The following is a 69,524-nucleotide window of genomic DNA, read 5'->3' on the forward strand; positions in this document are numbered from 1 at the left end:
TTGGCAGATACAAATGCTAAAGACGGAGGAAGCCCTAGAGGAGTACAAAAAGTGCAGGGGGATACTTAAAAAAGAAATTAGGAGATCAAGGAGGGGCCATGAAATAACACTGGCGAGCAAAATAAAGGAAAATCCGAAGATGTTTTATAAGTATATTAAGGGTAAGAGGATGACTAGGGAACAAATAGGGCCCATTAGGGACAAAAATGGCAATCTGTGTGTGGAGCCGGCAGATGTAGCAGGGGTTCTAAATGAATTTTTTGCATCTGTTTTCACTATGGAGAAGGACGATGTAGACATAGAAATACGGCAGGGGGACTGTGATATAATCGAACATATTAACATTGAGCGGGAGGAGGTATTGGCGGTTTTAGCAGGCCTAAAAATGGATAAATCCCCAGGACCGGACGAAATGTATCCCAGGCTACTGTGTGAGGAAAAGGAGGAGATTGCGGGGCCTCTGACACATATATTCAGAACCTCTCTGGCCACAGGGGATGTGCCAGAGGACTGGAGAACCGCTAATGTAATACCATTATTCAAGAAGGGGAGTAGGGAAAAACCGGGGAACTACAGGCCAGTGAGCCGAACATCAGTGGTAGGAAAATTATTGGAAAAAATTCTGAAGGACAAAATTAGTCTCCACTTGGAGAAGCAAGGATTAATCAGGGATAGTCAACATGGCTTTGTCAAGGGAAGATCATGTCTGACTAATTTGATTGAATTTTTTGAGGGGGTGACTCGGCGTGTGGATGAGGGTAACGCAGTGGATGTGGTATACATGGATTTCAGTAAGGCCTTCGATAAAGTCCCCCACAGGAGACTGGTCAAGAAGGTACGAGCCCATGGAATCCAGGGTGCCTTGGCACTTTGGATACAAGACTGGCTTAGTGGCAGAAGGCAGAGGGTGATGGTCGAAGGTTGTTTTTGTGACTGGAAGCCTGTGGCCAGTGGGGTACCACAGGGATCGGTGCTGGGTCCCTTGCTGTTTGTGGTCTACATTAATGACTTGGATATGAATGTAAAAGGTATGATCAGTAAGTTCGCTGATGATACAAAGATTGGTCGGGTGGTAAATAGCGAGGTGGATAGCCTCAGTCTGCAGGACGATATAGATGGGTTGGTCAGATGGGCGGTAGAGTGGCAAATGGAATTTAACCCGGAAAAGTGCGAGGTGATGCACTTTGGAGGGACTAACAAGGCAAGGGAATACACAATGAATGGGAGGACCCTAGGCAAGACAGAGGGTCAGAGGGATCTTGGTGTGCAAGTTCACAGATCCCTGAAGGCGGCGGAACAGGTAGATAAGGTGGTAAAGAAGGCATATGGGATACTTGCCTTTATTAGCCGAGGCATAGAATATAAGAGCAAGGAGGTGATGATGGAGCTGTATAAAACACTGGTTAGGCCACAGCTGGAGCACTGTGTGCAGTTCTGGTCGCCACACTACAGGAAGGATGTGATCGCTTTGGAGAGGGTGCAGAGGAGATTCACCAGGATGTTACCAGGGCTGGAGCGCTTCAGCTATGAAGAGAGACTGGGAAGATTGGGTTTGTTTTCCTTGGAGCAGAGGAGGCTGAGGGGGGACATGATTGAGGTGTACAAAATTATGAGGGGCACAGATAGGATGGATACTAAGGAGCGTTTTACCCTTCGTTGAGGGTACTATAACAAGGGGACAAAGATTCAAGGTAAAAGGCGGGAGGTTTAGAGGGGATTTGAGAAAGAACTTTTTCAACCAGAGGGTGGTTGGAGTCTGGAACTCACTGTCTGAAAGGGTTGCGGAGGCAGGAACCCTCACAACATTCAAGAAGCATTTGGATGAGCACTTGAAATGCCATAGCATACAAGGCTACGGACCAAATGCTGGAATATGGGATTCGAGTAGACAGGGCTGATGGCCGGCGCGGACACGATGGGCCGAAGGGCCTCTATCCGTGCTGAATAACTCTATGACTCTATGACTCTATGATTACACCCAATCCAGTGATTCTTTATCTTGAGCAATAATCTTTTACGTGGCAACTTGTCGAATGCCTTCTGGAAGTCTAAATACACTACGTCCACTGCTTCCCCTTTATCCGCCCTGTGCGTTATGTCCTCAAAGAACTCAAGCACATTTGTCAGACATGACTTCCCCTTTGTAAACCCATGCTGACTTTGTCCTATTAAATTATGTTTATCCAAATGTTCTACTACTGTCTCCTTAATAATAAACTCCAACATTTTACACACCCACAGATGTTAGGCTGACTGGTCTATAATTTCCAGCCTTCTGCCTACTACCCTTTTTAAATAAGGGTGTTTTTTTAGCAGTTTTCCAATCTGCCAGGACCTTTGCTGAGTCCAGAGAATTTTGGAAAATTATTACCAAAGCATCCACAATCCCGACTGCCACTTCCCTCAAGACCCTAGGATGTCAGCCATCAGGTCCAGGGGATTTATCCGTCCTTGAGTCCCATTAATTTACTGAGTACCAATTCCTTCGTGATTTTAATCGTATTTAGCTCCTCCCCCCCTAGAGCCCCCTGTTTGTCCAGTGTTGGGATATTCTTAGTGTCCTCTACTGTAAAGACTGAAACAAAATATTTGTTCAGCATTTTTGCCATCTCCATGTTTCCCACCATTAATTTCCCGGTCTCATCCTCTAAGGGACCTACGTTTGCCTTAGCCACCCTTTTCTTTTTGTATAACTGTAGAAACTCTTGCCATCTGTTTTTAGATTTTTTGCTAATTAATTTTCATAATCTATCTTCCCTTTCTTAATCAATCCTTTCGTTACTTTTTGCTGTCTTTTGAAGACTTCCCAATCTTCTATCCTCCCACTAAGTTTGGCTACCTTATATGTCCTTGTTTTTAGTCGGATACTATCCTTAATTTCTTTACTTAGCCACGGATGGCTGTCATTTCTTTTACACCCTTTTTTCCTCAGTGGAATATATATTTTTTGAAAGTTGTAAAATAACTCCTTAAATGAACACCACTGTTCATGTACCATCTTACCCTTTAATTTATATTCCCAGTCCACTTTAATTAATTCCGCTCTCATACCATCATGGTCTCCTTTATTCAAGCTCAGTACGCTTGTTTGAGAACCAACCTTCTCACCCTCTAATTGGATATGGAATGTAACCATGTTATGGTCACTCATTCCAAGGGGATCCTTAACTAGGACATTATTAATTAATCTTGGCTCATTACGCAGGACCAGGCCCAAGGTTGCCTGCACCCTTGTCGGATCAGTTACATACTGCTCAAGAAATCCATCCCTGATACACTCAATAAACTCTTCCTCAAGGCTGCCCTGCCCAATTGGATTTGTCCAATTAATATGATAGTTAAAATCTCCCTTAATTATAGCTGTTCCCTTATTACATGCCCCGACTATTTCCTGATTAATACTTCTTCCAGCAGAGTTGCAACTATTAGGAGGCCTATATATTATGTCCACTAGTGTTTTTTCCCCTTATTATTCCTTATCTCTACCCAAACTGTTTCATTATCCTGATCCTTTGTCGCAATATCATTTCTCTGTATTACAGTGAATCCTTCCTTTATTAACATAGCCACCCATCTCCCCTTCCTTCCTGCCTGTCGTTCCTAATTGTTAAATAGCTTGGCACATTTAATTCACAGTTGTTGTCACCCTGCAGCCATGTTTCTGTAATGGCCACAAGATCACACTCATACGTAGTTATTTGCGCCGTTAACTCGTCCGTTTTGTTACGAATGCTACGTGCATTCAGATAAAGAACTTTCAAATACGTTTTGTGACACTTAGTTCCTGCTTTTTCCTTTTTTAACACTTTACCTTTTACTCCACACCTTCTGTCCCTTCCTGACACGCTTTCCTCTGTCTCCCTGCTCAGGTTCCCAACCCCCTCCCACAGCTTTGATGCTGGGTTTATCGCCTTACGCCCTCTAGTTTTTATTTTATCTGTCGTGCCTAACGTACACTTTCTTTCCGCTGCTCTACGCTTTTCCCTTTCACTTGTTCTTGAACAACTGTTTGTACTATTTGTATTGTAGATTTCCCCTGGGTCTTCCCCTCTCTTGCTGCTCTCAATTTTATTCCCTTCTGACTCCCCGCTCAGGTTCCCATCCCCCTGCCACTCCAGTTTAAACCTTCCCCAACAGCACGAGCAAACACCCCCGCGAGGACATTGGTCCCGGTCCTGCTCGGGTGTAACCCGTCACGCTTGGAGAGGTCCCACCTTCCCCTGAACCGGTCCCAATGCCCCGGGAATCTAAATCCCTCCCTCCTACACCATCCCTGCAGCCACGCATTCATCCTGTCTATTCTCCTGTTCCGATACTCACTAGCACGTGGCACCGGTAGTAATCCTGAGATCACTACCTTTGAAGTCCTGCTTTTTAATTTATCTCCTAACTCCATAAATTCACCTTGCAGGACCCCACCCCTCCTGCTACTTCTCCTCCTCCAGCTCCATCTCTTTCTCCTGCTCCATCTCCTCCTGCTCCATCTCCTCATCCGGCTCCTCCTCCTCCACCTGCTCCTTCTCCTCCTCCTGCTCCGTCTCATCCTCCTCCTCCTTCTCCTCCTCCAGCTCGTTCTCCTCCTCCAGCTCGTTCTCCACAAACTGCTACATCTCCACCTCCTGCTCCATCTCCACCTCCTGCTCCTTCTCCACCTGCAGCTGCTTCTCCACCTCCTGCTCCTTCTCCTTCTGCTCCCCCTCCTCCTCCTGCTCCATCTCGACCTCCTGCTCCTGCTGCTTCAACACCTCCGGCTCCTTCTCCTCCTGCTGCTCCTGCACATCCTCCTGCTCCTTCTCCTGCTCCAGTTCCTTCTCCTCCTCCTGCTACTTCCCCTCCTCCGGCTCCATCTGTTCCTCCTGCTCCATCTCCTCCTCCTGCTCCATCTCCTCCTCCGGCTCCTCCTCCTTCTCCTGCCCGGCCTCCTCCTCCTGCTCCTTCTCCACCTCCTGCTCATTCTCCACCTCCTGCTCGCTCCCCATCACCTCCTCCATCGCCCCCTTCCGCTCCATCTCCTGCTACCCCTCCTACTCCTGCTCCATCTGTCCCACCTGCTTCTCTCCCCCTCCTGCTCCTTCTCCCCATCCGGCTCATTCTCCACCTCCTGATCCCTCTCCATCTCCTGCTAATTCTCCCCCTTACGCTCCATGTCCTGCTACCCCTCCTGCTCCTGCTATTTCTCCTCACCTGCACCTTCTCCTCCTCCTGCTCCTTCTCCACCTCCTGCTCCTTCATCTCCTCCTGCTCCTTCTCCTTCTCCTGCCCGTTCTCCTGCGCCACTTCCTGCTACTTCTCGACCTCCTGCTCCTTCTCCTCCTCCTGCTCCTTCACCTCCGCCTGCTCCTTCTCCTCCTCCGGCTCCTTTTCCTCCTCCTGCTCCTTCTCCTCCTCCAGCTCCTTCTCCACCTCCTGCTCCTTCTCCTCCTTCTCCTCCTTTTCCTCCTCCTGCTCGTTCTCCTCCTTCTGCTACTGCTCCTCCTCCTGTTCCTTCTCCTCCACCTGCTCGTTCTCCTCCTCCTGCTCTATCTCCTGTTCCTGCTTCTGCTCCTTCTCCACCTCTTGCTCCTTCCCTTCCTCCTGCTTCTTCTCCTCCTCCTGCTGCTTCTCCTCCTCCTGCTCCTTCTCCTCCTCCTGCTCCTTCTCCACCTCCTGCTCATTCTCCACCTCCTGCTCATTCTCCACCTCCTGCTCCTTCTCCTCCCCCTACTCCGTCTCCTCCTCCTCCTCCTTCTCCTCCTTCAGCTTGTTCTATTCCTCCAGCTCGTTCTCCACAAACTGCTCCTTCTCCATTTCCTGCTCCTTCTCCAGCTCCCGCTCCGGCTCCTTCTCCAACTCAGGCTCCTTCTCCTTCTCCACGTCCTGCTCCTTCTCCACCTCCTTCTCCTTCTCCACCTCCTGCTTCTTCTCCACCTCCTTCTCATTCTCCTTCTGTCCCCACTCCTCCTCCTGCTCCTTTTCGACCTCCTGCTCCTGCTGCTTCTCCACATCCGGCTCCTGCTCCTCCTGCTGCTCCTTCACCTCCTCTTGCTCCTTCTCCTCCTCCTGCTACTCCTCCTCCTCCAGCTCCATCTCTTCCTCCAGCTCCATCTCCTCCTCCTGCTCCATCTCCTCTTCCGGCTCCTCCTCCTCCACCTGCTCCTTCTCCTCCTCCTGCTCCGTCTCATCCTCCTCCTCCTTCTCCTCCTCCAGCTCGTTCTCCTCCTCGAGCTCGTTCTCCACAAACTGCTCCTTCTCCTCGTCCTGCTCCATCTCCACCTCCTGCTCCTTCTCCACCTGCTGCTCCTTCTCCACCTCCTGCTCCTTCTCCTTCTGCTCCCACTCCTCCTCCTGCTCCATCTCGACCTCCTGCTCCTGCTGCTTCAACACCTCCTGCTCCTTCTCCTGCTCCGGCTCCTTCTCCTCCTCCTGCTACTTCCCCTCCTCTGGCTCGATCTCTTCCTCCTGCTCCATCTCCTCCTCCTGCTCCATCTCCTCCTCCGGCTCCTCCTCCTTCTCCTGCTCGTCCTCCTCCTCCTGCTCCATCTCCACCTCCGGCTCCTTCTCCTCCTCCTGCTCCTTCACCTCCTCCTGCTACTTCTCCTCCTCCAGCTCGATCTCCACAACCTGCTCCTTATCCTGCTACTGCTCCTTCTCCCCCTCCAGTTGCTTCTCCCCCTTCTGCTCCTTCTCTACCTCCTGCTCCATCACCTCCTCCTTCTCCTTCTCCATCTCCTGTTCATTTTTTTCATAGAAGTTACAACATGGAAACAGGCCCTTCGGCCCAACATGTCCATGTCGCCCAGTTTATACCACTAAGCTAGTCCCAATTGCCTGCACTTGGCCCATATCCCTCTATACCCATCTTACCCATGTAACTGTCCAAATGCTTTTTCAAAGACAAAATTGTACCCGCCTCTACTACTGCCTCTGCAAGCTCGTTCCAGACACTCACCACCCTTTGAGTGAAAAAATTGCCCCTCTGGACCCTTTTGTATCTCTCCCCTCTCACCTTAAATCTATGCCCCCTCGTTATACACTCCCCTAACTTTGGGAAAAGATTTTGACTATCGACCTTATCTATGCCCCTCATTATTTTATAGACTTCGATAAGATCACCCCTTAACCTCCTGCTCTCCAGGGAAAAAAGTCCCAGTCTGTCTAACCTCTCCCTGTAAGTCAAACCATCAAGTCCCGGTAGCATCCTAGTAAATCTTTTCTGCACTCTTTCTAGTTTAATAATATCCTTTCTATAATAGGGTGACCAGAACTGTACACAGTACTCCAAGTGTGGCCTCACCAATGCCCTGTACAACTTCAACAAGACATCCCAACTCCTGCATTCAATGTTCTGACCAATGAAACCAAGCATGCTGAATGCCTTCTTCACCACCCTATCCACCTGTGACTCCACTTTCAAGGAGCTATGAATCTGTACTCCCAGATCTCTTTGTTCTCTAACTCTCCACAACGCCCTACCATTAACGGAGTAGGTCCTGGCCCGATTCGATCTACCAAAATGCATCACCTCACATTTATCTAAATTAAACTCCATCTGCCATTCATCGGCCCACTGGCCCAATTTATCAAGATCCCGTTGCAATCCTAGATAACCTTCTTCACTGTCCACAATGCCACCAATCTTGGTGTCATCTGCAAACTTACTAACCATGCCTCCTAAATTCTCATCCAAATCATTAATATAAATAACAAATAACAGCGGACCCAGCACCGATCCCTGAGGCACACCGCTGGACACAGGCATCCAGTTTGAAAAACAACCCTCTACAACCACCCTCTGTCTTCTGTCGTCAAGCCAATTTTGTATCCAATTGGCTACCTCACATTGGATCCCATGAGATTTAACCTTATGTAACAACCTACCATGCGGTCCCTTGTCAAATGCTTTGCTGAAGTCCATGTAGACCACGTCTACTGCACAGCCCTCATCTATCTTCTTGGTTACCCCTTCAAAAAACTCAATCAAATTCGTGAGACATGATTTTCTTCTCACAAAACCATGCTGACTGTTCCTAATTAGTCCCTGCCTCTCCAAATGCCTGTAGATCCTGTCCCTCAGAATACCCTCTAACAACTTACCCACTACAGATGTCAGGCTCACTGGTCTGTCGTTCCCAGGATTTTCCCTGCCGCCCTTCTTAAACAAAGGCACAACATTTGCTACCCTCCAATCTTCAGGCACCTCACCTGTAGCGGTGGATGATTCAAATATCTCTGCTAGGGGACCCGCAATTTCCTCCCTAACCTCCCATAACGTCCTGGGATACATTTCATCAGGTCCCGGAGATTTATCTACCTTGATGCGCGTTAAGACTTCCAGCACCTCCCTCTCTGTAATATGTACACTCCTCAAGACATCACTATTTATTTCCCCAAGTTCCCTAACATCCATGCCTTTCTCAACCGTAAATACCGATGTGAAATATTCATTCAGGATCTCACCCATCTCTTGTGGTTCCGCACATAGATGACCTTGTTGATCCTTAAGAGGCCCTACTCTCTCCCTAGTTACCCTTTTGCCCTTTATGTATTTGTAGAAGCTCTTTGGATTCACCTTGGCCTGATCTGCCAAAGCAATCTCATATCCCCTTTTTGCCCTCCTGATTTCTCTCTTAACTCTACTCCGGCAATCTCTATACTCTTCAAGGGATTGGGAAGTAGTTTTTCTTTCCTTTTTTTTTCTCTTGACATTGTAGTTGTCCTTAAGCTAATTTAAGGGTTAAGTCATGGCAGGAGATCCCAGGGCCGTGTCATGTTCCTCTTGTGGGATGTGGGAATTCCCGCAGGTGAAGGAATCAGGGCTCCTTCCTGTATCCCTGATTCCTTCACCTGCGGGAAGTGTGTCCAGCGGCAGCTATTGTTTGACCGCTTGACGGCTCTGGAGCTGCGGATGGACTCACTTTGGAGCATCCGCGATGCTGAGAAAGTCGTGGATAGCACGTTCAGTGAGTTGGTCACACCGCAGATAAAAATTACTGAGGGAGATAGTGAATGGGTGACCAACAGACAGAGGAAGAGTAGGAAGGCAGTGCAGGGGTCCCCTGCGGTCATCTCCCTCCAAAACAGGTATACCGTTTTGGATACTGTTGGGGGAGATGGCTCACCAGGGGAAGGTGGCAGTGGCCAGGTTCATGGCACCGTGGCTGGCTCTGCTGCACAGGAGGGCAGGAAAAAGAGTGGCAGAGCTATAGTGATAGGGGACTCGATTGTAAGGGGAATAGACAGGCGTTTCTGCGGACGCAACCGAGACTCCAGGATGGTATGTTGCCTCCCTGGTGCAAGGGTCAAGGATGTCTCGGAGCGGCTGCAGGACATTCTGGAGGGGGAGGGTGAACAGCCAGTTGTCGTGGTGCATATAGGCACCAACGATATAGGTAAAAAACAGGATGAGGTCCTACAAGCTGAATTTAGGGAGTTAGGAGTTAAACTAAAGAGTAGGACCTCAAAGGTAGTAATCTCAGGATTGCTACCAGTGCCACGGGTTAGTCAGAGTAGGAATGACAGGATAGCTAAGATGAATACGTGGCTTGAGAGATGGTGCAAGAGGGAGGGATTCAAATTCCTGGGCCATTGGAACCGGTTCTGGGGGAGGTGGGACCAGTACAAATTGGACGGTCTGCATCTGGGCAGGACTGGAACCAATGTCCGAGGGTGAGTGTTTGCCAGTGCTGTTGGGGAGGGTTTAAACTAATGTGGCAGGGGAATGGGAACCGATGCAGGAAGTCAGTGGGAAATAAAGTGGAGACAGAAACAAAAGGCAGTAAGGGAGAGTGTACAGAACATGACCGGACAGATGGTCTGAGAAAGCAGGGCAAAGACCAAGGGAAGTCTAGATTAAACTGCATTTATTTCAATGCAAGAAGTCTGATGGGCAAGGCAGATGAACTCAGGGCATGGATGGGTACATGGGACTGGGATGTTATAGCTATTACTGAAACATGGCTAAGGGAGGGGCAGGACTGGCAGCTCAATGTTCCAGGGTACAGATGCTGTAGGAAAGATAGAGCAGGAGGTAAGAGAGGAGGGGGAGTTGCGTTCTTGATTAGGGAGAACATCACGGCAGTCGTGAGAGGGGATATATCCGAGGGTTCGCCCACTGAGTCTATATGGGTAGAACTGAAAAATAAGAAGGGAGAGATCACTTTGATAGGATTGTACTACAGACCCCCAAATAGTCAACGGGAAATTGAGGAGCAAATATATAAGGAGATTACAGACAGCTGCAAGAAAAATAGGGTGGTAATAGTAGGGGACTTTAACTTTCCCAACATTGACTGGGACAGCCATAGCATTCGGGGCTTGGATGGAGATAAATTTGTTGAGTGTATTCAGGAGGAATTTCTCATTCAGTATGTGGATGGCCCGACTAGAGAGGGGGCAAAACTTGACCTCCTCTTGGGAAATAAGGAAGGGCAGGTGACAGAAATGTTAGTGAGGGATCACTTTGGGACCAGTGACCATAATTCCATTAGTTTTAAGATAGCTATGGAGAAGGATAGGTCTGGCCCAAAAGTTAAAATTCTAAATTGGGGAAAGGCCAATTTTGATGGTATTAGACAGGAACTTTCAGAAGTTGATTGGGAGAGTCTGTTGGCAGGCAAAGGGACGTCTGGTAAGTGGGAGGCTTTCAAAAGTGTGTTAACCAGGGTTCAGGGTAAGCACATTCCTTATAAAGTGAAGGGCAAGGCTGGTAGAAGTAGGGAACCTTGGATGACTCGGGAGATTGAGGCACTAGTCAAAAAGAAGAAGGAGGCATATGACATGCATAGGCAGCTGGGATCAATTCCTGCTCCTTCTCCCCCTCCTGCTCATTCTCCACGTCCTGCTCCTTCTCCACGTCCTGCTGCTTCTCCACCTCCTGCTCCGTCTCCATCTCCTGCTCCTTTTCCACCTTCCGCTCCATCTCCTGCTACCTCTACTACTCCTGCTCCTTCTCCCCCTCCTGCTCCTTCTCCTCCTGCTCCTTCTCCTCCTCCTGCACCTTCTCCTCCTCCTCCTTCTCCACCGCCAGCTCCTTCTCCACCTCCTGCTCCATCTTCTCCTCCTGCTCCTTCTCGTCCTCCTGCTCCTTCTCCTGCTCCGGCTGCTTCTCGACCTCCTGCTCCTTCTCCTCCTCCAGCTACGTCTCGACCTCCTGCTCCTTCTCCTGCTCATGCTCCTTCTCCACCTTCGGATGCTTCTCCTCCTCCTTCTCCTTCACCCCCTCCTGCTCCTTCTGCTCCGTCTCCACCTCCGGCTGCTTCTCTCCTTCTGCTCCTTCTCCTCCTCCTGCTACTTCTCCTCGCCCGGCTCCTTCTCCACCTCCAGTTCCTTCTCCACCTCCTGTTCCATCACCTTTTCCTACTCCATCTCCATCTCCTGCTCATTCTCCAATTCCTGCTCCTGCTCCTCCAACTGCTCTTTCTCCAATTCCTGCTCCGTCTGCTCCTCCTCCTCTTGCTCCGTCTCCTCCTCCTGCTCCTTCTCCAGCTCCTGTTCCTTCTCCATCTCCTGCTTCTTCTCCACCTCCTGCTCCTTCTCCACCTCCTGCTCCCTCTCGATCTCCTACTCCTACTCCCCCTTCCGCTCCATCTCCTGCTACCCCTCCTACTCATGCTTCTTCTCCCCCTCCTGCTCCTTCTCCCCCTCCTGCTCCTTCTCCGCCTCCTGCTCCTTCTCCACGTCCAGCACCTTCTCCACGCCCTGCTCCTTCTCCACCTCCTGCTCCCTCTCCATCTGCTGCTCCTTTTCCCCCTTCCGCTCCATCTCCTTCTTCTCCTCCTACTCCTGCTCCTTCTCCCCCTCCTGCTCCATCTCCCCCTCCTGCTCCATCTCCACCTCCTGCTCCTTCTCCTCCTCCTTCACCTTGTCCTCCTCCTCCTTCTCCACCTGCTGCTCCTTCTACGCATTCTGCTCCTTCTCCTCCTCCTGCTCGTTCTCCTGCTCCTGATCCTTCTCCACCTCCTGCTCCTTCTCTACCTCCTGCTCCTTCTCCTCATACTGCTCCTTTTCCTCCTCCTGCTCCTTTTCCTCCTCCTTCTCCTTCTCCTCCTCCTCCGGCTACAACTCCTCCTCCTGCTCCTTCTCCTCCTCCTGCTCCTTCTCCTCCTCCTGCTCCTTCTCCTCCTCCTCCCTGTTCTCCTCCTCCTGCTCCTTCTCCTCCTCATGCTCCTTCTCCTCCTCCTGCTCCTTCTCCTCCTCCTCCTCCTTCTCCTCCTCCAGCTCGTTGTCTACTTCCTGCTCCGTCTCCACCTCCTGCTCCTTCTCCACCTCCTGCTCCTTTCCCTCCTGCTCGTTTTCCTCCTCCTAGTCCTTCTCTAACGCCTGCTCCTTCTCCTTCTGCTCCTCCTCCTCCTCCTGCTCCTTCTCCCCCTCCTGCTCCTTCTCCACCTCCTGCTCCTTCTCCTCCTCCTGCTCCTTCTCCTCTTCCCGCTTCTTCTCCACCTCCTTTTCCTTCTCCAACTCAGTCTTCTTCTCCTTCTCCTCCTCCTGCTACTTCTCCACGTCCTGCTCCATCTCCACTTCCTGCTCCTTCTGCTCCTTCTCCACCTCCTGCTCCTTTCCACCTCCTGCTCCTTCTCTACCTCCTGCTCCTTCTCCTCATACTGCTCCTTTTCCTCCTCCTGCTCCTTTTCCTCCTCCTTCTCCTTCTCCTCCTCCTCCGGCTACAACTCCTCCTCCTGCTCCTTCTCCTCCTCCTGCTCCTTCTCCTCCTCCTGCTCCTTCTCCTCCTCCTCCCTGTTCTCCTCCTCCTGCTCCTTCTCCTCCTCATGCTCCTTCTCCTCCTCCTGCTCCTTCTCCTCCTCCTCCTCCTTCTCCTCCTCCAGCTCGTTCTCTACTTCCTGCTCCGTCTCCACCTCCTGCTCCTTCTCCACCTCCTGCTCCTTTCCCTCCTGCTCGTTTTCCTCCTCCTAGTCCTTCTCTAACGCCTGCTCCTTCTCCTTCTGCTCCTCCTCCTCCTCCTGCTCCTTCTCCCCCTCCTGCTCCTTCTCCACCTCCTGCTCCTTCTCCTCCTCCTGCTCCTTCTCCTCTTCCCGCTTCTTCTCCACCTCCTTTTCCTTCTCCAACTCAGTCTTCTTCTCCTTCTCCTCCTCCTGCTACTTCTCCACGTCCTGCTCCATCTCCACTTCCTGCTCCTTCTGCTCCTTCTCCACCTCCTGCTCCTTTCCACCTCCGGCTCCTTCTCCACCTTCGGCTCCATCTCCTTCTCCTCCTCCTGCTCCTTCTCCACCGCCTGCTCCTTCTCCTTCTGCTCCCCCTCCTCCTCCTTCTCTTTCTCCACTTCCTGCTCCTTCTCCTCCTCCTGCTCCTTCTCGCCCTCCAATTCCTACTCCCCCTTCAGTTCCTTCACCCCCTCATGCTCCTTCACCACCTCCTGCTCCATCACCACCTCCTTCTCCTTCTCCATCTCCTGCTCATTCCCCAATTCCTGCTCCTTCTCCTTCTCCATCTCCTGCTCTTTCTCCAATTCCTGCTCCGTCTGCTCCTCCTCCTCTTGCTCCGTCTCCTCCTCCTGCTCCTTCTCCAGCACATGTTCCATCTCCATCCCCTGTTGCTTCCCCACGTCCTGCTTCTTCTCCACCTTCTTCTCCGTCTCCATCTCATGCTCCTGTTCGCCCTGCTACAACTCCTACTCCTGCTCCTTCTCTCCCTCCTGCTCCTTCTCCCCCTCCTGCTCCTTCTCCTCTAACTGCTCCTTCTCCTCCTTCTCCTCCTGCTGCACCGTCTCCTCCTCCTCCTCCTTCTCCACCTCCTGCTTCTTCTCCACCTCCTGCTCCTTTTCCTCCTCCGGCTCCTCTCCTCCTCCTGCTCCTTCTCCTCCTCCTGCTCGTTCTCATCCTCCTGCTCCTTCTCCTCCTCCAGCTCGTTCTCCTCCTCCTGCTCCTTCTCCTGCTCCTGCTCCTTCTCCACCTCCTTTTCCTTCTCCAACTCAGGCTCCTTCTCCTTCTCCTCCTCCTGCGACTTCTCCACGTCCTGCTCCATCTCCACCTCCTGGTCCTTCTGCTCCTCCTCCTGCTCTTTCTCCACCTCCTGTTCCTTCTGCTTCTGCTCCCCCTCCTCCTCATTCTCTTTCTCCACTTCCTGCTCCTTCTCCTCCTCCTGCTCCTTTTCCCCCTCCAGTTCCTTCTCCCCCTCCACTTCCTTCTCCCCCTCATGCTCCTTCTCCAACTCCTGCTCCATCACCACCTCCTTCTCCTTCTCCATCTCCTGCTCATTCTCCAATTCCTGCTCCTTCTCCATCTCCTGCCCTTTCTCCAATTCCTGCTCCGTCTGCACCTCCTCCTCTTGCTCCGTCTCCTCCTCCTGTTCCTTCTCCATCCCCTGTTGCTTCTCCACCTCCTGCTCCTTCTGCACCTCCTGCTCCCTCTCCATCTCCTGCTCCTTCTCACCCTTCCGCTCCATCTCATGGTAACCACCTTCTCCTGCTCCTTCTCCCCCTCCTGCTCCTTCTCCCCCTCCTGCTCCTTCCCCACGTCCTGCTCCTTCTCCACGTCCTGCTCCTTCTCCACGTCCTGCTCCTTCTCCACCTCCTGCTCCGACTCCATCTCGTGCTCCTTTCCGCCATTCCGCTCCATCTCCTGCTACAACTCCCACTCCTGCTCCTTCTCCCCCTCCTGCTCCTTCTCCACCTCCTGCTCCTCCTCCTCCTCCTGCTCGTTCTCATCACCCTGCTCGTTCTCATCACCCTGCTCCTTCTCCTCCTCCTGCTCGTTCCCCTCCTCCTGCTCCTTCTCCACCTCCTGCTCCTTCTACTCCTCCTGCTCCTTCTCCGCCTGCTGCTCCTTCTCCTCCTCCTGCTCGTTCACCCCCTCCTGCTCATTCTCCTCCTCCTGCTCAATCTCCTCATCCTGCTCCTTCTTCTCCTCCTGCTCCTTCTCCACCTCCTGCTCCTTCTCCACCTCCTGCTCCTTTCCCTCCTCCTGCTCGTTTTCCTCCTCCCAGTCCTTCTCCACTGCCTGCTCCTTCTCCTTCTGCTCGTCCTCCTCCTCCTGCTCCTTCTCCACCTCCTTCTCTTTCTCCACCTCCTGCTCCTTCTCCTCTTCCTGCTCCTTACCCTCCTCCTGCTCCATCTCCTCCTCCAGCGCGTTCTCCTCCTCCAGCTCGTTCTCCTCCTCCAGCTCGTTCTCCACTTACTGCTCCTCCTCCACTTCCGGCTCCTTCTCCAACTCAGGCACCTTCTCCTTCTCCTCCTCCTGCTACTTCTCCACGTCCTGCTCCATCTCCACCTCCTGCTCCTTCTGCTCCTTCTCTTCCTCCTGCTCCGTGTCCTCCTCGGGCTTCTTCTCCTCCTGCTGCTAATTCTCCTGCTCCTGCTACTTCTCCACCTCCTGCTCCTTCTCCACCTCCTGCCCCTTCTCCTCCTCCAGTTTCCATCCCCTCGTCCTGCTCCTTTTCCACCTCCTGCTCCTTCACCTTCTGCTCCCCCTCCTCCTCCTGATCCTTCTCCCCCTCCAGTTCCTTCTCGCCCTCCAGTTCCATCACCCCCTCCAGTTCCTTCTCCTCCTCCTGCTCCTTCCCCACATTCTGCTCCATTACCTCCTCCTTCTCCTTCTCCATCTCCTGCTCATTCTCCAATTCCTGCTCCTTCTGCTCCTCGTCCTCCTGCTGCTTCTCCTCCTGCTCCTTCCCAAGCTTCTGTTCCTTTTCCATCTCCTGTTCCTTCTGCACATCCTGCTCCTTCTCCACCTCCTGCTCCCTCTCCATCTCCTGCTCCTTCTCCCCCTTCGCTCCATCTCCTGCTACCCCTCTTACTCCTGCTCCTTCTCCCCTCCTGCTCCTTCTCCTCCTCCTGCTCCTTCTCCCCTCCTGCTCCTTCTCCTCCTCCTGCTCCTTCTCCTCCTCCTGCTCCTTCTCCACCTCCTGCTCCTTCTCACCCTCCTGCTCCTTCTCCACGTCCTGCTCCTTCTCCACGTTCTGCTGCTTCTCCACCTCCTGCTCCCTCTCCATCTCCTGCATCTTTTCCCCCTTCTGCCCCATCTCCTGCTACCCCTCCTACTCCTGCTCATTCTCCCCCTCCTGTTACTTCTCCTCCTCATCCTCCTTCTCCACCTCCTGCTCATTCTCCAGTTCCAGCTCCTTCTCCTCCTCCTGCACCTTCTCCTCCTCCTGCTTCTCCTCCTTCTCCACATCCTGCTCCTTCTCCTCCTCCTAGACCTTCTCCTCCTCCTCCTCCTCCTCCTCCTTCTCCACATCCTGCTCTTTCTCCTCCTCCTGCTCCATCTCCTCCTCCTGCTTCTTCTCCTCCTCCTGCTCAATCTCCTCCTCCTGCTCCTTCCCATCCTCCTGCTCCTTCTCCTCATCCTGCTCCTTCTCCACCGCCTGCTCCATCTCATTCTGCTCCACCTCCTCCTCCTGCTCCTTCTCCAACTCAGGCTCCTTCTCCTTCTCCTCCTCCTGCTACTTCTCCACGTCCTGCTCCATCTCCTCATCCTGCTCCTTCTCCTCCTCCTGATCCTTTTCCTCCTCCTGCTCCTTCTCCTCCTCCTGCTCCTTCTCATCGTACTGCACCTTCTCCTCCTCCTCCTCCTCCTTCTCCACATCCAGTTCCTTTTCCATCTCCTGTTCCTTCTCCACCTCCTGCTCCATCTCCACCTCCTGCTCACTCTCCATCTCCTGCTCCTTCTCCCCCATCCGCTCCATCTCCTGCTACCCCTATTAATCCTGCTCCTTCTCCCTTCCTGCTCCTTCTCCCCCTCCTGCTCCTTCTCCACGTCCTGCTCCTTCTCCACGTCCTGCTGTGTCTCCACCTTCTGCTCCCTCTCCATCTCCTGCTCCTTTAACCCCTTCCGCTCCATCTCCTGCTACCCCTCCTACTCCTGCTCCTTCTCCCCCTCCTGCACCTTCTCCTCCTCCTGCTCCTTCTCATCCTCCTGCACCTTCTCCTCCTCCTCCTCCTTCTCCTCCTCCTCCTCCTTCTTTACCTCTTGCTCATTCTCCACTTCCAGCTCCTACTCCTCCACCTGCACCTTCTCCTCCTCCTCCTCCTCCTCCTCCTTCTCCACATCCTGCTCCTTCTCCTCCTCCAGCTCCTTTTCCTCCTCCTGCTCCTTATCCTCCTCCTGCTCTGTATCCTCCTCCTGCTCCTTCTCCTCCTCCTGCTCCTTCTCCTCCTCCTGCTCCTTCTCCTCATCCTGCTCCTTCTCCACCGCCTGCTCCATCTCATTCTGCTCCACCTCATCCTCCTGCTCCTTCTCCACGTCCTGCTGCTTCTCCACCTCCTGCTCCCTCTCCATCTACTGCTTCTTTTCCCCCTTCCGCTCCATCTCCTGCTACCCCTCCTACTCCTGCTCCTTCGCCCCTCCTGCTCCTTCTCCTCCTCCTGCTCCTTCTCCTGCTCCTCCTTCTCCACCTCCTGCTCCTTCTCCACTTCCAGCTCCTTCTCTTCCTCCTGCACCTTCTCCTCCTCCTCCTTCTCCTCCTTCTCCACATCCTGCTCCTTCCCATCCTCCTGCACCTTCTCCTCCTCCTCCTCCTTCTCCACATCCAGTTCCTTTTCCATCACCTGTTCCTTCTCCACCTCCTGCTCCATCTCGACCTCCTGCTCACTCTCCATCTCCTGCTCCTTCTCCCCCTTCCGCTCCATCTCCTGCTACCCCTCTTATTCCTGCTCCTTCTCCCATCCTGCTCCTTCTTCCCCTCCTGCTCCTTCTCCACGTCCTGCTCCTTCTCCACGTCCTGCTGTTTCTCCACCTCCTGCTCCCTCTCCATCTCCTGCTCCTTTTCCCCCTTCCGCTCCATCTCCCGCTACCCCTCCTTCTCCTGCTCCTTCTCCCCCACCTGCACCTTCTCCTCCTCCTGCTCCTTCTCATCCTCCTGCACCTTCACCTCCTCCTCCTCCTTCTCCTCCTCCTCCTTCTCCACCTGCTGCTCATTCTCCACTTCCAGCTCCTTCTCATCCTCCTCTTGCTTCTCCACATCCTGCTCCTTCTCTTCCTCCAGCTCCTTTTCCTCCTCCTGCTCCTTATCCTCCTCCTGCTCCTTCTCCTCCTCCTGCTCCTTCTCCTCCTGTTCCTTCTCCTCCTCCTGCTCATTTTCCTCCTCCTGCTCCTTCTCCTCCTCCTGCTCCTTCTCCTCATCCTGCTCCTTCTCCACCGCCTGCTCCATCTCATTCTGCTTTACCTCCTCCTCCTGCTCCTTCTCCACCTCCTGCTCCTTCTCCTCCTCCTGCTCGTTCTCCCCCTCCTGCTCCTTCACATCCTCCTACTCCTTCTCCTCATCCTGCTCCTTCTCCACCGCCTGCTCCATCTCATTCTGCTCCACCTCCTCCTCCTGCTCCTTCTCCAACTCAGGCTTCTTCTCCTTCTCCTCCTCCTGCTACTTCTCCACGTCCTGCTCCATCTCCTCCTCCTGCTCCTTCTCCTCCTCCTGATCCTTTTCCTCCTCCTGCTTCTTCTCCTCCTCCGGCTCCTTCTCATCCTACTGCACCTTCTCCTCCTCCTCCTCCTCCTTCTCCACATCCAGTTCCTTTTCCATCTCCTGTTCCTTCTCCACCTCCTGCTCCATCTCCACCTCCTGCTCACTCTCCATCTCCTGCTCCTTCTCCCCCTTCCGCTCCATCTCCTGCTACCCCTTTTACTCCTGCTCCTTCTCCCATCCTGCTCCTTCTCCCCCTCCTGCTCCTTCTCCACGTCCTGCTCCTTCTCCACGTCCTGCTGTTTCTCCAGCTCCTGCTCCCTCTCCATCTCCTGCTCCTTTTCCCCCTTCCGCTCCATCTCCCGCTACCCCACCTAATCCTGCTCCTTCTCCCCCTCCTGCACCTTCTCCTCCTCCTGCTCCTTCTCATCCTCCTGCATCTTCACCTCCTCCTCCTCCTTCTCCTCCTCCTCCTCCTTCTCCACCTCCTGCTCATTCTCCACTTCCAGCTCCTTCTCATCCTCCTCCTCCTTCTCCACATCCTGCTCCTTCTCCTCCTCCAGCTCATTTTCCTCCTCCTGCTCCTTCTCCTCCTCCTGCTACTTCTCCTCCTGCTCCTTCTCCTCCTGCTGCTCATTTTCCTCCACCTGCTCCTTCTCCTCCTCCTGCTCCTTCTACTCATCCTGCTCCTTCTCCACCGCCTGCTCCATCTCATTCTGCTCCACCTCCTCCTACTGCTCCTTCTCCACCTCCTGCTCCTTCTCCTCCTCCTGCTCCTTCTCCCCCTCTTGCTCCTTCTCCTCCACCTGCTCCTTCTCCTCCTCCTGCTCCTGCTCCTGCTCCAGCTCCTGCTCCTTCTCCTGCTCCTGCTCTTTCTCCTTCTCCAGCTCCTTCTCCACTTCCAGCTCCTTCTCCTCCACCTGCACCTTCTCCTCCTCCTCCTCCTCCTCCTTCTCCACATCCTGCTCCTTCTCCTCCTCCTGCTCCTTCTCCTCCTCCTGCTCCTGCTCCTGCTCCTGCTCCTTCTCCTGCTCTTGCTCCTTCTCCAGCTCCTTCTCCACCTCCTGCTCCTTCTCCACCTCCTGCTCCATTCCCTCCTCCTGCTCGTTTTCCTCCTCCTCGTCCTTATCCACTGCCTGCACCTTCTCCTTCTGCTCCTCCTCCTCCTCCTGCTCCTTCTCCACCTCCTGCTCATTCTACACCTCCTGCTCCTTCTCCCCCTCCTGCTCCTTCTCCACGTCCTGCTCCTTCTCCACGTCCCGCTGCTTCTCCACCTCCTGCTCCCTCTCCATCTCCTGCTCCTTTTCCCCCTTCCGCTCAATCTCCTCCTCCTGCACCTTCACCTCCTCCTCCTCCTACTCCTCCTCCGCCTCCTTCTCCACCTCCTGCTCCTGCTCCGCTTCCAGCTCCTTCTCCTCCTCCTCCTCCTTCTCCACATCCTGCTCCTTCTCATCCTCCTGCTCCTTTTCCTCCTGCTGCTCCTTCTCCTCCTCCTGCTCCTTCTCCTCCTTCTTCTCCTTCCCCTCCTCCTGCTCCTTCTCGACCGCCTGCTCCATCTCATTCTGCTCCACCTCCTCCTCCTGCTCCTTCTCATCCACCTGCTCCATCTCCACCTCCTCCTCCTTCCCCTCCTCCTTCTCTTTTTCCACCTCCAGCTCCTTCTCCTTCTGCAACCCCTCCTCCTCCTGCTCCTTCTCCCCCTCCAGTTAATCCTGCCCCTCCAGTTCCTTCTCCCCCTCCTGCTCCTTCTCCACCTCCTGCTCCATCACCTCTTCCTTCTCCTTCTCCATCTCCTGCTCATTCTCCAATTCCTGCTCATTCTCCACCAACTGCTCTTTCTCCAATTCCTGCTACTTCTGCTCCTCCTCCTCCTGTTACTTCTCCTCCTCCTGCTCCTTCTCAAGCTCCTGTTCCTTTTCCATCTCCTGTTCCTTCTCCAATTCCTCCTCCATCTCCACCTCCTGCTCCCTCTCCATCTCCTGCTCCTTCTCCCAAATCCGCTCCATCTACTGCTACCCCTCTTACTCCTGCTCCTTCTCCCCTCCTGCTCTTTCTCCCCCTACTGCTCCTTCTCCGCCAACAGCTCATTCTCCACGTCCTGCTCCTTCTCCCCATTCTGCTCCTTCTCCTCCTCCTGCTTCTTCTCCTCCTCCTGCACCTTCTCCTGCTCCTGCTCTTTCTCCACCTCCTGCTCCTTCTCCTGCTCCTGCTCTTTCTCCACCTCCTGCTCCTTCTCCTCCGAGTGCTCCTTCTCCTCCACCTGCTCCTTCACCTCCTCCTGCTCCTTCAAGACCGCCTGCTCCATCTCATTCTGCTCCACCTCCTCCTCCTGTAACTTCTCCTCCTCCTGCTCCTTCTCAGGCTCCTGTTCCTTTTCCATCTCCTGTTCCTTCTCCACCTCCTGCTCCTTCTCCACCTCCTGCTCCCTCTCCATCTCCTGCTCCTTCTCCCAAATCCGCTCCATCTCCTGCTCCCCCTCTTACTCCTGCTCCTTCTCCCCTCCTGCTCCTTCTCCCCCTCCTGCTCCTTCTCCCCCTCCTGCTCCTTCTCCTCCACCTGCTCCTTCACCTCCTCCTGCTCCTTCTCGATCGCCTGCTCCATCTCATTCTGCTCCACCTCCTCCTCCTGCTCCTTCTCCACATCCTGCTCCTTCTCCTGCTCCTGCTCCTTCTGAACCTCCTGCTCCCTCTCCACCTCCTGCTCCTTTCCCTCCTCCTGATTGTTTTCCTCCTCCTAGTCCTTATCCACTGCCTGCTCCTTCTCCTTCTGCTCCTGCTCCTCCTCCTGCTCCTTCTCCACCTTCTGCTCCTTCTGCACCTCCTGCTCCTTCTCCACCTCCTGCTCCTTCTACACCTCGTGATCCTTCTCCTCTTCCTGCTCCTTCTCCTCTTCCTGCTCCTTCTCCACCTCCTGCTCCTTCTCCCCTCCTGCTCTTTCTCCCCCTCCTGCTCCTTCTCCGCCTACAGCTCATTCTCCACGTCCTGCTCCTTCTCCACGCCCTGCTTCTTCTCCACCTCCTGCTCCCTCTCCATCTCCTGCTCCTTTTCCCCCTTCCGCTCCATCTCCTGCTACCCCTCATATTCCTGCTCCTTCTCCCCCTCCTGCTCCTTCTCCTCCTCCTGCTCCTTCTCCTCCTCCTGCACCTTCTCCTGCTCCTGCTCTTTCTCCACCTCCTGCTCCTTCTCCTGCTCCTGCTCTTTCTCCACCTCCTGCTCCTTCTCCTCCGAGTGCTCCTTCTCCTCCACCTGCATCTTCACCTCCTCCTGCTCCTTCACGACCGCCTGCTCCATCTCATTCTGCTCCACCTCCTCCTCCTGTAACTTCTCCTGCTCCTGCTCCTTCTCAAGCTCCTGTTCCTTTTCCATCTCCTGTTCCTTCTCCACCTCCTGCTCCTTCTCCACCTCCTGCTCCCTCTCCATCTACTGCTCCTTCTCCCAAATCCGCTCCATCTCCTGCTCCCCCTCTTACTCCAGCTCCTTCTCCCCTCCTGCTCCTTCTCCCCCTCCTGCTCCTTCTCCCCTCCTGCTCCTTCTCCTCCACCTGCTCCTTCTCCTCCTCCTGCTCCTTCACCTCCTCCTGCTCCTTCTCGATCGCCTGCTCCATCTCATTCTGCTCCACCTCCTCCTCCTGCTCCTTCTCCACCTCCTGCTCCTTCTCCTGCTGCTGCTCCTTCTCCACCTCCTTCTCCCTCTCCACCTCCTGCTCCTTTCCCTCCTCCTGATTGTTTTCCTCCTCCTAGTCCTTATCCACTGCCTGCTCCTTCTCCTTCTGCTCCTGCTCCTCCTCCTGCTCCTTCTCCACCTCCTGCTCCTTCTGCACCTCCTGCTCCTTCTCCACCTCCTGCTCCTTCTCCACCTCGTGATCCTTCTCCTCTTCCTGCTCCTTCTCCTCTTCCTGCGCCTTCTCCACCTCCTGCTCCTTATCCTCCACCTGCTCCTTCTCCTCCTCCTGCTCCTGCTCCTGCTCCAGCTCCTGCTCCTTCTCCTGCTCCTGCTCTTTCTCCTTCTCCAGCTCCTTCTCCACTTCCAGCTCCTTCTCCTCCACCTGCACCTTCTCCTCCTCCTCCTCCTCCTCCTTCTCCACATCCTGCTCCTTCTCCTCCTCCTGCTCCTTCTCCTCCTCCTGCTCCTGCTCCTGCTCCTGCTCCTTCTCCTGCTCTTGCTCCTTCTCCAGCTCCTTCTCCACCTCCTGCTCCTTCTCCACCTCCTGCTCCATTCCCTCCTCCTGCTCGTTTTCCTCCTCCTCGTCCTTATCCACTGCCTGCACCTTCTCCTTCTGCTCCTCCTCCTCCTCCTGCTCCTTCTCCACCTCCTGCTCATTCTACACCTCCTGCTCCTTCTCCCCCTCCTGCTCCTTCTCCACGTCCTGCTCCTTCTCCACGTCCCGCTGCTTCTCCACCTCCTGCTCCCTCTCCATCTCCTGCTCCTTTTCCCCCTTCCGCTCAATCTCCTCCTCCTGCACCTTCACCTCCTCCTCCTCCTACTCCTCCTCCGCCTCCTTCTCCACCTCCTGCTCCTGCTCCGCTTCCAGCTCCTTCTCCTCCTCCTGCAACTTCTCCTCCTGCTGCTCCTTCTCCTCCTCCTGCTCCTTCTCCTCCTTCTTCTCCTTCCCCTCCTCCTGCTCCTTCTCGACCGCCTGCTCCATCTCATTCTGCTCCACCTCCTCCTCCTGCTCCTTCTCATCCACCTGCTCCATCTCCACCTCCTCCTCCTTCCCCTCCTCCTTCTCTTTTTCCACCTCCAGCTCCTTCTCCTTCTGCAACCCCTCCTCCTCCTGCTCCTTCTCCCCCTCCAGTTAATCCTGCCCCTCCAGTTCCTTCTCCCCCTCCTGCTCCTTCTCCACCTTCTGCTCCATCACCTCTTCCTTCTCCTTCTCCATCTCCTGCTCATTCTCCAATTCCTGCTCATTCTCCACCAACTGCTCTTTCTCCAATTCCTGCTACTTCTGCTCCTCCTCCTCCTGTTACTTCTCCTCCTCCTGCTCCTTCTCAAGCTCCTGTTCCTTTTCCATCTCCTGTTCCTTCTCCAATTCCTCCTCCATCTCCACCTCCTGCTCCCTCTCCATCTCCTGCTCCTTCTCCCAAATCCGCTCCATCTACTGCTACCCCTCTTACTCCTGCTCCTTCTCCCCTCCTGCTCTTTCTCCCCCTACTGCTCCTTCTCCGCCAACAGCTCATTCTCCACGTCCTGCTCCTTCTCCCCATTCTGCTCCTTCTCCTCCTCCTGCTTCTTCTCCTCCTCCTGCACCTTCTCCTGCTCCTGCTCTTTCTCCACCTCCTGCTCCTTCTCCTGCTCCTGCTCTTTCTCCACCTCCTGCTCCTTCTCCTCCGAGTGCTCCTTCTCCTCCACCTGCTCCTTCACCTCCTCCTGCTCCTTCAAGACCGCCTGCTCCATCTCATTCTGCTCCACCTCCTCCTCCTGTAACTTCTCCTCCTCCTGCTCCTTCTCAGGCTCCTGTTCCTTTTCCATCTCCTGTTCCTTCTCCACCTCCTGCTCCTTCTCCACCTCCTGCTCCCTCTCCATCTCCTGCTCCTTCTCCCAAATCCGCTCCATCTCCTGCTCCCCCTCTTACTCCTGCTCCTTCTCCCCTCCTGCTCCTTCTCCCCCTCCTGCTCCTTCTCCCCCTCCTGCTCCTTCTCCTCCACCTGCTCCTTCACCTCCTCCTGCTCCTTCTCGATCGCCTGCTCCATCTCATTCTGCTCCACCTCCTCCTCCTGCTCCTTCTCCACATCCTGCTCCTTCTCCTGCTCCTGCTCCTTCTGAACCTCCTGCTCCCTCTCCACCTCCTGCTCCTTTCCCTCCTCCTGATTGTTTTCCTCCTCCTAGTCCTTATCCACTGCCTGCTCCTTCTCCTTCTGCTCCTGCTCCTCCTCCTGCTCCTTCTCCACCTTCTGCTCCTTCTGCACCTCCTGCTCCTTCTCCACCTCCTGCTCCTTCTACACCTCGTGATCCTTCTCCTCTTCCTGCTCCTTCTCCTCTTCCTGCTCCTTCTCCACCTCCTGCTCCTTCTCCCCTCCTGCTCTTTCTCCCCCTCCTGCTCCTTCTCCGCCTACAGCTCATTCTCCACGTCCTGCTCCTTCTCCACGCCCTGCTTCTTCTCCACCTCCTGCTCCCTCTCCATCTCCTGCTCCTTTTCCCCCTTCCGCTCCATCTCCTGCTACCCCTCATATTCCTGCTCCTTCTCCCCCTCCTGCTCCTTCTCCTCCTCCTGCTCCTTCTCCTCCTCCTGCTCCTTCTCCTCCTCCTGCACCTTCTCCTGCTCCTGCTCTTTCTCCACCTCCTGCTCCTTCTCCTGCTCCTGCTCTTTCTCCACCTCCTGCTCCTTCTCCTCCGAGTGCTCCTTCTCCTCCACCTGCATCTTCACCTCCTCCTGCTCCTTCACGACCGCCTGCTCCATCTCATTCTGCTCCACCTCCTCCTCCTGTAACTTCTCCTGCTCCTGCTCCTTCTCAAGCTCCTGTTCCTTTTCCATCTCCTGTTCCTTCTCCACCTCCTGCTCCTTCTCCACCTCCTGCTCCCTCTCCATCTACTGCTCCTTCTCCCAAATCCGCTCCATCTCCTGCTCCCCCTCTTACTCCAGCTCCTTCTCCCCTCCTGCTCCTTCTCCCCCTCCTGCTCCTTCTCCCCTCCTGCTCCTTCTCCTCCACCTGCTCCTTCTCCTCCTCCTGCTCCTTCACCTCCTCCTGCTCCTTCTCGATCGCCTGCTCCATCTCATTCTGCTCCACCTCCTCCTCCTGCTCCTTCTCCACCTCCTGCTCCTTCTCCTGCTGCTGCTCCTTCTCCACCTCCTTCTCCCTCTCCACCTCCTGCTCCTTTCCCTCCTCCTGATTGTTTTCCTCCTCCTAGTCCTTATCCACTGCCTGCTCCTTCTCCTTCTGCTCCTGCTCCTCCTCCTGCTCCTTCTCCACCTCCTGCTCCTTCTGCACCTCCTGCTCCTTCTCCACCTCCTGCTCCTTCTCCACCTCGTGATCCTTCTCCTCTTCCTGCTCCTTCTCCTCTTCCTGCGCCTTCTCCACCTCCTGCTCCTTATCCTCCTCCACCTCATTCTCCACTTCCTGCTCCTCCTCCACCTCCGGCTCCTTCTCCAACTCAGGCTCCTTCTCCTTCTCCTCCTCCTGCTGCTTCTCCACGTCCTGCTCCATCACCACCTCCTGCTCCTTCTGCTCCTTCTCTTCCTCCTGCTCCGTCTCCTCCTCATGCTCCTTCTCCTGCTCCTGCTACTTCTGCACCTCATGCTCCTTCTCCACCTCCTGCTCCTTCTCCACCTCCTCCTCCTTCTCCTCCTCCAGGCTCCTTCCCCTCCTCCTGCTCCTTTTCCACCTCCAGCTCCTTCTCCTTCTGCACCCCCTCCTCCTCCTGCTCATTCTCCCCCTCCAGATAATCCTCCTCCTCCAGTTCCTTCTCCCCCTCCTGCTCCTTCGCCACATCCTGCTCCATCACATCCTCCTTCTCCTTCTCCATCTCCTGCTCATTCTCCAATTCCTGCTCCTTCTCCTCCAACTGCTCTTTCTCCAATCCCTGCTCCTTCTGCTCCTCCTCCTCCTGATACTTCTCCTCCTCCTGCTCCTTCTCAAGCTCCTGTTACATTTCCACGTCCTGCTGCTTCTCCACCTCCTGCTCCCTTTCCATCTCCTGCTCCTTTTCCCCCTTCCGCTCCATCTCCTGCTACCCCTCCGACTCCTGCTCCTTCTCCCCCTCCTGCTCCTTCTCCCCCTCCTGCTCCTTCTCCCCCTCCTGCTCCTTCTCCTCCTCCTGCTCCTTCTCCTCCTCCTGCACCTTCTCCTCCTCCTTCTGCACCTCCGGCTACTTCTTCACCTCCAGCTCCTTCTCCACCTCCTGCTCCTTCTCCTCCTCCTGCTCCTTCTCCTGCTCCTGCTCTTTCTCCACCTCCTGCTCCTTCTCCTCCGACTGCTCCTTCTCCTCCACCTGCTCCTTCACCTCCTCCTGCTCCTTCTCAACCTCCAGCTCCTTCTCCACCTCCTGCTCCTTCTCCTCCTCCTGCTCCTTCTCCTGCTCCTGCTCTTTCTCCACCTCCTGCTCCTTCTCCTCCGACTGCTCCTTCTCCTCCACCTGCTCCTTCACCTCCTCCTGCTCCTTCTCCACCTCCGGCTGCTTCTCCACCTCCTGCTCCTTTACCTCCTCCTGTTCCTTCTGCTCCACCGGCTCCTTCTCCACCTCCTGCTCCTTCTGCTCCTTCTCCTCCTCCGGCTGCTTCTCCTCCTCCTCCTCCTCCTCCTTCTCCTGCTCCTGCTCCTTCTGCACCTCCTGCTCCTTCTCGACCTGCTGCTCCTTCTCCTCCGTCTGCTCCTTCTACACTTCCTGCTCCTTCTCCACCTCCGGCTCCTTCTCCACCTCCGGCTCCTCTCCTTCTCCTCCTACTGCTCCTTCTCCACGTCCTGCTCCATCTCCACCTCCTGCTCCTTCTGTTCCTCCTCCTGCTCTTTCTCCACCTCCTGCTCCTTCTCCACCTCCTGCTCACTTCCCTCCTCCTGCTCCTTTTCCACCTCCTGCTCCTTCTCCTTCTGCTAACCCTCTCCTCCTCCTCCTCCTCCTCCTTCTCCTGCTCCAGCTCCTTCTCCCCCTCCAGTTCCTTCTCGCCCTCCAGTTTCTTCTCGCCCACCAGTTCCTTCTCCACCTCCTGCTCCTTCTCCACCTCCTGCTCCATCACCTCCTCCTTCTCCTTCTCCACCTTTGCGCCCTCTCCATCTCCAGCTCCTTCTCCCACTTCCGCTCCATCTCCTGCTACCTCTCCTACTCCTGCTCCTTCTCCCCCTCCTGCTCCGTCTCCCCCTCCTGCTCCTTCTCCAACTGCTGCTCCTTCTCCCCCTCCTGCTCCTTCTCCACGTCCAGCTCCTTCTCCACGTCCTGCTCCTTCTCCACCTCCTGCTCCCTCTCCGTCTCCTGCTCCTTTTAGCCCTTCCGCTCCATCTCCTGCTACCCCTGCTACTCCTGCTCCTTCTCCTCCTGCTACTTCTCCTCCTCCTTCTCCACCTCCTGCTCCTTCTCCCCCTCCTGCTCCGTCTCCCCCTCCTGCTCCTTCTCCAACTGCTGCTCCTTCTCCCCCTCCTGCTCCTTCTCCACGTCCAGCTCCTTCTCCTACTCCTGCTCCTTCTCCACCTCCTACGCCTTCTCCACCTCCTGCTCCTTCTCCTCCTACTGCTCCTTTACCTGCTCCTGCTCCTTTTCCTCCACCTGCACCTTCTCCTCCTCCGGCTCCTACTCCTCCTCCTTCTCCTCCTCCTGCTCCTTCTCCTCCTGCTCGTTCTCCTCCTCCTGCTCCTTCTCCTGCTCCTGCTCCTTCTCCTCCTCCTGCTCCATCTCCTCCTCCTGCTCGTTTTCCTCCTCCTCGTCCTTCTCCACCGCCTGCTCCTTCTCCTTCTGCTCCTCCTCCTCCTCCTGCTCCTTCTGCACCTCCTCCTTCTTCTCCAACTCCTGCTCCTTCTCCCCCTCCTGCTCCTTCTCCACGTCCAGCTCCTTCTCCACGTCCTGCTCCTTCTCCACCTCCTGCTCCCTCTCCGTCTCCTGCTCCTTTTAGCCCTTCCGCTCCATCTCCTGCTACCCCTGCTACTCCTGCTCCTTCTCCTCCTGCTACTTCTCCTCCTCCTTCTCCACCTCCTGCTCCTTCTCCACCTTTGCTCCCTCTCCATCTCCAGCTCCTTCTCCCACTTCCGCTCCATCTCCTGCTACCTCTCCTACTCCTGCTCCTTCTCCCCCTCCTGCTCCGTCTCCCCCTCCTGCTCCTTCTCCAACTGCTGCTCCTTCTCCCCCTCCTGCTCCTTCTCCACGTCCAGCTCCTTCTCCTACTCCTGCTCCTTCTCCACCTCCTACGCCTTCTCCACCTCCTGCTCCTTCTCCTCCTACTGCTCCTTTACCTGCTCCTGCTCCTTTTCCTCCACCTGCACCTTCTCCTCCTCCTTCTCCTCCTCCTGCTCCTTCTCCTCCTGCTCGTTCTCCTCCTCCTGCTCCTTCTCCTGCTCCTGCTCCTTCTCCTCCTCCTGCTCCATCTCCTCCTCCTGCTCGTTTTCCTCCTCCTCGTCCTTCTCCACCGCCTGCTCCTTCTCCTTCTGCTCCTCCTCCTCCTCCTGCTCCTTCTGCACCTCCTCCTTCTTCTCCAACTCCTGCTCCTTCGCCATCTCCTGCTCCTTCTCCTCCTCCTGCTACTTCTCCTCCTCCTGCTCCTTCTCCTCCTCCTGCTCCATCTCCTCCTCCAGCTCGTTCTCCTCCTCCAGCTCGTTCTCCACTTCCTGCTCCTTCTCCACCTCCGGCTCCTTCTCCAACTCAGTCTCCATCTCCTTCTCTTCCTCCTGCTGCTTCGCCACGTCCTGCTCCATCTCCTCCTCCTGCTCCTTCCCCTCCTCCAGATCCTTCTCCTCCTCCTGCTCCTTTTCCTGCTCCTGCGCCTCCTCCTCCTCCTGCTCCTTCTCCACCGTCTGCTCCTTCTCCTTCAGCTCCCCCTCCACCTTCTGCTCCTTCTCGACCTCCTGCTCCTTCTCCACCTCCGGCTGCTTCTCCACCTCCTGCTCCTTTACCTCCTCCTGTTCCTTCTGCTCCACCGGCTCCTTCTCCACCTCCTGCTCCTTCTGCTCCTTCTCCTCCTCCTGCTCCTTCTCCTCCTCCGGCTGCTTCTCCTCCTCCTCCTCCTCCTCCTTCTCCTGCTCCTGCTCCTTCTGCACCTCCTGCTCCTTCTCCACCTCCTGCTCCTTCTCCACCTCCTGTTCCTTCTCATCCTTCAGCTCCTTTTCCTCCTCCTGCTCCTTCTCCTCCGTCTGCTCCTTCTACACTTCCTGCTCCTTCTCCACCTCCGGCTCCTTCTTCACCTCCGGCTCCTCTCCTTCTCCTCCTCCTGCTCCTTCTCCACGTCGTGCTCCATCTCCACCTCCTGCTCCTTCTGTTCCTCCTCCTGCTCTTTCTCCACCTCCTGCTCCTTCTCCACCTCCTGTTCACTTCCCTCCTCCTGCTCCTTTTCCACCTCCTGCTCCTTCTCCTTCTGCTAACCCTCTCCTCCTGCTCCCTCTCCACTTCATGCTCCTTCTCCTGCTCCTGCTCCTTCTCCCCCTCCCGTTCCTTCTCGCCCTCCAGTTTCTTCTCGCCCACCAGTTCCTTCTCCACCTCCTGCTCCTTCTCCACCTCCTGCTCCATCACCTCCTCCTTCTCCTTCTCCATCTCCTGCTCATTCTCCAATTCCTGCTCCTTCTGTTCCTCCTCCTCCTGCTCCTTCTGCAGCTCCTGTTCCTTCTCCATCTCCTGTTCCTTCTCCACCTCCTGCTCCTTCTCCACCTCCTGCTCCTTCTCCACATTTGCTCCCTCTCCATCTCCAGCTCCTTCTCCCCCTTCCGCTCCATCTCCTGCTACCTCTCCTACTCCTGCTCCTTCTCCCCCTCCTGCTCCGTCTCCCCCTCCTGCTCCTTCTCCAACTCCTGCTCCATCACCTCCTCCTTCTCCTTCTCCATCTCCTGCTCATTCTCCAATTCCTGCTCCATCTCCTCCCACTGCTCTTTCTCCAATTCCTGCTCCTTCTGTTCCTCCTCCTCCTGCTCCTTCTCTTCCTCCTGCTCCTTCTGCAGCTCCTGTTCCTTCTCCATCTCCTGTTCCTTCTCCACCTCCTGCTCCTTCTCCACCTCCTGCTCCTTCTCCACCTTTGCTCCCTTTCCATCTCCAGCTCCTTCTCCCACTTCCGCTCAATCTCCTGCTACCTCTCCTACTCCTGCGCCTTCTCCCCCTCCTGCTCCGTCTCCCCCTCCTGCTCCTTCTCCAACTGCTGCTCCTTCTCCCCCTCCTGCTCCTTCTCCACGTCCAGCTCCTTCTCCACGTCCTGCTCCTTCTCCACCTCCTGCTCCCTCTCCGTCTCCTGCTCCTTTTAGCCCTTCCGCTCCATCTCCTGCTACCCCTCCTACTCGTGCTCCTTCTCCCCCTCCTGCCCCTTCTCCTCCTTCTGCTCCTTCTCATTCTCCTGCACCTTCTCCTCCTCCTCCTCCTTCTCCACCTCCTGCTGGTTCTCCACGTCCAGCTCCTTCTCCTCCTCCTGCTCCTTCTCGTCCTCCTGCTCCTTCTCCTGCTCCTGCTCCTTTTCCTCCTCCGACTCCTTCTCCTCCTCCTCTTCCTTCTCCTGCTCCTGCTCCTTCTGCACCTCCAGCTCCTTCTCCTCCTCCTGCACCTTCTCCTCCTCCTCCTCCTCCTCCTCCTCCTCCTCCTTCTCCACATCCTGCTCCATTTCCTCCTCCTGCTCCTTCTCCTCCTCCTGCTCATTCTCCTTCTCCTGCTGCTGCTCCTTCTGCACCTCCTGCTCCTTGTCCACCTCCTGCTCCTTCTCTTCCTCCTGCTCCTTCTCCTCCTCCTGCTCCTTCTCCTCATCCTGCTCCTTCTCCAACGCCTGCTCCATCTCATTATGCTCCACCTCCTCCTCCTAGTCCTTATCCACTGCCTGCTCCTTCTCCTTCTCCTCCTCCTCCTCCTCCTGCTCCTTTTCCTCCTCCTGCTCCTTCACTTCCTCCTGCTCGTTCACCTCATCCCGCTCCTTCTCCTCCTGCTCGTTCTGCTCCTCCTGTTCCTTCTCATGCTCCTCCTCCTTCTCCTGCTCCTGCTCCTTCTCCTGCTCCTGCCCCTCCTCCTCCTCCTGCTCCTTGTCCACCTCCTGCTCCATCGACACATCCTGCTCCTTCTCCTCCTCCTGCTCCTGCTCCACCTTCTGCTCCTTCTCCTCTTCCTTCTCCTTCTCCTCCTCCTGCTCCTTCTCCTTCCCCAGCTCGTTTTCCTCCTCCACCTCGTTCTCCACTTCCTGCTCCTCCTCCACCTCCGGCTCCTTCTCCAACTCAGGCTCCTTCTCCTTATCCTCCTCCTGCTACTTCACCACGTCCTGCTCCATCACCACCTCCTGCTCCTTCTGCTCCTTTTCTTCCTCCTGCTCCGTCTCCTCCTCCGGCTCCTTCACCTCCTCCTGCTCCTTCTCCTGCTCCTGCTACTTCTGCACCTCATGCTCCTTCTCCACCTCCTGCTCCTTCTCCACCTCCTCCTCCTTCTCCTCCTCCAGGCTCCTTCCCCTCCTCCTGCTCCTTTTCCACCTCGTGCTCCTTTTCCATCTGCACCCCCTCCTCCTCCTGCTCCTTCACCCCCTCCAGTTAATTCACCCCCTCCAGTTCCTTCTCACCCTCCTGCTCCTTCTCCACCAGCTGCTCCATCACCTCCTCGTTCTCCTTCTCCATCTCCTGCTCATTCTCCAATTCCTGCTCCTTCTCCTCCAACTGCTCTTTCTCCAATTCCTGCTCCTTCTGCTCCTCCTCCTCCTGCAACTTGTCCTCCTCCTGCTCCTTCTCAAGCTCCTGCTCCTTTTCCATTTCCTGTTCCTCCTCCTCCTCCTGCTCCTTCTGCACCTCCTCCTTCTTCTCCAACTCCTGCTCCTTCGCCATCTCCTGCTCCTTCTCCTCCTCCTGCTACTTCTCCTCCTCCTGCTCCTTCCACTCCTCCTGCTCCATCTCCTCCTCCAGCTCGTTCTCCTCCTCCAGCTCGTTCTCCACTTCCTGCTCCTTCTCCACCTCCGGCTCCTTCTCCAACTGAGTCTCCATCTCCTTCTCTTCCTCCTGCTGCTTCGCCACGTCCTGCTCCATCTCCTCCTCCTGCTCCTTCCCCTCCTCCAGATCCTTCTCCTCCTCCTGCTCCTTTTCCTGCTCCTGCGCCTCCTCCTCCTCCTGCTCCTTCTCCACCGTCTGCTCCTTCTCCTTCAGCTCCCCCTCCACCTTCTGCTCCTTCTCGACCTCCTGCTCCTTCTCCACCTCCGGCTGCTTCTCCACCTCCTGCTCCTTTACCTCCTCCTGTTCCTTCTGCTCCACCGGTTCCTTCTCCACCTCCTGCTCCTTCTGCTCCTTCTCCTCCTCCTGCTCCTTCTCCTCCTCCGGCTGCTTCTCCTCCTCCTCCTACTCCTCCTTCTCCTGCTCCTGCTCCTTCTGCACCTCCTGCTCCTTCTCCACCTCCTGCTCCTTCTCCACCTCCTGTTCCTTCTCATCCTTCAGCTCCTTTTCCTCCTCCTGCTCCTTCTCCTCCGTCTGCTCCTTCTACACTTCCTGCTCCTTCTCCACCTCCGGCTCCTTCTCCACCTCCGGCTCCTCTCCTTCTCCTCCTCCTGCTCCTTCTCCACGTCGTGCTCCATCTCCACCTCCTGCTCCTTCTGTTCCTCCTCCTGCTCTTTCTCCACCTCCTGCTCCTTCTCCACCTCCTGTTCACTTCCCTCCTCCTGCTCCTTTTCCACCTCCTGCTCCTTCTCCTTCTGCTAACCCTCTCCTCCTGCTCCTTCTCCACTTCATGCTCCTTCTCCTGCTCCTGCTCCTTCTCCCCCTCCAGTTCCTTCTCGCCCTCCAGTTTCTTCTCGCCCACCAGTTCCTTCTCCACCTCCTGCTCCTTCTCCACCTCCTGCTCCATCACCTCCTCCTTCTCCTTCTCCATCTCCTGCTCATTCTCCAATTCCTGCTCCTTCTGTTCCTCCTCCTCCTGCTCCTTCTGCAGCTCCTGTTCCTTCTCCATCTCCTGTTCCTTCTCCACCTCCTGCTCCTTCTCCACCTCCTGCTCCTTCTCCACATTTGCTCCCTCTCCATCTCCAGCTCCTTCTCCCCCTTCCGCTCCATCTCCTGCTACATCTCCTACTCCTGCTCCTTCTCCCCCTCCTGCTCCGTCTCCCCCTCCTGCTCCTTCTCCAACTCCTGCTCCATCACCTCCTCCTTCTCCTTCTCCATCTCCTGCTCATTCTCCAATTCCTGCTCCATCTCCTCCCACTGCTCTTTCTCCAATTCCTGCTCCTTCTGTTCCTCCTCCTCCTGCTCCTTCTCTTCCTCCTGCTCCTTCTGCAGCTCCTGTTCCTTCTCCATCTCCTGTTCCTTCTCCACCTCCTGCTCCTTCTCCACCTCCTGCTCCTTCTCCACCTTTGCTCCCTTTCCATCTCCAGCTCCTTCTCCCACTTCCGCTCCATCTCCTGCTACGTCTCCTACTCCTGCGCCTTCTCCCCCTCCTGCTCCGTCTCCCCCTCCTGCTCCTTCTCCAACTGCTGCTCCTTCTCCCCCTCCTGCTCCTTCTCCACGTCCAGCTCCTTCTCCACGTCCTGCTCCTTCTCCACCTCCTGCTCCCTCTCCGTCTCCTGCTCCTTTTAGCCCTTCCGCTCCATCTCCTGCTACCCCTCCTACTCGTGCTCCTTCTCCCCCTCCTGCCCCTTCTCCTCCTTCTGCTCCTTCTCATTCTCCTGCACCTTCTCCTCCTCCTCCTCCTTCTCCACCTCCTGCTGGTTCTCCACGTCCAGCTCCTTCTCCTCCTCCTGCTCCTTCTCGTCCTCCTGCTCCTTCTCCTGCTCCTGCTCCTTTTCCTCCTCCGACTCCTTCTCCTCCTCCTCTTCCTTCTCCTGCTCCTGCTCCTTCTGCACCTCCAGCTCCTTCTCCTCCTCCTGCACCTTCTCCTCCTCCTCCTCCTCCTCCTCCTCCTCCTCCTTCTCCACATCCTGCTCCTTCTCCTCCTCCTGCTCATTCTCCTTCTCCTGCTGCTGCTCCTTCTGCACCTCCTGCTCCTTGTCCACCTCCTGCTCCTTCTCTTCCTCCTGCTCCTTCTCCTCCTCCTGCTCCTTCTCCTCATCCTGCTCCTTCTCCAACGCCTGCTCCATCTCATTATGCTCCACCTCCTCCTCCTAGTCCTTATCCACTGCCTGCTCCTTCTCCTTCTCCTCCTCCTCCTCCTCCTGCTCCTTTTCCTCCTCCTGCTCCTTCACTTCCTCCTGCTCGTTCACCTCATCCTGCTCCTTCTCCTCCTGCTCGTTCTGCTCCTCCTGCTCCTTCTCATGCTCCTCCTCCTTCTCCTGCTCCTGCTCCTTCTCCTGCTCCTGCTCCTCCTCCTCCTCCTGCTCCTTGTCCACCTCCTGCTCCATCGACACATCCTGCTCCTTCTCCTCCTCCTGCTCCTGCTCCACCTTCTGCTCCTTCTCCTCTTCCTGCTCCTTCTCCTCCTCCTGCTCCTTCTCCTTCCCCAGCTCGTTTTCCTCCTCCACCTCGTTCTCCACTTCCTGCTCCTCCTCCACATCCGGCTCCTTCTCCAACTCAGGCTCCTTCTCCTTATCCTCCTCCTGCTACTTCACCACGTCCTGCTCCATCACCACCTCCTGCTCCTTCTGCTCCTTTTCTTCCTCCTGCTCCGTCTCCTCCTCCGGCTCCTTCACCTCCTCCTGCTCCTTCTCCTGCTCCTGCTACTTCTGCACCTCATGCTCCTTCTCCACCTCCTGCTCCTTCTCCACCTCCTCCTCCTTCTCCTCCTCCAGGCTCCTTCCCCTCCTCCTGCTCCTTTTCCACCTCGTGCTCCATTTCCATCTGCACCCCCTCCTCCTCCTGCTCCTTCACCCCCTCCAGTTAATTCACCCCCTCCAGTTCCTTCTCACCCTCCTGCTCCTTCTCCACCACCTGCTCCATCACCTCCTCCTTCTCCTTCTCCATCTCCTGCTCATTCTCCAATTCCTGCTCCTTCTCCTCCAACTGCTCTATCTCCAATTCCTGCTCCTTCTGCTCCTCCTCCTCCTGCAACTTGTCCTCCTCCTGTTCCTTCTCAAGCTCCTGTTCCTTTTCCATCTCCTGTTCCTTCTCCACCTCCTGCTCCTTCTCCACCTCCTGCTCCCTCTCCATCTCCTGCTCCTTCTCCCCCTTCTGCTCCACCCCCTGCTACCCCACTTACTACTGGTGCTTCTCCCCTCCTGCTTCTTCTCCCCCTCCTGCTCCTTCTCCCCATACTGCTCCTTCTCCACGTCCTGCTCATTCTCCACGTCCTGCTGCTTCTCAACCTCCTGCTCCCTCTCCATCTCCTGCGACTTTTCCCCCTTCCGCTCCATCTCCGGCTACCGCTCCGACTTCTGCTCCTTCTCCCCCTCCTGCTCCTTCTCCTCCTCCTGCTCCTTCTCCTCCTCCTGCACCTTCTCCTCCTCCTCCTCCTTCTCCACCTCCGGCTACTTCTTCACCTCGAGCTCCTTCTCCGCCTCCTGCTCCTTCTCCACCTCCTGCTCCTTCACCTCCTGCTGCTCCTTCTCCACCTCCGGCTGCTTCTCCTCCTCCTGCTCCTTCACCTCCTCCTGTTCCTTCTCCTCCACCGGCTCCTTTTCCACCTCCTGCTCCTTCTGCTCCTTCTCCTCCTCCTGCTCCTTCTCCTCCTCCGGCTCCTTCTCCTCCTCCTCCTCCTTCTCCTGCTCCTGCTCCTTCTGCATCTCCTGCTCCCTCTCCATCTCCTGCTACCTTTCCCCCATCCGCTCCATCTCCTGCTACCCCTCCTACTTCTGCTCCTTCTCCCCCTCCTGCTCCTTCACCTCCTCCTGCTCCTTCTCCACCTCCGGCTGCTTCTCCTTCTCCTGCTCCTTCACGTCCTCCTGTTCCTTCTCCTCCACCGGCTCCATTTTCACCTCCAGCTCCTTCTGCTCCTTCTCCACCTCCTGCTCCTTCTCAACCTCTTGCTCCCTCTCCATCTCATGCTCCTTCCCCCCTTTCTCTCCATCTCCTGCTACCCCTCCTACTCCTGCTCCTTCTCTCCCTCCTGCTCCTTCTCCTCCTCCTGCTCCTTCTCCCACTCCTGCTCCTTCTCCTCCTCCTGCTCCTTCTCCCACTCCTGCTCCTTCTCCCACTCCTGCTCCTTCACCCCCTCCTGCTCCTTCTCCACGTCCAGCTCATTCTCCAAGTCCTGCTCCTTCTCCACCTCCTGCTCCCTCTCCAATTCCTGCTCCTTTTACCCATTCCGCTCCATCTCCTGCTACCCCTCCTTCTCCTGCTCCTTATCCCCCTCCTGCTCCTTCTCCCCCTCCTGCTCCTTCTCCCACTCCTGCTCCTTCTCCACGTCCAGCTCATTCTCCACGTCCTGCTCCTTCTCCACCTCCTGCTCCCTCTCCATCTCCTGCTCCTTTTACCCCTTCCGCTCCATCTCCTGCGACACCTCCTACTCCTGCTCCTTCTCCTCCTGCACATTCTCCTCCTCCTCCTCCTCCTCCTCCTACTTCTCCATCTCCTACTCCTGCTCCTACTCCTGCTACTGCTCCTGCTCCTTCTCCACCTTCTGCTCCTTCTCCACCTCCTGCTCCTTTCCCTCCTCCTGCTCGTTTTCCTCCTCCCAGTCCTGCTCCACCGCCTGCTCCTTCTCCTTCTGCTCCTCCTCCTCCTCCTGCTCTTTCTCCACATCCTGCCCCTTCTCTACCTCCTGCTCGTTCTCCTCCTCCTGCTCCTTCTCCTCCTCCAGCTCCGTCTCCTCCTCCTGCTCCTTCTCCTGCTCCTGCTCCTTCTCCACCTCCTGCTCCTTCTCCTCCTCCTGCTCCTTTTCCTCCTCCTGCGCCTTCTCCTCCTCCTGCTCCTTCTCCCGCTCCTGCTCTTTCTCCTCCTCCAGCTCGTTCTCCTCCTCCAGCTTTTTCTCCACGTCCTGCTGCTTCTCCACCTCCCGCTCCATCTCCTGCAACCCCTCCTACTCCTGCTCCTTCCCCTCCTCCTGCTCCTTCTCCTCCTCCTGCACCTTCTCCTCCTCCTCCTCCTTCTCCAACTCCTGCTAGTTCTCCACCTCCTGCTCCTTCTCCTCCTCCAGCTCCTTCACCTCCTCCTGTTCCTTCTCCTCCACCGGCTCCATCTCCACCTCCTGCTCCTTCTGCTTCGTCTTCTCCTCCTGCTCCTTCTCCTCCTCCGACTCCTTCTGCTCCTCCTCCTCCTTCTCCTGCTCCTGCTCTTTCTGCACCTCCTGTTCCTTCTCCACCCCCTGCTCCTTCTCCACCTCCTGCTCCTTCTCCTCTTTCTGCTCCTTTTCCTCCTGCTGTTGCTTCTCCTCCTTCAGCTCCTTCTCCTCCTCCTGCTCCTTCTCCTCCTCCTGCTCCTTCTCCACGTCCTGCTCCATCTCCACCTCCTGCTCCTTCTGCTCCTCCTCCTGCTCTTTCTCGACCTCCTGCTCCTTCTCCACCTCCTGCTCCCTTCCCTCCTCCTGCTCCTTTTCCACCTCCTGCTCCGTCTCCTTCTGCTCACCCTCCTCCTCCTGGTCCTTCTCCACTTCCTGCTCCTTCTCCCCTTCCTGCTCCTTCTCCTCCTCCAGCTCGTTCTCCTCCTCCAGCTCTATCTCCACGCCCTGCTGCTTCTCCACCTCCTGCTCCCTCTCCATCTCCTGCTCCTTTTCCAGCTTCCGCTCCATGTCCTTCTACCCCTCCTACTCCTGCTACTTCTCCCCGACCTGCTCCTTCTCCAACTCCTGCTCCATCTCCACCTCCTCCTCCTTCTCCTCCTCCAGGCTCCTTCCCCTCCTCCTGCTCCTTCTCCCCCTCCAGTTATTTCACCCCCTCCAGTTCCTTCTCACCCTCCTGCTCCTTCTCCACCTCCTGCTCCATCACCTCCTCCTTCTCCATCTCCTGCTCATACTCCAATTCCTGCTCCTTCTCCTCCAACTGCTCTTTCTCCCATTCCTGCTCCTTCTGCTCCTGCTCCTCCTGCTGCTTGTCCTCCTCCTGCTCCTTCTCAAGCTCCTGTTCCTTCTCCACCTCCTGCTCCTTCTCCACCTCCTGCTCCCTCTGCATCTGCTGCTCCTTCTCCCGCTTCCGCTCCATCTCCTGCTACCCCACTTACTACTGCTCCCTCTCCCCTCCTGCTCCTTCTCCCCATAATGCTCCTTCTCACCATACTGCTCCTTCTCCACGTCCTGCTCCTTCTCCACGTCCTGCTGCTTCTCAACCTCCTGCTCCCTCTCCAACTCCTGCTACTTTTCCCGCTTCCGCTCCATCTCCGGCTACCGCTCCTACTTCTGCTCCTTCTACCCCTCCTGCTCCATCTGCTCCTCCTGCTCCTTCTCCTCCTCATGCACCTTCTCCTCCTCCTCCACCTTCTCCACCTCCGGATACTTCTTCACCTCCAGCTCCTTCTCCTGCTCCTGCTCCTTCTCCACCTCCTGCTCCTTCTCCTCCAACTGCTCTTTCTCCAATTCCTGCTCCTTCTGCTCCTCCTCCTCCTGCAACTTGTCCTCCTCGTGCTCCTTCTCAAGCTCCTGTTCCTTTTCCATCTCCTGTTCCTTCTCCACCTCCTGCTCCTTCTCCACCTCCTGCTCCCTCTCCATCTCCTGCTCCTTCTCCCCCTTCCGCTCCACCCCCTGCTACCCCACTTACTACTGCTCCTTCTACCCTCCTGCTTCCTCTCCCCCTCCTGCTCCTTCTCCCCATACTGCTCCTTCTCCACGTCCTCCTCATTCTCCACCTCCTGCTCCTTCTCGACCTCCTGCTCCTTCTCCACCTCCTGCTCCTTCTCCTCCTCCTGCTCCTTCTCCCCCTCGTGCTCCTTCTCCTCCACCAGCTCGGTCTCCTCCTCCAGCTCTTTCTCCACGTCCTGCTGCTTCTCCACCTCCTGCTCCCTCTCCATCTCCTGCTCCTTTTCCCCCTTCCGCTCCATCTCCTGCCACCCCTCCTACTCGTGCTCCTTCTCCCCCTCCTGCCCCTTCTCCTCCTTCTGCTCCTTCTCATTCTCCTGCACCTTCTCCTCCTCCTCCTCCTTCTCCACCTCCTGCTGGTTCTCCACGTCCAGCTCCTTCTCCTCCTCCTGCTCCTTCTCGTCCTCCTGCTCCTTCTCCTGCTCCTTTTCCTCCTCCGACTCCTTCTCCTCCTCCTCTTCCTTCTCCTGCTCCTGCTCCTTCTGCACCTCCAGCTCCTTTTCCACCTCCTGCACCTTCTGCTCCTCCTCCTCCTCCTCCTCCTTCTCCACATCCTGCTCCATTTCCTCCTCCTGCTCCTTCTCCTCCTCCTGCTCATTCTCCTTCTCCTGCTGCTGCTCCTTCTGCACCTTCTGCTCCTTCTCCACCTCCTGCTCCTTCTCTTCCTCCTGCTCCTTCTCCTCCTCCTGCTCCTTCTCCCCCTCCAGTTAATTCACCCCTCCAGTTCCTTCTCACCCTCCTGCTCCTTCTCCACCTCCTGCTCCATCACCTCCTCCTTCTCCTTCTCCATCTCCTGCTCATTCTCCAATTCCTGCTCCTTCTCCTCCAACTGCTCTTTCTCCAATTCCTGCTCCTTCTGCTCCTGCTCCTCCTGCTACTTGTCCTCCCCCTGCTCCTTCTCAAGCTCCTGTTCCTTTTCCATCTCCTGTTCCTTCTCCACCCCCTGCTCCTTCTCCACCTCCTGCTCCCTCTCCCCATACTGCTCCTTCTCCACGTCCTGCTCCTTCTACACGTCCTGCTGCTTCTCAACCTCCTGCTCCCTCTCCATCTCCTGCTCCTTCTCCCCCTTCCGCTCCATCTCCTGCTACCCCACTTACGACTGCTCCTTCTTCCCTTCCTGCTCCTTCTCCCCATACTGCTCCTTCTCCACGTCCTGCTCCTTCTCCACGTCCTGCTGCTTCTCAACCTTCTGCTCCCTCTCCATCTCCTGCTACTTTTCCCGCTTCCGCTCCATCTCCGGCTACCGCTCCTACTTCTGCTCCTTCTACCCCTCCTGCTCCATCTGCTCCTCCTGCTCCTTCTCCTCCTCATGCACCTTCTCCTCCTCCTCCTCCTTCTCCACCTCCGGCTACTTCTTCACCTCCAGCTCCTTCTCCTGCTCCTGCTCCTTCTCCACCTCCTGCTCCTTCACCTCCTCCTGCTCCTTCTCCACCTCCGGCTGCTTCTCCTCCTCCTGCTCCTTCATCTCCTCCTGTTCCTTCTGCTCCACCGGCTCCTTTTCCACCTCCTGCTCCTTCTGCTCCTTCACCTCCTCCTGCTCCTTCTCCACCTCCGGCTGCTTCTCCTCCTCCTGCTCCTTCATCTCCTCCTGTTCCTTCTGCTCCATCGGCTCCTTTTCCACCTCCTGCTCCTTCTGCTCCTTCTCCTGCTCCTGCTCCTTCTGCATCTCCTGCTCCCTCTCCATCTCCTGCTCCTTTTCCCGCTTCCGCTCCATCTACTTCTACCCCTCCTACTCCTGCTACTTCTCCCCGACCTGCTCCTTCTCCAACTCCTGCTCCTTCTCCACCTCCTCCTCCTTTTCCTCCTCCAGGCTCCTTCCCTCCTCCTGCTCCTTTTCCACCTCCTGCTCCTTTTCCTTCTGCAACCACTCCTCCTCCTGCTCCTTCTCCCCCTCCAGTTAATTCACCCCCTCCAGTTCCTTCTCACCCTCCTGTTCCTTCTCCACCTCCTGCTCCTTCTCCACCTCCTGCTCCCTCTGCATCTGCTGCTCCTTCTCCCGCTTCCGCTCCATCTCCTGCTACCCCACTTACTACTGCTCCCTCTCCCCTCCTGCTCCTTCTCCCCATAATGCTCCTTCTCACCATACTGCTCCTTCTCCACGTCCTGCTCCTTCTCCACGTCCTGCTGCTTCTCAACCTCCTGCTCCCTCTCCGACTCCTGCTACTTTTCCCGCTTCCGCTCCATCTCCGGCTACCGCTCCTACTTCTGCTCCTTCTACCCCTCCTGCTCCATCTGCTCCTCCTGCTCCTTCTCCTCCTCATGCACCTTCTCCTCCTCCTCCACCTTCTCCACCTCCGGATACTTCTTCACCTCCAGCTCCTTCTCCTGCTCCTGCTCCTTCTCCACCTCCTGCTCCTTCTCCTCCAACTGCTCTTTCTCCAATTCCTGCTCCTTCTGCTCCTCCTCCTCCTGCAACTTGTCCTCCTCGTGCTCCTTCTCAAGCTCCTGTTCCTTTTCCATCTCCTGTTCCTTCTCCACCTCCTGCTCCTTCTCCACCTCCTGCTCCCTCTCCATCTCCTGCTCCTTCTCCCCCTTCCGCTCCACCCCCTGCTACCCCACTTACTACTGCTCCTTCTACCCTCCTGCTTCCTCTCCCCCTCCTGCTCCTTCTCCCCATACTGCTCCTTCTCCACGTCCTCCTCATTCTCCACCTCCTGCTCCTTCTCGACCTCCTGCTCCTTCTCCACCTCCTGCTCCTTCTCCTCCTCCTGCTCCTTCTCCCCCTCGTGCTCCTTCTCCTCCACCAGCTCGGTCTCCTCCTCCAGCTCTTTCTCCACGTCCTGCTGCTTCTCCACCTCCTGCTCCCTCTCCATCTCCTGCTCCTTTTCCCCCTTCCGCTCCATCTCCTGCCACCCCTCCTACTCGTGCTCCTTCTCCCCCTCCTGCCCCTTCTCCTCCTTCTGCTCCTTCTCATTCTCCTGCACCTTCTCCTCATCCTCCTCCTTCTCCACCTCCTGCTGGTTCTCCACGTCCAGCTCCTTCTCCTCCTCCTGCTCCTTCTCGTCCTCCTGCTCCATCTCCTGCTCCTGCTCCTTTTCCTCCTCCGACTCCTTCTCCTCCTCCTCTTCCTTCTCCTGCTCCTGCTCCTTCTGCACCTCCAGCTCCTTTTCATCCTCCTGCACCTTCTGCTCCTCCTCCTCCTCCTCCTCCTTCTCCACATCCTGCTCCATTTCCTCCTCCTGCTCCTTCTCCTCCTCCTGCTCATTCTCCTTCTCCTGCTGCTGCTCCTTCTGCACCTTCTGCTCCTTCTCCACCTCCTGCTCCTTCTCTTCCTCCTGCTCCTTCTCCTCCTCCTGCTCCTTCTCCCCCTCCAGTTAATTCACCCCTCCAGTTCCTTCTCACCCTCCTGCTCCTTCTCCACCTCCTGCTCCATCACCTCCTCCTTCTCCTTCTCCATCTCCTGCTCATTCTCCAATTCCTGCTCCTTCTCCTCCAACTGCTCTTTCTCCAATTCCTGCTCCTTCTGCTCCTGCTCCTCCTGCTACTTGTCCTCCCCCTGCTCCTTCTCAAGCTCCTGTTCCTTTTCCATCTCCTGTTCCTTCTCCACCCCCTGCTCCTTCTCCACCTCCTGCTCCCTCTCCCCATACTGCTCCTTCTCCACGTCCTGCTCCTTCTACACGTCCTGCTGCTTCTCAACCTCCTGCTCCCTCTCCATCTCCTGCTCCTTCTCCCCCTTCCGCTCCATCTCCTGCTACCCCACTTACGACTGCTCCTTCTTCCCTTCCTGCTCCTTCTCCCCATACTGCTCCTTCTCCACGTCCTGCTCCTTCTCCACGTCCTGCTGCTTCTCAACCTTCTGCTCCCTCTCCATCTCCTGCTACTTTTCCCGCTTCCGCTCCATCTCCGGCTACCGCTCCTACTTCTGCTCCTTCTACCCCTCCTGCTCCATCTGCTCCTCCTGCTCCTTCTCCTCCTCATGCACCTTCTCCTCCTCCTCCTCCTTCTCCACCTCCGGCTACTTCTTCACCTCCAGCTCCTTCTCCTGCTCCTGCTCCTTCTCCACCTCCTGCTCCTTCACCTCCTCCTGCTCCTTCTCCACCTCCGGCTGCTTCTCCTCCTCCTGCTCCTTCATCTCCTCCTGTTCCTTCTGCTCCACCGGCTCCTTTTCCACCTCCTGCTCCTTCTGCTCCTTCACCTCCTCCTGCTCCTTCTCCACCTCCGGCTGCTTCTCCTCCTCCTGCTCCTTCATCTCCTCCTGTTCCTTCTGCTCCATCGGCTCCTTTTCCACCTCCTGCTCCTTCTGCTCCTTCTCCTGCTCCTGCTCCTTCTGCATCTCCTGCTCCCTCTCCATCTCCTGCTCCTTTTCCCGCTTCCGCTCCATCTACTTCTACCCCTCCTACTCCTGCTACTTCTCCCCGACCTGCTCCTTCTCCAACTCCTGCTCCTTCTCCACCTCCTCCTCCTTTTCCTCCTCCAGGCTCCTTCCCTCCTCCTGCTCCTTTTCCACCTCCTGCTCCTTTTCCTTCTGCAACCACTCCCCCTCCTGCTCCATTTCCACGTCCTGCTCCTTCTCCACGTCCTGCTCCTTCTCCACCTCCTGCTCCCTCTCCATCTCCTGCTCCTTTTCCCCCTTCCGCTCCATCTTCTGCTACCCCTCCTACTCCTGCTCCTTCTCCCCCTCCTGCTCCTTCTCCAACTCCTGCTCCGTCTCCCCCTGCTGCTCCAACTCCTCCTCCTGCACCTTCTCCTCCTCCTCCTCCTTCTCCACCTCCTGCTGCTTCTCCTGCTCCTGCTCCTTCTCCTGCTCCTGCTCCTTCTCCTCCTCCTGCTCCTTTTCCTCCTCCTGCTCCTTCTCCTCCTCCAGCTCCTTCTCCTCCTAGTGCTACTTCCCCACCGCCTGCTCCTTCACCTTCTGCTCCCCCTCCTACTCCTGCTCCTTTTTCACCTCCTGCTCCTTCTCCTCCTCCTGCTCCTTTTCCTCCTCCTGCTCCTTCTCCCGCTCCTGCTCCTTCTCCACCTGCTGCTCCTTCTCCACCTCCTTCTGCTTCTCCTCCTCGTGCTCCTTCTCCTACTCCTGCTCCTTCTCCTCCAGCTCGTTCTCCACAACCTGCTCCTTCTCCAACTCCTGCTCCGTCTCCCCCTGCTGCTCCAACTCCTCCTCCTGCTCCTTTTCCTCCTCCTGCTCCTTCTCCCGCTCCTGCTCCTTCTCCACCTCCTTCTGCTTCTCCTCCTCGTGCTCCTTCTCCTCCTCCTGCTCCTTCTCCTCCAGCTCGTTCTCCACAACCTGCTCCTTCTCCTCTTCCTGCTCCTGCTCCTTCTCCTGCTCATGCTCCTCCTCCTTCTCCAAATCCTGCTCCTTCTCCTCCTCCTGCAGTCGGATAGATCTTATTTCAGTCAGCTCGATCTTTCTGCTTCAAAGCAAAAAGATTTTATCTAAAAATATAAGAACTTTTCGTGGTTCTTGTCAATTTCTGTTGGTTTTCATCTAATGAACTTATTTCAGTCAGCGAGATCTTTCTTCTTCAAAGCAAAAAGATTTTATCTTCAAATACAAGAACTTTTTGTGGCTTTCTTTGTTTTCAACAAATGAACATATTTCAGCGAGCTGGAAGTTTCTTCTTTAATAGCTCAAGATTTTATCTTAAAATGCAAGAACTTTTCGTGGTTCTTGTCATTTTTTGTTGGTTTTCATCCAATGAACTTATTTCAGCCAGCTAGATCTTTCTTCTTTAATGCAAAAAGATTTTATCTTCAAATACATGAACTTTTCGTGGTTTTGTTGGTTTTCAGCAAATGAACATATTTCAGCGAGCTGGAAGTTTTTTCTTTAATAGCGTAAGATTGTATCTTAAAATACAGGAACTTTTCGTGGTTCTTGTCAATTTTTGTTGGTTTTCATCTAATGAACTTATTTCAGTCAGCTGGATCTTTCTTCTTCAAAGCAACTACTTCTCCACATGCTGCTCCATATCCACCTCCTGCTCCTCCTGCTCCTTCTCCTCCTCCGGCTCCTTCTCCTCCTCCTCCTCCTGCGCCTGCTCCTGCTCCTTCTGTAGCTCCTGCTCCGACTCCACCTCCTGCTCATTCTCCACTTCCTGCTCCTTCTCCTCCTTCTGCTCCTGCTCCTCCTCCTGCTCCTTCTCCACTTCCTGCTCCATCTCCACCTCCTGCTCTTTCTGCTCCTTCTCCTCCTCCTGCTCCTTCTCCTCCTCCGGCTCCTTCCCCTCCTCCTGCTCCTTTTCTTCCTCCTACTCCTTCTCCACCTCCTGCTCCTTCTCTTTCTGCTCCTCCTCCTCCTCCTGCTCCTTCTCCACCTCCTGCTCCTTCTCCACCTCCTGTTCCTTCTCCTCCTCCTGCTCCTTCTCCTCCTCCGGCTCCATCTCCTCCTCCTCCTCCTTCTCCTGCTCCTGCTCCTTCTGCAGCTCCTGCTCCGACTCCACCTTCTGCTCCTTCTCCACCTCCTGCTCCTTCTCCTCCTCCTGCTCCTTCTCCTCCTCCTGCTCCTTCTCCTCCTCCTGCTCCTTCTCCTCCTCCTGCTCATTTTCCTCCTCCTGCCGCTTCTCCTCCTCCTGCTCCTTCTCCTCCTCCTGCTCCATCTCCTCCTCCTGCACCTTCTCCACCGCCTGCTCCATCTCCTTCGGCTCCACCTCCTCCTCCTGCTCCTTCTCCTCCTCCAGTTCGTTCTCCTCCTCCAGCTCGCTCTCCACAAACTGCTCCTTGTACACCTCCTGCTCCATCTCCACCTCCTGCTCCCTCCCCTCCTCCTGCTCCTTTTCCACCTTCTGCTCATTCTCCTTCTACTCCCCCTCCTGCTCCTGCTCCTTCTCGACTTCCTTCTCCTTCTCCACCTCCTGCTCCTTCTCCACCGCCTGCTCCTTCTCCTCCTCCGGCTCCTTCTCCTCCTCCTGCTCCTTCTCCTCCTCCTGCTCCTTCTCCTCCTCCTGCTCATTTTCCTCCTCCTGCCGCTTCTCCTCCTCCTGCTCCTTCTCCTCCTCCAGCTCGTTCTCCACTTCCTGCTCCTTCTCCACCGCCTGCTCCTTCTACTTCTGCTCCCCAACCTCCTCCTGCTCCTTCTCCACCTCCTGCTCCTTCACCTCCTCCTGCTCATTCCCCTCCTCCTGCTCCTTCTCCTCCTCCAGCTCGTTCTCCACCTCCAGCTCATCCTCCACAACCTGCTCCTTCTACACCTCCTGCTCCTTCTCCACCTTCGGCTCCTTCTCCACCTCCGGCTGCTTCTCCATCTCCTCCTACTGCTCCTTCTCCACGTCCTGCTCCATCTCCACCTCCTTCTCCTTCCTCTCCTCCTCCTGCTCTTTCTCCTCCTCCTGCTCCTTCTCCACTTCCTGCTGCTTTTCCTCCTCCTGCTCCTTCTCCCCCTCCAGTTCCTTCTCCCCCTCCATTTCCTTCTCTCCCTCCTACTGCTTCTCCTCCTCCTGATCCTTCTCCTCCTCCTGCTCCTTCTCCTGCTGCATCTCCTACTCATTCTCCAAATCCTGCTCCTTCTCCTGCAACTGCTTTCTCCAATTCCTGCTCCTTATGCTCCTCCAGCTCGATCTCCTCCTCCAGCTCGTTCTCCACAACCTGCTCCTTCTACAACTCCTGCTCCTTCTCCACCTCCGGCTCCTTGTCCTCCTCCTGCTCCTTCTCCAGCTCCTGTTCCTTCTGCTTCCCCTGTTCCTTCACCACCTCCTGCTCCTTCTCCAACTCCTGCTACCTCTCCACCTCCTGCTCCTCCCCCCTTCCGCTCCATCTCCTGCTACCCCTCCTACTCCTGCTCCTTCTCCCCCCCCTGCTCCTTCTCCCCCTCCTGCTCCTTTCCCCCTCATGCTCCATCTCCACGTCCTGCTCTTTCTCCACGTCCTGCTCCGTCTCCAACTCCTGCTCCCACTCCATCGCCTGCTCCTATTCCCCCTTCCGCTGCATCTCCTGCTACCCCTCCTACTCCTGCTCCTTCTCACCCTCCTGCTCCTTCTACCCCTCCTGCTCCTTCTCCTCCTCCTGCTCCTTCTCCTCCTCCTGCTCCTTTTAATCCTCCTGCTCGATCTCCTGCTTCTGCTCCTTCTCCTTCTGCTCCTTCTCCTCATGCTGCTCGTTTTCCTCCTCCTGCTCTTTCTCCACGGACTGCTCCTTCTTCTTCTGCTCCTCCTCCTCCTCCTGCTCCTTCTCCACCTCCTGATCATTCTCCACCTCCTGCTCCTTCTACTCCTCCAGCTCGTTCTCCTCCTCCAGCTCGTTCTCCACTTCCTGCTCCTTCACCACCTCCTTTTCCTTCTCCAACTCAGTCTCCTTTTCCTTCTCCTCCTCTTGCTACTTCTCCGCTTCCTGCTCCATCTCCACCTTCTGCTCCTACTGCTCCTTCTCCTCCTCATGCTCCTTCTCCTCCTCCGGCTCCTTCTCCTCCTCCTCCTCCATCTCCTCCTCCTGCTCCTTCTCCTCCACCTGCTCCTTCTCCTCCACCTGCTCCTTCTCCTCCTCCTGCTCCTTCTCCACCTCCTGCTCCTTCTCCTGCTCCTGCTCCTTCTCCTCCTCCTGCTCCTTCTCCACCTCCTGCACCCTCTCCATCTACCCCTCCTTCTCCCCCTTCCGCTCCATCTCCTGCTACCCCTCCTACTCCTACTCCTGCTCCCTCTCCCCCTCCTGCTCCTTCTCCACCTCCTGCTCCGTCTCCACCTCCTGCTCCTTCTCCTCCTCCAGCTCCTTCTCCACCTCCTGCTCCTTCTGCTCCTCCTGCTCCATTTCCTCGTCCTGCTCCTTTTCCTCCTCCTGCTCCTTCCCCACCTCCTGCACCCTCTCCATCTACCCCTCCTTCTCCCCCTTCCGCTCCATCTCCTGCTACCCCTCCTACTCCTGCTCCTTCTCCCCCTCCTGCTCCTTCTCCACCTCCTGCTCCGTCTCCATCTCCTGCTCCTTCTCCTCCTCCAGCTCGTTCTCCTCCTCCAGCTCCGTCTCCACCTCCTGCTCCTTCTCCTCCTCCTGCTCGTTCGCCTCCTCCTGCTCCTTCTCCACCCCCTGCTCCTTGTCCTTCTGCTCCCCCTCCTCCTCCTGCTCCTTCTCCACCTCCTGCTCCTTCTCTTCCTCCTGCTCATTCCCCTCCTCCTGCTCCGTTTCCTCCTCCAGCTCGTTCTCCTCCTCCAGCTCGTTCTCCATAACCTGCTCCTTCTACACCTCCTGCTCCTACTCAACCTCCGGCTCCTTCTCCACCTCCGGCTCCATCTCCTCCTTCTGCTCCTTCTCCAGCTCCTGTTGTTTCTCCATGCCCTGTTCCTTCTCCACCTCCTGCTCCATCTCCACCTCCTGCTCCTTCTCCTCCAGCTCGTTCTCCTCCTCCACCTTGTTCTCCACTTCCTGCTCCTTCTCCACATTCGGCTCCTTCTCCAACTCGTGGATAGCACGTTTAGCGAGTTGGTCACACCGCAGGTAAAGGGTATACAGGCAGGAAGTGAATGGGTGACCACCAGGAAGAGTAAGAGATGCAGGCAGGTAGTGCAGGGGTCCCCTGTGTCCATCCCCCTCTCAAACAGATATGCCACTTTGGATGCTGTTGGGGGGGATGACTTATCAGGGGAAGGCAGCAGCAGCCAACTTCCTGGCACCACGGGTAGCTCTGCTGCACAGGCTGGGAGGAAAAAGAGTGGCAGAGCTATAGTGATAGGGGACTCAATTGTAAGGGGAATAGACAGGCGTTTTTGCGGCCGCAACCGAGACTCCAGGATGGTGTGTTGCCTCCCTGGTGCAAGGATCAAGGATGTCTCGGAGCGGCTACAGAACATTTTGGAGGGGGAGGGCGAACAGCCAGCTGTCGTGGTGCACATAGGCACCAACGATATAGGTAAAAAAGGGGATGAGGTCCTAAAAGCAGAATATAGGGAGTTAGGAGGTAAATTAAAAAATAGGACCTCAAAGGTAGTAATCTCAGGATTGCTGCCAGTGCCACGTGCTAGTCAGAGTAGAAATAGGAGGATATTTCAAATGAATACGTGGCTAGAGGAATGGTGCAAGGGGGAGGGATTCAAATTCCTGGGACACTGGAAACGGTTCTGGGGGAGGTGGGACCAGTACAAACCGGACGGTCTGCACCTGGGCAGGGCCGGGACCGCTGTCCTAGGAGGAGTGTTTGCTAGTGCTGTTGGGGAGGGTTTAAACTAAAGTGGCAGGGGGTTGGGAACCTGAGCAGGGAGAGAGAGGAAAGCGTAACAGGAAGGGACAGAAGGTATGGAGTAATAGGTAAAGTGTTACAAAAGGAAAAAGCAGGAACTAAGCGTCACAAAACAGATTTGAAAGTTCTTTATCTGAATGCACGTAGCATTCGTAATAAAATGGACGAGTTAACGGCACAAATAACTACGTATGGGTATGATCTTGTGGCCATTACAGAAACATGGCTGCAGGGTGACAACGACTGGGAATTAAATATGCCAGGGTATTTAACAATCAGGAAGGACAGGCAGGAAGGAAGGGGAGGTGGGGTGGCTATGTTAATAAAGGAAGGAATCACTGTAATACAGAGAAATGATATTGGGACAAAGCATCAAGATAATGAAACAGTTTGGGTGGAGATAAGGAATAATAAGGGAAAAAAAACATTAGTGGGCGTAGTATATAGGCCTCCTAATAGTTGCAACTCTGCTGGAAGAAGTATTAATCAGGAGATAGTCGGGGCATGTAATAAGGGAACAGCCATAATTATGGGGGATTTTAATTATCATATTAACTGGACAAATCAAATTGGGCAGAGCAGCCTTGAGGACGAGTTCATTGAGTGCATCAGGGATGGATTTCTTGAGCAGTATGTAACTGATCCTACAAGGGGGCAGGCAACCTTGGACCTGGTCCTGTGTAATGAGTCAGGATTAATTAATAATGTCCTAGTTAAGGATCCCCTTGGAACGAGCGACCACAACATGGTTGAATTCCATATCCAATTAGAGGGTGAGAAGTTTGATTCTCAAACAAGCGCACTGAGCTTGAATAAAGGAGACTATGATGGTATGAGAGCGGAATTGATTAAAGTGGACTGGGAAAATAGATTAAAGGGTAAGACGGGACATGAGCAGTGGTGTTCATTTAGGGAGTTATTTTACAACTTTCAAAATAAATATATTCCACTGAGGAAAAAAGGGTGTAAAAGAAATGACAGCCACCCGTGGCTAAGTAAAGAAATCAAGGATAGTATCCGACTAAAAACAAGGACATATAAGGTAGCCAAACTTAGTGGGAGGAGAGAAGATTGGCAATTCTTCAAAAGACAGCAAAAAGTAACTAAAGGATTGATTAAGAAAGGGAAGTTAGATTATGAAAAGAAATTAGCAAAAAATATAAAAACAGATAGCAAGAGTTTCTATAGTTATATAAAAAGAAAAAGGGTGGCTAAGGCAAACATAGGTCCCTTAGAGGATGAGACCGGGAAATTAATGGTGGGAAACATGGAGATGGCAAAAATGCTGAACAAATATTTTGTTTCAGTCTTTACAGTGGAGGACACTAAGAACATCCCAACACTGGACAAACAGGGGACTCTCGGGGGGGAGGAGCTAAATACGATTAAAATCACTCAGGAGATGGTACTCAGTAAAATAATGGGACTCAAGGCGGATAAATCCCCTGGACCTGATGGCTTCCATCCTAGGGTCTTGAGGGAAGTGGCAGTAGGGATTGTGGATGCTTTGGTGATAGTTTTCCAAAATTCCCTGGACTCAGGAGAGGTCCCGGCAGATTGGAAAACTGCTAATGTAACACCGTTATTTAAAAAGGGTAGTAGGCAGAAGGCTGGAAATTATAGGCCAGTTAGCTTAACATCTGTGGTGGGTAAAATTTTGGAGTCTATTATTAAGGAGACAGTAACGGAACATGTAGATAAGCATAATTTAATAGGACAAAGTCAGCATGGCTTTATGAAGGGGAAGTCATGTCTGACAAATTTGCTTGAGTTCTTCGAGGATATAACGTATAGGGTGGATAAAGGGGAACCAGTGGACGTAGTGTATTTAGACTTCCAGAAGGCATTCGACAAGGTGCCACATAAAAGATTATTACTTAAGATAAAAAATCACGGGATTGGGGGTAATATTCTGGCATGGGTGGAGGATTGGTTATCAAACAGGAAGCAGAGAGTTGGGATAAATGGTTCATTTTCGGACTGGCAACCAGTAACCAGTGGTGTTCCACAGGGGTCGGTGCTGGGTCCCCAACTCTTTACAATCTATATTAACGATTTGGAGGAGGGGACCGAGTGCAACATATCAAAATTTGCAGATGATACAAAGATGGGAGGGAAAGTAGAGAGTGAGGAGGACATAAAAAACCTGCAAGGGGATATAGACAGGCTGGGTGAGTGGGCGGAGATTTGGCAGATGCAATATAATATTGGAAAATGTGAGGTTATGCACTTTGGCAGGAAAAATCAGAGAGCAAGTTATTTTCTTAATGGCGAGAGACTGGAAAGTACTGCAGTACAAAGGGATCTGGGGGTCCTAGTGCAAGAAAATCAAAAAGTTGGTATGCAGGTGCAGCAGGTGATCAAGAAAGCCAACGGAATGTTGGCTTTTATTGCTAGGGGGATAGAATATAAAAACAAGGAGGTATTGCTGCAGTTATATAAGGTATTGGTGAGACCGCACCTGGAGTACTGCATACAGTTTTGGTCTCCATACTTAAGAAAAGACATACTTGCTCTCGAGGCAGTACAAAGAAGGTTCACTCGGTTAATCCCGGGGATGAGGGGGCGGATATATGAGGAGAGGTTGAGTAGATTGGGACTCTACTCATTGGAGTTCAGAAGAATGAGAGGCGATCTTATTGAAACATATAAGATTGTGAAGGGTCTTGATCGGGTGGATGCAGTAAGGATGTTCCCAAAGATGGGTGAAACTAGAACTAGGGGGCATAATCTTAGAATAAGGGGCTGCTCTTTCAAAACTGAGATGAGGAGAAACTTCTTCACTCAGAGGGTGGTAGGTCTGTGGAATTTGCTGCCCCAGGAAGCTGTGGAAGCTACATCATTAGATAAATTTAAAACAGAAATAGACAGTTTCCTAGAAGTAAAGGGAATTAGGGGTTATGGGGAGCGGGCAGGAAATTGGACATGAAGCTGAGTTCGGATCGGTCAATGCCCTGTGGGTGGCGGAGAGGGCCCAGGGGCTATGTGGCCGGGTCCTGCTCCGACTTCTTGTGTTCTTTAGATTTGTGGTTGGGATCAGATCAGCCATGATCTTATTGAATGGCGGAGCAGGCTCGAGGGGCCGATTGGCCTACTCCTGCTCCAATTTCTTATGTTCTTATGTTCTTATGTTCTACTCCTCCTGCTACTTCTCCACGTCCTGCTCCATCTCCACCTCCTGCTCCTTCTGCTCCTTTTCCTCCACCAGCTCCTTCTCCTCCTCCTGCTCCTTCTCCTCTTCCTGTTCGTTCGACCCCTCCTGCTCCTTCTCCACCGCCTGCTCCTTCTCCTTCTGTTCCCCTCCTCCTCCTGCTCCTTCTCCACCTCCTGCTCCTTCTCCTCCTCCTGCTCATTACCCTCCTCCTGCTCCTTCTCCTCCTCCAGCTCGTTCTCCTCCTCCAGCTCATTCTCCACAACCTGCTCCTTCTACACGTCCTGCTCCTTCTCCACCTCCGGCTCCATCTCCACCTCCGGCTGCTTCTCCATCTCCTCCACCTGCTCCTTCTTCACGTCCTGCTCCATCTCCACCTTCTGCTCCTTCTGCTCCTCCTGCTGCACTTTCTGCACCTTCTGCTCCTTCTCCACCTCCGGCTCCTTGTCCTCCTCCTGCTCCTTCTCCAGCTTTTGTTCGTTCTACATCCCCTGTTCCTTCTCCACCTCCTGCTCCCTCTCCACCTCGTGCTCCTCCTCCCCCTTCCGCTCCATCTCCTGCTACCCCTCCAACTCCTGCCCCTTCTCCCCCTCCTACTCCTTCTACCCCTCCTGCTCCTTACCCCCTCCTGCTCCATCTCCACGTCCTGCTCCTTCTCCACGTCCTGCTCCGTCTCCACCTCCTCCTCCCTCTCCATCTCCTGCTCCATTTCCCCCTTCTGCTCCATCTCTTGCTACCCCTCATACTCCTGCTCCTTCTCCCCCTCCTGCTCCTTCTCCACCTCCTGCTCCTTCTCCGCCTCCTGCTCCTTCTCCTCCTCCTGCACCTTCTCCTCCTCCTCCTCCTTCTCCACCTCCTGCTCATTCTCCACCTCCTGCTCCTTCTCCTCCTCCTGCTCCTTTTTCTCCTCCTGCTCCTTATCCTGCTCCAGCTCCTTCTCCACCTTCTGCTCCTTCTCCAACTCCTGCTCCTTCTCCACCTCCTTCTCCCTTTCCACCTCCTGCTCCTTCTCCTCCTCCTGCACCTTCTCCTCCTCCTCCTCCTTCTCCAACAATGCTCCTTCTCCATCTCTTGCTCCTTCTCCTCCTCCTGCTCCTTTTTCTCCTCCTGCTCCTTATCCTGCTCCAGCTCCTTCTCCACCTCCTGCTCCTTCTCCAACTCCTGCTCCTTCTCCTCCTCCTGCTCCTTTTTCTCCTCCTGCTCCTTCTCCAGCTCCTGCTCCTTCTCCACCTCCTGCTCCTTCTCCACCTCCTGCTCCTGCTCCTCCTCCTGCTCCTTCTCCTCCTCCTGCTCGTTCTCCTTCTCCTGCTCCTTCTCCTCCTCCTGCTCGTTCTCCTCCTCCTGCTCCTTCTCCTGCTCCTGCTCCTTCTCCACCTCCTGCTCCTTCACCACCTGCTGCTCCTACCCCTCCTCCTGCTCGTTGTCCTCCTCCTGCTCCTTCTCCACGGCATGCTCCTTCTCCTTCTGCTCCTTCTCCTCCTCCTGCTCCTTCTCCTCCTCCTGCTCCTTCTCCAGCTCCTGCTCCTTCTCCTCCTCCTGCTCTTACTGCTCCTCCTGCTCCTTCGCCTCCTCCCACTCGTTCTCCTACTCCAGCTCGTTCTCCACTTCCTGCTCCTTCTCCACCTCCTTTTTCTTCTCCAACTCAGTCTCCATCTCCTTCTCCTCCTCCTGCTACTTCTCCACGTCCTGCTCCATCTCCACCTCCTGCTCCATTTGCTCCTTCTCATCCTCCTGCTCCTTCTCCTCCTCCGGCTCCTTCTCCTCCTCCCGGACCTTCTCCTGCTCATGCTGCTTTTGCACCTCCTGCTCCTTCTCCACCTCCTGCTCCTTGTCCACTTCCTGCTCCTTCACCTCCACCTGCTCCTTCTCCTCCTCCTGCTCCTTTTCCTCCTCCTTCTCCTTTTCCTCCTCCTGCTCCTTCTCCTCCTCCTGCTCCTTCTCCTCATCCTGCTCCTTCTCCTCCTCCTGCTCCTTCTCCACCGCCTGCTCCATCTCCTTCTGCTCCACCTCCTCCTCCTGCTCCTTGTCCACTTCCTGCTCCTTCACCTCCACCTGCTCCTTCTCCTCCTCCTGCTCCTTTTCCCCCTCCTGCTCCTTTTCCTCCTCCTGCTCCTTCTCCTCCTCCTGCTCCTTCTCCTCATCCTGCTCCTTCTCCTCCTCCTGCTCCTTGTCCACCTCCGGCTCCATCTCCTTCTCCATCTCCTGTTCCTTCTCCTCATCCTGCTCCTTCTCCACGTCCTGCTCCATCACCACCTCCTGCTCCTTCTGCTCATCCTCCTGCTCTTTCTCCACCTCCTGGCTTTCTACACCTCCTGATTCCTCCCCTGCTCCTACTCCTTTTCCAACTCCTGCTCCTTCTCCTTCTGCACCCCCTCCTCCTCCTGCTCCTTCTCCACTTCCTTCTCCTTCTCCACCTCCTGCTCCATCACCTCCTCCTTCTCCTTCTCCATCTCCTGCTCATTCTCCAATTCCTGCTCCTTCTCCTCCAACTGCTCTTTCTCCAATTCCTGCTCCTTCTGCTCATCCTCCTCCTAATCCTTCTACTCCTCATGCTCCTTCTCCAGCTCCTGGTCCTTATCCATCTCCTGTTCCTTCTCCATCACCTGCTCCTTCTCCCCCTCCTGCTCCTTCTCCACGTCCTGCTCCGTCTCCACGTCCTGCTCCTTCTCCACCTGCTGCTCCCTCTCCATCTCCTGCTCCTTTTCACCCTTCTGCTCCATCTCCTGCTACCCCTGCTACTCCTGCTCCTTCTCCCCATCCTGCTCCTTCTCCTACTCCAGTTCCTTCTCCTCTACCTGCACCTTCTCCTGCTCCTGCTCGTTCTCCTCCTCCTGCTCGTTCTCCACCTCCTGCTCCTTCTCCTCCTCCTGCTCCTTCTCCTGCTCCTGCTGCTTCTCCTGCTCCTGCTCCTTATCCACCTCCTGCTCCTTCTCCACCTCCTGCTCCTTTCCCTCCTCCTGGTCGTTTTCCACCTCCTAGTCCGCCTCCACCGCCTGCTCCTTCTCCGTCTGCTCCTCCTCCTCCTCCTGCTCCTTCCCCACCTCTTGCTCCTTCTCCACCTCCTGCTCCTTCTCCACCTGCTGCTGCTTCTCCACCTCCTGCTCCTTCTCCTCTTCCTGCTCCTTCTCCACCTCCTGCTCCTTCTCCTCCTCCAGCTTGTTCTCCTCCCCCAGCTCGTTCTCCGCTTCCTGCTGCTCCTCCACCTCCGGCTCTTTCTCCATCTCGGGCTCCTTCTCCTCCTCCTGCAACTTCTCCACGTCCTGCTCCATCTCCACCTAATGCTCCTTTTGCTCCTTCTCTTCGTCCTGCTCCGTCTCCACCGGCGCCTTCTCCTCCTCCTGCTCCTTCTCCTGCTCCTGCTACTTCTGCACCTCATGCTCCTTCTCCACCTCCTGCTCCTTCTCCACCTCCTGGTCCTCCTCCAACAGCTGCTCCTTCTCCACCTCCTGCTCCTTCTCCTCCTCCTGCTCCTTCTCCTGCTCCTGCTACTTCTTCACCTCATGCTCCTTCTCCACCTCCTGCTCCTTCTCCAGCTCCTGCTCCTCCTCCACCTGCTGCTCCTTCTCCACCTCCTGCTCCTTCTCCTCCTCCTGCTACTTTTCCTCCTCCAGGCTCCTTCTCCTCCTCCTGCATCTTCTCCTACTCCTGCTCCTTCTCCTACTCCTGCTCCTTCCACTCCTCCTGCTTCTTCTCCTCGTTCAGCTCGTTCTCCTCCTCCAGCTCGTTCTCCACAACCTGCTCCTTCTACACCTCCTGCTCCTTCTCCACCTCCGGCTCCTTCTCCACCTCCGGCTCCTTCTCTTTCTCCTCCTCCTCCTCCTTCTGCTCCTCCTCCTGCTCTTTCTGCTCCTCCTGCTCCTTCTCCAGCTCCTGTTCCTTCTCCAATTCCTGCTCGCCCTCCTACTCCTGCTCCTTCTCCCCCTCCTGCTCCATCTCCACGTCCTGCTCCTTCTCCACGTCCTGCTCGTTCTCCACCTCCTGCTCCCTCTCCATCTCCTGCTCCTTTTCCCCCTTCCGCTCCATCTTCTGCTACCCCTCCTACTCCTGCTCCTTCTCCCCCTCCTGCTCCTTCTCCAACTCCTGCTCCGTCTCCCCCTGCTGCTCCAACTCCTCCTCCTGCACCTTCTCCTCCTCCTCCTCCTTCTCCACCTCCTGCTGCTTCTCCTGCTCCTGCTCCTTCTCCTGCTCCTGCTCCTTTTCCTCCTCCTGCTCCTTTTCCTCCTCCTGCTCCTTCTCCTCCTCCAGCTCCTTCTCCTCCTAGTGCTGCTTCCCCACCGCCTGCTCCTTCTCCACCTCCTTCTGCTTCTCCTCCTCGTGCTCCTTCTCCTCCTCCTGCTCCTTCTCCTCCAGCTCGTTCTCCACAACCTGCTCCTTCTCCTCCTCCTGCTCCTTCACCACGTTCTGCTCATTCTGCTCCGCCTCCTCCTGCTTTTTCTCCACTTCCTGCTATTTCTCCTCCAACTGCTCCTTCTCCAATTCCTGCTCCTTCTGCTCCTAGTCCTCCAGTTCCTTCTCCACCTCTTGCTCCCTCTCGATCTCCTGCTCCTTCACCCCCTTCCGCTCCATCTCCTGGAACCCCTCCTTCTCCTGCTCCTTTACCCACTCCTGCTCCTTCTCCCCCTCCTGCTCTTTCTCCACCTCCTGCTCCTTCGATAACTCCTGGTCCCTTTCCATCCCCTGCACCTTCTGCCCCTTCGCCTCCTTCTTCTCCTCCTCCACCTCCTGCTTACCTGTCGACCTCCTGCTCCTTCTCCTGCTCCTGCTCCATCTCATTTTGCTCCCACTCCTTCTCCTGCTCATTCTTCACCTCCTGCTCATTCTTCATCTCCTCCTGCTTCTCCTCCTGCTGCTGCTTCTCCTCCTCCTGCTCCTTCTCCTTCTGCTACCACTCCTCCTCCTGTGCATTCTTCACCTCCAACTCATTCTTCACCTCCTGCTGATTCTCCTACTCCTGCTCCTTCATCTCCTCCAGCTCGTTCTCAACAATCTGCTCCTCCTGCTCCTGCTCCTTCTCCTGCTCATTCTCCTCCTCCTTCTCCAAATCCTGCTCCTTCTCCTCCACCTGCAGTCGGACAGATCTTATTTCAGACAACTCGATCTTTCTGCTTCAAAGCAAAAAGATTTTATCTCAAAATATAAGAACTTTTCGTGGTTCTTGTCAATTTTTGTTGGTTTTCATCTAATGAACTTATTTCAGTCAGCTGGATCTTTCTTCTTCAAAGCAAAAAGATTTTATCTTCAAATACAAGAACTTTTTGTGGCTTTCTTTGTTTTCAGCAAATGAACATATTTCAGCGAGCTGGAAGTTTCTTCTTTAATAGCTCAAGATTTTATCTTAAAATGCAAGAACTTTTCGTGGTTCTTGTCATTTTTTGTTGGTTTTCATCCAATGAACTAATTTCAGCCAGCTAGATCTTTCTTCTTCAAAGCAAAAAGATTTTATCTTCAAATACATGAACTTTTCGTGGTTTTGTTGGTTTTCAGCAAATGAACATATTTTAGCGAGCTGGAAGTTTTTTCTTTAATAGCGTAAGATTTTATCTTAAAATACAGGAACTTTTCGTGGTTCTTGTCAATTTTTGTTATTTTTTATCCAATGAACTTATTTCAGTCAGCTCGACCTTTATTCTTCAAAGCAAAAAGATTTTATCTTCATATACAAGAACTTTTCGTGGTTTTGTTGGTTTTCAGCAAATGAACATATTTCAGCGAGCTCGAAGTATTTTCTTTAATAGCGTAAGATTTTATCTTAAAATACAAGAACATTTCGTGGTTCTTGTGAATTCTTGTTGGTTTTCATCCAATGAACTTATTTCAGTCTGGTAGATCTTTCTTCTTCAAAGCAAAAAGATTTTATCTTCAAATACAAGAACTTTCCGTGGTTTTCTTTGCTTTCAGCAAATGAACATATGTCAGTGAGCTGGAAGTTTTTTCTTTAATAGCTCAAGATTTTATCTTAAAATACAAGAACTTTTCGTGGTTCTTGTCAATTTTTGTTGGTTTTCATCGAATGAACTTATTTCAATCAGCGAGATCTTTCTTCTTTAATGCAAAATATTTTATCTTCAAACACAAGAACTTTTCGTGGTTTTCTTGGTTTTCAGCAAAAGAACATATTTCAGCGAGCTTGAAGTTTTTTCTTTAATAGCGTAAGATTTTGCCTTAAAATACAAGAACTTTTCGTGGTTCTTGTCAATTTTTGTTGGTTTTCATCTGATGAACTTATTTCAGTCAGCGAGATCTTTCTTCTTCAAAGCAAAAAGATTTGATCTTCAAACACAAGAACTTTTCGTGGTTTTGTTGGTTTTCTGCAAAAGAACATATTTCAGCGAGCTCGAAGTATTTTCTTTAATAGCATAAGATTTTATCTTAAAATACAAGAACTTTTCGTGGTTCTTGTCAATTTTTCTTATTTTTTATCCAATGAACTTATTTCAGTCAGCGAGATCTTTCTTCTTTTGTGCAAAAAGATTTTATCTTCAAACAAAGAACTTTTCGTGGTTTTGTTGGTTTTCAGCAAAAGAAAATATTTCAGCGAACGAGAAGTTTTTTTTTTAATAGCGTAAGATTTTGCCTTAAAATACAAGAACGTTTCGTGGTTCTTGTCAATTTTTGTTGGTTTTCATCGAATGAACTTATTTCAGTCAGCTAGATCTTTCTTCTTCAAATCAAAAATATTTTATCTTCAAATACAAGAACTTTTCGTGGTTTTCTTTGTGTTCAGCAAATGAACATATTTCAGCGAGCTGGAAGTTTTTTCTTTAATAGCTCAAGATTTTATCTTAAAATACAAGAACTTTTCGTGGTTCTTGTCAATTTTTGTTGGTTTTCATCTGATGAACTTATTTCAGTCAGCTAGATCTTTCTTCTTCAAAGCAAAAAGATTTTATCTTCAAATACAAGAACTTTTCGTGGTTTTGTTGGTTTTCAGCAAAAGAACAGGTTTCAGCGAGCTTGAAGTTTTTTCTTTAATAGCGTAAGATTTTGCCTTAAAATACAAGAACTTTTCGTGGTTCTTGTCAATTTTTGTTGGTTTTCATCTGATGAACTTATTTCAGTCAGCTTGATCTTTCTTCTTCAAAGCAAAAAGATTTCATCTTCAAATACAAGAACTTTTCGTGGTTTTGTTGGTTTTCAGCAAAAAACATATTTCAGCGAGCTCGAAGTTTTTTCTTTAATAGCATAAGATTTTATCTTAAAATACATGAACTTTTCGTGGTTCTTTTCAATTTTTGTTGGTTTTCATCTCATGAACTTATTTCAGTCAGCTAGATCATCCTTCTTCAAAGCAAAAAGATTTTATCTTCAAATACAAGAACTTTTCGTGGTTTTGTTCGTTTTCAGCAAAAGAACATATTTCAGCGAGCTGGAAGATTTTTCTTTAATAGCTCAAGATTTTATCTTAAAATACAAGAACATTTCGTGGTTCTTGTGAATTCTTGTTGGTTTTCATCGAATGAACTTATTTCAGTCAGCTAGATCTTTCTTCTTTAATGCAAAACGATTTTATCTTCAAACACAAGAACTTTTCGTGGTTTTGTTGGTTTTCAGCAAATGAACATATTTCAGCGAGCTGGAAGTTTTTTCTTTCATTGCTCAAGATTTTATCTTAAAACACAAGAACTTTTCGTGGTGCTTGTCAATTTTTGTTGGTTTTCATCGAATGAACTTATTTCAGTCAGCTAGATCTTACTTCTTTAATGCAAAACGATTTTATCTTCAAACACAAGAACTTTTCGTGGTTTTGTTGGTTTTCAGCAAATGAACATATTTCAGCGAGCTGGAAGTTTTTTCTTTCATTGCTCAAGATTTTATCTGAAAGCACAAAAACTTTTCGTGGTTCTTGTCAATTTTTGTTGGTTTTCATCTGATGAACTTATTTCAGTCAGCTTGATCTTTCTTCTTCAAAGCAAAAAGATTTTATCTTCAAATACAAGAACTTTTCGTGGTTTTGTTGGTTTTCTGCAAAAGAACATATTTCAGCGAGCTGGAAGTTTTTTCTTTAATGGCATAAGATTTTATCTTAAAATACAAGAACTTTTCGTGGATCTTGTGAATTCTTGTTGGTTTTCATCTAATGAACTTATTTCAGTCAGCGAGATCTTTATTCTTCAAAGCAAAAAGATTTTATCTTCAAACACAATAACTTTTCGTGGTTTTGTTGGTTTTCAGCAAAAGAACATATTTCAGCGAGCTGGAAGTTTTTTCCTCAATAGAGTAAGATTTTATCTTAAAATACAAGAACTTTTCGTGGTTCTTGTCAATTTTTGTTGGTTTTCATCTAATGAACTTATTTCAGTCAGCTGGATCTTTCTTCTTCAAAGAAAAAATATTTTATCTTCAAATACAAGAACTTTTCGTGGTTTTGTTGGTTTTCAGCAAATGAACATATTTCAGCGAGCTGGGAGTTTTTTCTTTAATAGCATAAGATTTTATCTTAAAATACAAGAACTTTTCGTGGTTCTTGTCAATTTTTGTTGGTTTTCATCTAATGAACTTATTTCAGTCAGCTAGATCTTTCTTCTTCAAAGCAAAAAGATTTTATCTTCAAATACAAGAACTTTTCGTGGTTTTGATGGTTTTCAGCAAATGAACATATTTCAGCGAGCTGGAAGTTTTTTCCTGAATAGAGTAAGATTTTATTTTAAAATACAAGAACTTTTCGTGGTTCTTGTCAATTTTTGTTGGTTTTCATCGAATGAACTTATTTCAGTCAGCTAGATCTTTCTTCTTCAAAGCAAAAAGATTTTATCTTCAAATACAAGAACTTTTCGTGGTTTTGATGGTTTTCAGCAAATGAACATATTTCAGCGAGCTGGAAGTTTTTTCCTTAATAGAGTAAGATTTTATCTTAAAATACAAGAACTTTTCGTGGTTCTTGTCAATTTTTGTTGGTTTTCATCTAATGAACTTATTTCAGTCAGCTAGATCTTTCTTCTTCAAAGCAAAAAGATTTTATCTTCAAATACAAGAACTTTTCGTGGTTTTGATGGTTTTCAGCAAATGAACAGATTTCAGCGAGCTGGAAGTTTTTTCTTTAATAGCCTAAGATTTTATCTTAAAATACAAGAACTTTTCGTGGTTCTTGTCAATTTTTGTTTGTTTTCATCTAATGAACTTATTTCAGTCAGCTAGATCTTTCTTCGTCAAAGCAAAAAGATTTTATCTTCAAATCCAAGAACTTTTGGTGGTTTTGTTGGTTTTCAGCAAATGAACAGATTTCAGCGAGCTGGAAGTTTTTTCCTTAATAGAGTAAGATTTTATCTTAAAATACAAGAACTTTTCGTGGTTCTTGTCATTTTTTGTTGGTTTTCATCTAATGAACTTATTTCAGTCAGCTAGATCTTTCTTCTTCAAAGCAAAAAGATTTTATCTTCAAATACAAGAACTTTTCGTGGTTTTGATGGTTTTCAGCAAATGAACATATTTCAGCGAGCTGGAAGTTTTTTCCTTAATAGAGTAAGATTTTATCTTAAAATACAAGAACTTTTCGTGGTTCTTGTCAATTTTTGTTGGTTTTCATCTAATGAACTTATTTCAGTCAGCTGGATCTTTCTTCTTCAAAGAAAAAAGATTTTATCTTCAAATACAAGAACTTTTCGTGGTTTTGTTGGTTTTCAGCAAATGAACATATTTCAGCGAGCTGGGAGTTTTTTGTTTAATAGCATAAGATTTTATCTTAAAATACAAGAACTTTTCGTGGTTCTTGTCAATTTTTGTTGGTTTTCATCTAATGAACTTATTTCAGTCAGCTAGATCTTTCTTCTTCAAAGCAAAAAGATTTTATCTTCAAATACAAGAACTTTTCGTGGTTTTGATGGTTTTCAGCAAATGAACATATTTCAGCGAGCTGGATGTTTTTTCCTGAATAGAGTAAGATTTTATCTTAAAATACAAGAACTTTTCGTGGTTCTTGTCAATTTTTGTTGGTTTTCATCTAATGAACTTATTTCAGTCAGCTAGATCTTTCTTCTTCAAAGCAAAAAGATTTTATCTTCAAATACAAGAACTTTTCGTGGTTTTGATGGTTTTCAGCAAATGAACATATTTCAGCGAGCTGGAAGTTTTTTCCTTAATAGAGTAAGATTTTATCTTAAAATACAAGAACTTTTCGTGGTTCTTGTCATTTTTTGTTGGTTTTCATCTAATGAACTTATTTCAGTCAGCTAGATCTTGCTTCTTCAAAGCAAAAAGATTTTATCTTCAAATACAAGAACTTTTCGTGGTTTTGATGGTTTTCAGCAAATGAACATATTTCAGCGAGCTGGAAGTTTTCTCCTTAATAGAGTAAGATTTTATCTTAAAATACAAGAACTTTTCGTGGTTCTTGTCAATTTTTGTTGGTTTTCATCGAATGAACTTATTTCAGTCAGCTAGATCTTTCTTCTTCAAAGCAAAAAGATTTTATCTTCAAATACAAGAACTTTTCGTGGTTTTGATGGTTTTCAGCAAATGAACAGATTTCAGCGAGCTGGAAGTTTTTTCTTTAATAGCCTAAGATTTTATCTTAAAATACAAGACCTTTTCGTGGTTCTTGTCAATTTTTGTTGGTTTTCATCTAATGAACTTATTTCAGTCAGCTAGATCTTTCTTCGTCAAAGCAAAAAGATTTTATCTTCAAATACAAGAACTTTTGGTGGTTTTGTTGGTTTTCAGCAAATGAACAGATTTCAGCGAGCTGGAAGTTTTTTCCTCAATAGAGTAAGATTTTATCTTAAAATACAAGAACTTTTCGTGGTTCTTGTCAATTTTTGTTGGTTTTCATCTAATGAACTTATTTCAGTCAGCTGGATCTTTCTTCTTCAAAGAAAAAATATTTTATCTTCAAATACAAGAACTTTTCGCGGTTTTGTTGGTTTTCAGCAAATGAACATATTTCAGCGAGCTGGGAGTTTTTTCTTTAATAGCATAAGATTTTATCTTAAAATACAAGAACTTTTCGTGGTTCTTGTCAATTTTTGTTGGTTTTCATCTAATGAACTTATTTCAGTCAGCTAGATCTTTCTTCTTCAAAGCAAAAAGATTTTATCTTCAAATACAAGAACTTTTCGTGGTTTTGATGGTTTTCAGCAAATGAACATATTTCAGCGAGCTGGAAGTTTTTTCCTGAATAGAGTAAGATTTTATCTTAAAATACAAGAACTTTTCGTGGTTCTTGTCAATTTTTGTTGGTTTTCATCGAATGAACTTATTTCAGTCAGCTAGATCTTTCTTCTTCAAAGCAAAAAGATTTTATCTTCAAATACAAGAACTTTTCGTGGTTTTGATGGTTTTCAGCAAATGAACATATTTCAGCGAGCTGGAAGTTTTTTCCTTAATAGAGTAAGATTTTATCTTAAAATACAAGAACTTTTCGTGGTTCTTGTCAATTTTTGTTGGTTTTCATCTAATGAACTTATTTCAGTCAGCTCGATCTTTCTTCTTCAAAGCAAAAAGATTTTATCTTCAAATACAAGAACTTTTCGTGGTTTTGATGGTTTTCAGCAAATGAACAGATTTCAGCGAGCTGGAAGTTTTTTCTTTAATAGCCTAAGATTTTATCTTAAAATACAAGAACTTTTCGTGGTTCTTGTCAATTTTTGTTGGTTTTCATCTAATGAACTTATTTCAGTCAGCTAGATCTTTCTTCGTCAAAGCAAAAAGATTTTATCTTCAAATACAAGAACTTTTGGTGGTTTTGTTGGTTTTCAGCAAATGAACAGATTTCAGCGAGCTGGAAGTTTTTTCCTTAATAGAGTAAGATTTTATCTTAAAATACAAGAACTTTTCGTGGTTCTTGTCATTTTTTGTTGGTTTTCATCTAATGAACTTATTTCAGTCAGCTAGATCTTTCTTCTTCAAAGCCAAAAGATTTTATCTTCAAAAACAAGAACTTTTCGTGGTTTTGATGGTTTTCAGCAAATGAACATATTTCAGCGAGCTGGAAGTTTTTTCCTTAATAGAGTAAGATTTTATCTTAAAATACAAGAACTTTTCGTGGTTCTTGTCAATTTTTGTTGGTTTTCATCTAATGAACTTATTTCAGTCAGCTAGATCTTTCTTCGTCAAAGCAAAAAGATTTTATCTTCAAATACAAGAACTTTTCGTGGTTTTGATGGTTTTCAGCAAATGAACATATTTCAGCGAGCTGGAAGTTTTTTCCTGAATAGAGTAAGATTTTATCTTAAAATACAAGAACTTTTCGTGGTTCTTGTCAATTTTTGTTGGTTTTCATCGAATGAACTTATTTCAGTCAGCTAGATCTTTCTTCTTCAAAGCAAAAAGATTTTATCTTCAAATACAAGAACTTTTCGTGGTTTTGATGGTTTTCAGCAAATGAACATATTTCAGCGAGCTGGAAGTTTTTTCCTTAATAGAGTAAGATTTTATCTTAAAATACAAGAACTTTTCGTGGTTCTTGTCAATTTTTGTTGGTTTTCATCTAATGAACTTATTTCAGTCAGCTAGATCTTTCTTCTTCAAAGCAAGAAGATTTTATCTTCAAATACAAGAACCTTTCGTGGTTTTGATGGTTTTCAGCAAATGAACATATTTCAGCGAGCTGGAAGTTTTTTCCTGAATAGAGTAAGATTTTATCTTAAAATACAAGAACTTTTCGTGGTTCTTGTCAATTTTTGTTGGTTTTCATCGAATGAAATTATTTCAGTCAGCTAGATCTTTCTTCTTCAAAGCAAAAAGATTTTATCTTCAAATACAAAAACTTTTCGTGGTTTTGATGGTTTTCAGCAGATGAACATATTTCAGCGAGCTGGAAGTTTTTTCCTTAATAGAGTAAGATTTTATCTTAAAATACAAGAACTTTTCGTGGTTCTTGTCAATTTTTGTTGGTTTTCATCTAATGAACTTATTTCAGTCAGCTAGATCTTTCTTCGTCAAAGCAAAAAGATTTTATCTTCAAATACAAGAACTTTTGGTGGTTTTGTTGGTTTTCAGCAAATGAACAGATTTCAGCGAGCTGGAAGTTTTTTCTTTAATAGCCGAAGATTTTATCTTAAAATACAAGAACTTTTCGTGGTTCTTGTCAATTTTTGTTGGTTTTCATCTAATGAACTTATTTCAGTCAGCTAGATCTTTCTTCGTCAAAGCAAAAAGATTTTATCTTCAAATACAAGAACTTTTCGTGGTTTTGTTGGTTTTCAGCAAATGAACAGATTTCAGCGAGCTGGAAGTTTTTTCCTTAATAGAGTAAGATTTTATCTTAAAATACAAGAACTTTTCGTGGTTCTTGTCAATTTTTGTTGGTTTTCATCTGATGAACTGATTTCAGTCAGCTGGATCTTTCTTCTTCAAAGCAAAAAGATTTTATCTTCAAATACAAGAACTTTTCGTGGTTTTGATGGTTTTCAGCAAATGAACATATTTCAGCGAGCTGGAAGTTTTTTCTTTAATAGCCTAAGATTTTATCTTAAAATACAAGAACTTTTCGTGGTTCTTGTCAATTTTTGTTGGTTTTCATCCAATGAACTTATTTCAGTCAGCTAGATCTTTCTTCTTCAAAGCAAAAAGATTTTATCTTCAAATACAAGAACTTTTCGTGGTTTTGATGGTTTTCAGCAAATGAACATATTTCAGCGAGCTGGAAGTTTTTTCCTTAATAGAGTAAGATTTTATCTTAAAATACAAGAACTTTTCGTGGTTCTTGTCAATTTTTGTTGGTTTTCATCTAATGAACTTATTTCAGTCAGCTCGATCTTTCTTCTTCAAAGCAAAAAGATTTTATCTTCAAATACAAGAACTTTTCGTGGTTTTGTTGGTTTTCAGCAAATGAACAGATTTCAGCGAGCTGGAAGTTTTTTCCTTAATAGAGTAAGATTTTATCTTAAAATACAAGAACTTTTCGTGGTTCTTGTCATTTTTTGTTGGTTTTCATCTAATGAACTTATTTCAGTCAGCTAGATCTTTCTTCTTCAAAGCCAAAAGATTTTATCTTCAAAAACAAGAACTTTTCGTGGTTTTGATGGTTTTCAGCAAATGAACATATTTCAGCGAGCTGGAAGTTTTTTCCTTAATAGAGTAAGATTTTATCTTAAAATACAAGAACTTTTCGTGGTTCTTGTCAATTTTTGTTGGTTTTCATCTAATGAACTTATTTCAGTCAGCTAGATCTTTCTTCGTCAAAGCAAAAAGATTTTATTTTCAAATACAAGAACTTTTCGTGGTTTTGATGGTTTTCAGCAAATGAACATATTTCAGCGAGCTGGAAGTTTTTTCCTGAATAGAGTAAGATTTTATCTTAAAATACAAGAACTTTTCGTGGTTCTTGTCAATTTTTGTTTGGTTTTCATCGAATGAACTTATTTCAGTCAGCTAGATCTTTCTTCTTCAAAGCAAAAAGATTTTATCTTCAAATACAAGAACTTTTCGTGGTTTTGATGGTTTTCAGCAAATGAACATATTTCAGCGAGCTGGAAGTTTTTTCCTTAATAGAGTAAGATTTTATCTTAAAATACAAGAACTTTTCGTGGTTCTTGTCAATTTTTGTTGGTTTTCATCTAATGAACTTATTTCAGTCAGCTAGATCTTTCTTCTTCAAAGCAAGAAGATTTTATCTTCAAATACAAGAACCTTTCGTGGTTTTGATGGTTTTCAGCAAATGAACATATTTCAGCGAGCTGTAAGTTTTTTCCTGAATAGAGTAAGATTTTATCTTAAAATACAAGAACTTTTCGTGGTTCTTGTCAATTTTTGTTGGTTTTCATCGAATGAAATTATTTCAGTCAGCTAGATCTTTCTTCTTCAAAGCAAAAAGATTTTATCTTCAAATACAAAAACTTTTCGTGGTTTTGATGGTTTTCAGCAGATGAACATATTTCAGCGAGCTGGAAGTTTTTTCCTTAATAGAGTAAGATTTTATCTTAAAATACAAGAACTTTTCGTGGTTCTTGTCAATTTTTGTTGGTTTTCATCTAATGAACTTATTTCAGTCAGCTGGATCTTTCTTCTTCAAAGCAAAAAGATTTTATCTTCAAATACAAGAACTTTTCGTGGTTTTGATGGTTTTCAGCAAATGAACAGATTTCAGCGAGCTGGAAGTTTTTTCTTTAATAGCCTAAGAATTTTATCTTAAAATACAAGAACTTTTCGTGGTTCTTGTCAATTTTTGTTGGTTTTCATCTAATGAACTTATTTCAGTCAGCTAGATCTTTCTTCGTCAAAGCAAAAAGATTTTATCTTCAAATACAAGAACTTTTGGTGGTTTTGTTGGTTTTCAGCAAATGAACATATTTCAGTGAGCTGGAAGTTTTTTCCTTAATAGAGTAAGATTTTATCTTAAAATACAAGAACTTTTCGTGGTTCTTGTCATTTTTTGTTGGTTTTCATCTAATGAACTTATTTCAGTCAGCTGGATCTTTCTTCTTCAAAGCAAAAAGATTTTATCTTCAAATACAAGAACTTTTCGTGGTTTTGATGGTTTTCAGCAAATGAACATATTTCAGCGAGCTGGACGTTTTTTCCTTAATAGAGTAAGATTTTATCTTAAAATACAAGAACTTTTCGTGGTTCTTGTCAATTTTTGTTGGTTTTCATCTGATGAACTTATTTCAGTCAGCTGGATCTTTCTTCTTCAAAGAAAAAAGATTTTATCTTCAAATACAAGAACTTTTCGTGGTTTTGTTGGTTTTCAGCAAATGAACATATTTCAGCGAGCTGGGAGTTTTTTGTTTAATAGCATAAGATTTTATCTTAAAATACAAGAACTTTTCGTGGTTCTTGTCAATTTTTGTTGGTTTTCATCTGATGAACTTATTTCAGTCAGCTAGATCTTTCTTCTTCAAAGCAAAAAGATTTTATCTTCAAATACAAGAACTTTTCGTGGTTTTGATGGTTTTCAGCAAATGAACATATTTCAGCGAGCTGGAAGTTTTTTCCTTAATAGAGTAAGATTTTATCTTAAAATACAAGAACTTTTCGTGGTTCTTGTCAATTTTTGTTGGTTTTCATCTAATGAACTTATTTCAGTCAGCTGGATCTTTCTTCTTCAAAGAAAAAATATTTTATCTTCAGATACAAGAACTTTTCGTGGTTTTGTTGGTTTTCAGCAAATGAACATATTTCAGCGAGCTGGGAGTTTTTTCTTTAATAGCATAAGATTTTATCTTAAAATACAAGAACTTTTCGTGGTTCTTGTCAATTTTTGTTGGTTTTCATCCAATGAACTTATTTCAGTCAGCTAGATCTTTCTTCTTCAAAGCAAAAATATTTTATCTTCAAATACAAGAACTTTTCGTGGTTTTGATGGTTTTCAGCAAATGAACATATTTCAGCGAGCTGGAAGTTTTTTCCTGAATAGAGTAAGATTTTATCTTAAAATACAAGAACTTTTCGTGGTTCTTGTCATTTTTTGTTGGTTTTCATCGAATGAACTTATTTCAGTCAGCTAGATCTTTCTTCTTCAAAGCAAAAAGATTTTATCTTCAAATACAAGAACTTTTCGTGGTTTTGATGGTTTTCAGCAAATGAACATATTTCAGCGAGCTGGAAGTTTTTTCCTTAATAGAGTAAGATTTTATCTTAAAATACAAGAACTTTTCGTGGTTCTTGTCAATTTTTGTTGGTTTTCATCCAATGAACTTATTTCAGTCAGCTAGATCTTTCTTCTTCAAAGCAAAAAGATTTTATCTTCAAATACAAGAACTTTTCGTGGTTTTGATGGTTTTCAGCAAATGAACATATTTCAGCGAGCTGGAAGTTTTTTCCTGAATACACTAAGATTTTATCTTAAAATACAAGAACTTTTCGTGGTTCTTGTCAATTGTTGTTGGTTTTCATCGAATGAACTTATTTCAGTCAGCTACATCTTTCTTCTTCAAAGCAAAAAGATTTTATCTTCAAATACAAGAACTTTTCGTGGTTTTGATGGTTTTCAGCAAATGAACAGATTTCAGCGAGCTGGAAGTTTTTTCGTTAATAGCCTAAGATTTTATCTTAAAATACAAGAACTTTTCGTGGTTCTTGTCAATTTTTGTTGGTTTTCATCTAATGAACTTATTTCAGTCAGCTAGATCTTTCTTCGTCAAAGCAAAAAGATTTTATCTTCAAATACAAGAACTTTTCGTGGTTTTGATGGTTTTCAGCAAATGAACATATTTCAGCGAGCTGGAAGTTTTTTCCTTAATAGAGAAGATTTTATCTTAAAATACAAGAACTTTTCGTGGTTCTTGTCAATTTTTGTTGGTTTTCATCTAATGAACATATTTCAGTCAGCTAGATCTTTCTTCTTCAAAGCAAAAAGATTTTATCTTCAAATACAAGAACTTTTCGTGGTTTTGATGGTTTTCAGCAAATCAACATTTTTCAGCGAGCTGGGAGTTTTTTGTTTAATAGCATAAGATTTTATCTTAAAATACAAGAACTTTTCGTGGTTCTTGTCATTTTTTGTTGGTTTTCATCTAATGAACTTATTTCAGTCAGCTGGATCTTTCTTCTTCAAAGAAAAAATATTTTATCTTCAAATACAAGAACTTTTCGTGGTTTTGTTGGTTTTCAGCAAATGAACATATTTCAGCGAGCTGGGAGTTTTTTCTTTAATAGCATAAGATTTTATCTTAAAATACAAGAACTTTTCGTGGTTCTTGTCAATTTTTGTTGGTTTTCATCTAATGAACTTATTTCAGTCAGCTGGATCTTTCTTCTTCAACGAAAAAAGATTTTATCTTCAAATACAAGAACTTTTCGTGGTTTTGATGGTTTTCAGCAAATGAACATATTTCAGCGAGCTGGAAGTTTTTTCCTTAATCGAGTAAGATTTTATCTTAAAATACAAGAACTTTTCGTGGTTCTTGTCATTTTTTGTTGGTTT

Source organism: Heptranchias perlo, unplaced genomic scaffold, assembly GCF_035084215.1.
Source record: "Heptranchias perlo isolate sHepPer1 unplaced genomic scaffold, sHepPer1.hap1 HAP1_SCAFFOLD_66, whole genome shotgun sequence".
In the NCBI taxonomy this organism is placed as follows: domain Eukaryota; kingdom Metazoa; phylum Chordata; class Chondrichthyes; order Hexanchiformes; family Hexanchidae; genus Heptranchias; species Heptranchias perlo.